At 43.9% G+C, this 70,934-nt stretch overlaps 1 protein-coding gene across 1 annotated transcript; it reads left to right on the top strand.

The window, feature by feature from the left end:
- The first annotated feature begins 21,900 nt into the window (after positions 1–21,900).
- Positions 21,901–60,407, top strand: LOC148508055 (uncharacterized). The gene is made up of 11 exons (XM_088445173.1): positions 21,901–21,961; positions 26,092–26,249; positions 30,244–30,435; positions 32,470–32,548; positions 32,663–32,760; positions 33,723–33,816; positions 46,151–46,248; positions 46,415–46,526; positions 55,744–55,841; positions 55,985–56,096; positions 57,369–60,407. Exons 2-11 carry the CDS (start codon positions 26,172–26,174, stop codon positions 59,042–59,044), a joined length of 2,637 nt encoding a protein of 878 aa, XP_088301299.1. The 5' UTR covers positions 21,901–21,961; positions 26,092–26,171; the 3' UTR covers positions 59,045–60,407.
- Positions 60,408–70,934: the final 10,527 nt, after the last annotated feature.

Raw genomic sequence — 70,934 nt, forward strand, 5'->3', positions numbered from 1 at the left:
TTGTGAAAGTAGGGTGAACCAATTTTCCAATAACAGCTCAGGCTAAGAGGTCCAGGTCCAGTTATAAATTTGGGTGGATCCCACACTTTTTTTTTTGTAATTTTAACTCTCTTAACTTTTTAACCTAATGAAGCCTGCACAGATCATTCTTCTACTGTTTGGGCTGCTTTCCCGTTGTTTTGCATTCGGTTATTAATATCAACCATTAGTAAATCTCCAGATCCTATTCTTTGTTCTATAGTGTTCTAATATAGGGTTTTTGGTTGTTTTGGAGTCGATTTTGACTTTAGTATATGTTCGCTTTGCAAAACTAATGGGGAACTCCAAAACCGACCTTTAGCAAATTTATCCCTGTAGGTGTAGGCAGCAGTGGATTATCCCTGGAGCACCTGTTCCCAGATGGGAATGCACAGAGCAAGAGGAGAGTGAAGTCAGCAGGAGACCATCCCTGGAGCACCTGTTCCCGAATGGGAATTGTAACCAGTGAGTTAAATAATTAATTTCTACATAGGCATATAAGTTGTAACACACACAACCTGTGTTAGGCCCCATTGAGGTTTGAAGAAGGACATTGTATTCATACAGTCTATCCATAGACATCAGATTCACCTTTTGGGGTCAAACAAGATATAAATTGTGGGGCCCTAACTTGTACCTGTCACTATCAGAGATGTATAATGAGCCATCCATAGCTTATATGGTGTTATCAGTAGACAGTGGGCCACATTCCAGTGGGATGACCATTGTAAGATGTGTAGAGATGCTAAGCATTATGGGAGATTCCCTACACAAAGGGGCTTTGGAAGAGTTTATCTCCAGACATTAGGACACGTCATTACTGTATTTCTTTGTCTGGTAGTATATGTTAGTGCTTACAGAGCATGTGCAAGAGGTAAGAATGGTCTATACTATGTTGTACCAATCAGTGCTCGGTACACAGTTTGTAACTAATAAGGGCTTAATATCCGGAAAGCCAACACCCCATATTAGGGTATATAAATCAAGACATAGACAAAGGTTCTTTTGCTCATGTATGGACTTGGGACTGCAGTAGGGTGCCTGCAATGTATATTGAACTACCTGGGCGTTATTGAAATGAGGGCTCCCCAGATGAAGATGAAGTACATCTTATGTTGAAGATGATGAACTACTGGTGAATACCTAGACAAAAGTTGAGTATACTGTATACTTTGTATGTTAATTGTTTGTTTGTTATTTGTAAATAAAGTGTGTTCCTTTGTACTCACTCATTTGGTCACGTGTGTAACTATTCATTTCGATCAGAATGAAACCCACCATTATGCAGGAATGCACAGAACAAGAGGAGAGTGAAGTCAGCAGGAGACCACCACAATAGTACCGTACAAACTGGGGGTACTGTGGCATAATGTGCATAATGGGCCTGATTCTAAGATGAACACAGTTGCAGCTGCGACTTTGACTTTTGCCGCAGTCACGACTGCATCTTTATACTAATGACGCTGCCAATTAACTTCCTACTGAGATGCCCACCAGCTGTGGTACTAATCAGTCGCTCTGCATATTAAGACGCACCACCGGTGGCACCATCAAAGATTGCACAAGCCCTATGGAGGCACAGATTCTCCATCTGAACATGGCCCCTGTGTCAGTGCAACTGCATCTTTAGACCCAGTTGTTAACGGCGACACGCTCCACATCTGGCTAGCCATCCGTCTGTTACCACTCAGAACGCCCACTGACATTTCATCTCTCTGCATGCAATTTTGATCTATGGCTTAGCATGGTAGCCATCAGGATGCATGTGCAGTATTTCCAATGTCGGGAATGGCGTGCATATTGGCATTGCATTCAGTTAGCGTTCACCACTGAATCAGGACCACTGACCACGTGCAAGGATGGACTGAGGCTTCCAAACAGTCCTGGCATAAGTTCCTGATAGTGAAAAGGGGGCATGGCCTCACCACACAGGGGTGTGGTTTGGCCGCATGGGGGCGTGGTGTTGCCGCATGCCCCCGTCTCTCAGTGTCCCGGCCGAGCAGTGCGCCAGGAGGCGGAGCTGCTCAGCCAGGGTTTCAATGCAGACCGGCCCATCAGGCCATCGGGCCTTCTGGCATTTGCCAGAAGTGCCAGATGGCCTGTCCTGCCCTGACTGTGTGGCATTATATGCATAATGGGGGCTTTTTGTAACATGGGACCTGATTCAGAACAGGGTGCAGTGCCGATATGAGCACAGTTGACCAATGTTTTTTGTACTGCACATGCGCCCAGTCGTACCGCACATGTGCCCCAATTATCTGCGCACAGAGACACAGCAGAAATCTGGACACAGCTTCAGGGGTTGTTAGGGCCTGTTTCATAGATGGTTGGTAATGCAGCTGTGGTCACAGCTGCGATCTCAATAGTGACTGCGGGAATATGCTCCCTGGTGTGGTGGAGTGGGACATTCGCAACGAAGAGTGTAAACACTCCAACATTGATGCAAGATCGGTCGCACCATCAACATTTGCGGTAGTCCAGGGTCTACTCTAACTACTCTCCACAAGTCCAACTAAACACGGCCTCTGAAGCATTGGATTTGTGAATGGAAACACAGCAGTGCTCCCAGACCCACCTGTGATACTCCCACAACACGTCCATGTGACAGCCCCTTATTGCCATCACTTTAGGTCGCCTCCCGGGTTTCCACCTTGATACACCCAGGGATGGCAAACCCTTTCTCAAGTATTAGCTATAACGTACGCAATTGTGAATGTCATCGCACACTTGGGTTTGAGTGTACACAGTAATGGTTTATGCGAATTTCTGCGCATGCGCAGTAGCAAAACATCGCTCAATTCCATAGACATCGACACAGCTTCCATTTGTGAATCAGGCCCTTAGTTACTGGGAAGTAACAGGGGGTGTTTAAGCAGGTGCGGGCATGATACTGACAGCTGCTGCATCCAAAGATGCTCACACAGGACGCCATGTTCAGCTAGAGAGATTGCACTTACCATAGGGCAGGTGTAAGTTTTGATGGCACATCCAATGATGCATCAGAAGGATGCGCCGAGACGGATTTCCACAGGAGCAAGGCTCTGCATTTGGGCGTCTCAGTTTGGAAGAAACTGGTTGTGGCATTAGAATAAAGATGCAGACATGGTTGTGGCAAATGAGGCAGCTGTACCCACGTTTGCCTGCACCTCTGAGTCAGACCCATAGTGTACATATTAGGGGGCACTGTGTGGTATAAAGTGCATACTGGAGGCATGCATCTCGGTTTTGTACTTACATAGGGCCAGATTTTATGGATGTATGCTAACCCGATGGGTAGCTTACATATTCTATGGTGGGAGGACTGTGCATGCACTGCCCTCAATCTGCGAGCCCATTCGCAGTGCCTCCCAGCCACAGAATGATTGACAGGCTACAGCGCTTGGGGGCGGAGTAAGGGAGTTCCTTGGCAGTGTTCCTGGAAACAGGGGGGTGTTGTCCCCATTTTCCTGGAGGGACGAGGCCAGGGTCTGCATTTTTGGATGTAGATTTACTGGCCTCACAGCTGCCAGGACACGATCAGGCTGGGGTAAGCTTCAGCTACCCCAGCCTGGTCAAGAGGGCAACCATGGCTGCCGAAGGTTGCGATTGTGATCCCTGACTGCAACCTTGGTCGCAGCACTGGGATTGCATATGCAGTAAGATGGTGTCTGTTTCCTACAGACACCTCCTGCTGCATTAGCATTTTATATGGATGGAATTGTACAGCCGCTTGTGTGCTGCTCTGCTATTCCGTCCATCTCTGATTAAAGCCCAGTATATGTACAGTGTCACAGCACAAATTTAAATGCATGGCATCAGAATGTAAGGGGCATGCCTGGACGGTGACTGGGAGGTTACATGGGTGTGGTTAAAAATATGCACAGAGATATTGGTAGGGTGGCAGGCGTGACACTGAAAGCGGTTGCCTAGAAAATCGGTCATCTGCTCACATAGGGGGCCGTACTCGGAGGGGATGTAGTTAAGATGCCGGCGGTTGGGATGCCAATCGGCGAAATCCCAGCACCGGAATCCTGACCCACAACCAGAATACCCGCGACGGAATCCCAACATCACTTGAGATGCTGATGCCGGAATCCCAACAGCCAGAATCCCAACAGTCAGAATCCCAAACGTAAGTATAGCAGGAAGGGTTAGGTTTATGCCGCAAAGGGCGGAGGGTTTGGTTTATGCATCACCCGGGGGTTAAGGTTAGGCTGCGGTGGTGGCAGAGCCAGTGCTAGGGTGTTTGTCGCCCCCCTACAAACTATAAATTTGCGCCCTCCTACAAATGTGACAGACAGTGGATGATGCTGGGGAGAGACAGTGGTTGACAATGGGGTGAGGCAGTGGGTGACACTTTGGAGAGTCAGTGGGTGACAGTCAATAGGTGACAGGCAGTGGGTGACACTGGGAAGAAGCAGTAGGTGACACTGGGGAGGGATTAGAGGATGACAGAGAGGGAAACAGGGAGGGTGATGGGGGGGAGGGCAATGTGAAGAGTCAGTGGGTGATGGGCAGAAAGGCTGGTGCAGACAGAGGATGGACAGAAAGGCTGGTGCAGAGAGGGGATGGACAGAAAGGCTGGTGCAGACAGGGGATGGACAGAAAGGCTGGTGCAGACAGGGGATGGACAGTAGGGCTGGTGCAAACAGAGAATGGACAGAAAGGCTGGTGCAGAGAGGGGATGGACAGAAAGGCTGGTGCAGACAGGGGATGGACAGAAAGGGTAGTGCAAACAGGGGACGGACAGAAAGACTGGTGCAGAGAGGGGATGGACAGAAAGGCTGGTGCAGACAGGGGATGGACAGAAAGGCTGGTGCAGACAGGGGATGGACAGAAAGGCTGGTGCAAACAGGGGATGGACAGAAAGGCTGGTGCAGACAGAGGATGGACAGAAAGGCTGGTGCAGAGAGGGGATGGACAGAAAGGCTGGTGCAGACAGAGGATGGACAGAAAGGCTGGTGCAGACAGAGGATGGACAGAAAGTCTGGTGCAGACAGGGGATGGACAGAAAGGCTGGTGCAGACAGGGGATGGACAGAAAGGCTGGTGCAGAGAGGGGATGGACAGAAAGGCTGGTGCAGACAGGGGATGGACAGAAAGGCTGGTGCAGACAGGGGATGGACAGAAAGGCTGGTGCAGAGAGGGGATGGACAGAAAGGCTGGTGCAGACAGGGGATGGACAGAAAGGCTGGTGCAGACAGGGGATGGACAGAAAGGCTGGTGCGATGGACAGAAAGGCTGGTGCAGACAGGGGATGGACAGAAAGGCTAGTGCAGACAGGGGATGGACAGAAAGGGTAGTGCAGACAGGGGATGGACAGAAAGGCTGGTGCAGACAGGGGATGGACAGAAAGGCTGGTGCAGACAAAGGATGGACAGAAAGGCTGGTGCAGACAGGGGATGGACAGAAAGGCTGGTGCAGACAGGGGATGGACAGAAAGGCTGGTGCAGACAGGGGATGGACAGAAAGGCTGGTGCAGAGAGAGGATGGACAGAAAGGCTGGTGCAGAGAGAGGATGGACAGAAAGGCTGGTGCAGACAGAGGACGGACAGAAAGGTTGGTGCAGAGAGAGGATGAACAGAAAGGCTGGTGCAGACAGGGGATGGACAAAAAGGCTGGTGCAGACAAAGGATGGACAGAAAGGCTGGTGCAGACAGAGGATGGACAGAAGTGAAGTGTAGCGCTGACCGGACGGAGTTCGGTCAGCGCTACACAGCACAAACACACAGCCGCCGGAGCCGGCAGCTGTGTGTTTGCTGTAATCAGCAGCCGCTGAGAGTCTGTCAGACTCTCATCGGCTGCTGCCGCTCCCACTGCGGGAGCCATCTTCCGGTTCCCGCAGTGGGTAATGGTAGAGACGTCATGAGTAATGACGTCTCTCCCCTGCAAAGTGGCCGGAGGAGCTGTTAGCGGCGGGACCAGGAGCGGGAGTTTCAGGTAAGTGATTTTTTTTAATTCTTATTACGTCTCTCTCTACTGGGGGGGGGACTACTGGGGGCACTACCAGGGGGCGATTACTACAGGGGGCACTAAAAGGGGGGATTACCATGGGGGGAACTACCAGGGGGGGATTACTACAGGGGGCACTAAAAGGGGGGATTACCACTGGGGGTCCTACCAGGGGGGATTACTACTGGGGGCACTAAAAGGGGGGGATTACCACTGGGAGCACTACCAGGGGAGGATTACTACTGGGGGCACTACCAGGGGGGATTACTACTGGGGGCACAACCAGGGGGAATTACTACTGGGGGCACTACCAGCTGCTGCATTTCCCACCCTAGGCTTATACTCGAGTCAATAAGTTTTCCCAGTTTTTTGTGGTAAAAGTAGGTACCTCGGCTTATATTCGGGTCGACTTATACTCGAATATATACGGTATATAATATGTATATGTATAATAATATATCACACTAGTATTACACTGTTACTAGGGGTACAGGAGAATATATGGGTGACACAGCTGTGCACCCTGTTATATTACACACTTATATAATATGTCAATGTATAATAATATATCGCACTACCATTACACTGTTACTGGGGTACAGGAGAATATATGGGTGAGACACAGCTATGCACCCTGTTATATTACACACTTATATAATATGCCTATGTATAATAATGTATCACACTACTATTACTCTGTTACTGGGGGTACATGAGAATATATGGGTGAGACACAGCTCTGCACCCTGTTACAGGGGCAGAACTATGGGAGACAATGGAGGCGCCTGCCGCTGTGCGCCAGCTCTATAGGGGCACCTCCTACATTGCCCACAATATATTCACCCCACTTAGGGCTGTAACTATGTACCCGGAGTGTACCGTCACGGCCACCCAATACATGGCACCCTTTCTCGGGACCTGAGAAGCCACCATACACTAGTGGAGAGCTCCATGTCAGACCATCAGCTGCTGCCTTTGTCTATCTATAGCCTGTCTGCATGCGAATTGCTACATTACAGTGTCAGGGGCACCAAATTATAACTCGCCTCCGGGCGTCTGGGATGAACTTACGCCACTGCCCTGTTATCTTACACACATACAGTATATAATATGCCTATGTATAATAATATATCACACTACCATTACACTTACTGGGGGTACAGGAGAATATATGGGTGAGACACACTCTGCACCCTGTTATATTACACACATATATAATATGCCTATGTAGAAATATATCACACTACCATTACACTGTTACTGGGGGTACAGGAGAATATATGGGTGAGACACAGCTATGCACCCTGTTATATAACACACATATATAATATGCCTATGTATAATTATGTATCACACTACCATTACACTGTTACTGGGGGTACAGGAGAATATATGGGAGAGACACAGCTGTGCACCCTGTTATATTACACACATACAGTATATAATATGCCTATGTATAATAATATATCACGCTACCATTACACTGTTACTGGGGGTACAGGAGAATGTATATGTGAAGGCAACGGAGACAGATAATATTTGTAAGTGCTGATAGCACTATTTGAAATTGCCAGGGCAACCTAAAACAATTGTGCTGGGTACACACTAAATGATGTGTACCCAGCGTGATCTCTTGTGCAACGTGGGATGCCGGCATTGGCTAGTGCAGACACCCTTGCCGATGCCGGGAGTGACGGCGTGACATCCATGCAGGTCTGACAATGATGTTGCTGATGATGCGTGGGAGCGCGCATCGTCAGCGACATAGAGGCTACACACTGCCTGATCATCTAGTGTGTACCTGGCTCTAGTGTCGAAGCCGGATGATTGGCTAAGACAGAATCTGTTTAAAATCAAGAGCTGCAAGACGCCATTTTGTGACTGGTCGCAAAACGCCATTTTTACAACTAAAATAATCCTTACATTAAATATTCAGTGATGACAAGCCAGCTTTTTTTTTTTAGATCTGTCTGTAACAAATAATTAAGAATACACAAAGGTATGGTGATTGTTTGCTCTGCACACAGAACAGTATGCCTATGAAAATTCAGAATACACAAAAACACTAATATACTTAGAAGGAATGGATTGGGAAACAATTGTTAGACATCTAAGCTATCGTTAGCCATTGTATGCCTTGTATCTAATGTGATGTGGTTAAGGAAAAAGGAATTGTATTCTGGGTAAGCCATTGTCTTTAAGTCTGAAGCTGCATACACACACAACGATTTTTTGAACGATTATCATTAAACGATATCGTTTAACGATAATCGTTTGAAAAAATCGTTCACTTTCTGAGTCAAATGATGAACGATTATCATTCATGCGCATTCACGTTTGTAGTTTGTAGTTTGTAGTTCAGTCAGACTTGTCAACTGAACGATTTTCATTAAGGGAATATGCAAAAATCGTTTGTAGTTCATAAAAATCGTTCATTACACTTTAAAATATCTGACAGATAATCTGACAGATAATCTGACAGAAAATCGTTCATAAAAATCGTTCATAAAATCGTTGGTAACAAAATCGTTGTGTGTGTATGCAGCTTTAGGCTTAAACAAATTAACCTTACCTGTGTGATCTCATCAAGCCTCGTTTGATCACATGTGTAAACACATTGCCTGTCATTGTTGTAGCCCAGTAATATCAAAACCAAGTAATGCAGAGGGAGATATATGTATATTGTGATAGGATCACTGGTAAAGTGGTCTGTGGCAGGTACATTTGTCCCAGATTCCTGTCTTTTGTGTGTTAAACCCCCAGGAGAATGTCTGCAGTGTAGCAGGCTTGAGTTTCGGCTTTTTGAAAAGCCGGTTTGGGACCTGGGGGTTGTGGGTGAGAGGAGAGGGAGGGCTCCACCCACGGCCACTCCAAGTTTTGATTCTCTTAGCCTGGTAACAGGCTTGTTAGGGTTTCCACCTAAGAGTGGCCAATATAAGCCTAGTGTGTTTAGGGCTGATTGTCTCACCTGGGAGAGCAGACAGGGAGTTTGCTCAGAGACACTTGGAAAACCTATCTGTGAGTACTGTGCTGTGCTTTGTTGCTGGCGAGGGCATTAGGCCCTGCCAGGTTCTGGTAGTGAGGGAACTACCTGTGAAGTTAGTGCCCTGACAGGGCTAGGATTTATGTTTATGTTTTCTTTATGTTATTTCTGACATTGTACAATAAAGACTGGCGCCGACCAGCTTGTACTCACTTCCAGACTGGTGTGCTGCTTCCCTGCTGCTGTGTGTGTGTGTAAGGAAGGAGTCCCCTACCCAGGAGAGGGACCTCCTAATCTGACTGTGTCACAATATGGTGGAGAATGCGGGCAGCCACACACACTGAAGTTGCAGCTAGAGGAAAATAAACTTTTGGCTAAATGGCAAGGGCCCTTTGAAATCTTAGAAAGAGTGGGGCAGGTCAATTACAAAGTTTACCAGCCGGGGAAAAGAAAGCCGGAACAGATATACCATATAAATCTGTTAAAGCCCTGGAAAGATAGAACGGTACTGTCGGCCGTCCGAGACCCTCCAGTAAGTCCAGGGCCCTTAGTTCCCGAAGTGACAGTGGCAAAAACCCTGTCGGCAATTCAACAACAAGAGGTGAAGGAGTTTCTGATTAGAAATAGGGTGCTATTCTCTGACATACCTGGGAAAACCTCGGTCATTAAACATGACATCATCACTGACCCAGTGGTTAAAGTTAATCTAAAGCCCTATAGGTTACAAGAATCACATAGTGAATGGTCAAGTCCCATGGTGTTGATCCCAAAGCCCGACGGGAGTGTGCGTTTCTGCAATGACTTCCGAAAGTTGAACAGTGTTTCAAAATTCGATGCCTACCCGATGCCAAGAGTGGATGAACTGATTGAGAGACTAGGGATGGCAAGGTATTTAACCACTCTTGACCTAACCAAAGGGTATTGGCAAGTACCGTTAACCGAGAGCGCCAAACAAAAGACAGCTTTTTCAGCGCCAGAGGGCTTGTTTCAGTACAAGATGTTGCCCTTCGGGCTACATGGGGCACCTGCTACCTTCCAAAGAATGATGGACAGGATTCTAAGGCCCCATAGACGGTATGCGGCTGCTTATCTGGATGACGTGGTCGTTCATAGTCCTGATTGGCAGTCTCACTTACCCAGGGTACAAGCAGTGTTGGACTCCATCTATAAGGCAGGTTTGACAGCCAACCCAAAAAAGTGTTGTCTAGGCATGGAGGAAGTAAAATATCTGGGATACACCATTGGCAGAGGCCTGATAAAGCCTCAGCTCAATAAAGTTGATGCCATACAAAACTGGCCACGGCCTCTGAATAAGAAGCAGGTGAGAGCCTTCTTGGGAATTACGGGGTACTACAGGAGGTTTATACCCAACTTTGCCACCATGGCAGTCCCACTGACTGACCTGACCAAAGGCAAACAAAAAGTCATGGTAGAATGGAGTCCTGAGGCAGAGAAAGCTTTTCAGGAGTTGAAAGTAGTGTTGTGTTCCCACCCAGTCCTGATGACTCCTAATTTTGAAAGGGAATTCATAGTACAAACCGATGCATCAGAAGTAGGTATAGGAGCGGTCCTGTCCCAGAACAAGGAGGGTGAGGAACACCCTATTTTCTATCTTAGCAGAAAGTTGAATGTACATGAGAGAAACTATGCCACAGTGGAGAAGGAGGCGTTGGCCATAAAGTGGGCGTTAGAGGCTCTCAGGTACTACTTGGTCTGCAGAAAGTTCAAATTGATCACTGACCATGCCCCTCTGAAGTGGATGTCTGAAAATAAGGACAGTAATGCGAGAATTACAAGATGGTTCTTGGCGTTACAAACTTTAACATTTTCAGTGGAACACAGGCCAGGAAGCCAGCTGGCCAATGCTGACGCGTTGTCACGCGTTCATTGTTTGGGGGCTTCAGTTGTTCCGCCCCACAGGTCGAAACAAAGGGGGGGATATGTGATAGGATCACTGGTAAAGTGGTCTGTGGAAGGTACATTTGTCCCAGATTCCTGTCTTTTGTGTTTTAAACCCCCAGGAGAAAGTCTGCAGTGTAGCAGGCTTGAGTTTCGGCTTTTTGAAAAGCCGGTTTGGGACCTGGGGGTTGTGGGTGAGAGGAGAGGGAGGGCTCCACCCACGGCCACTCCAGGTTTTGGTTCTCTTAGCCTGGTAACAGGCTTGTTAGGGTTTCCACCTAAGAGTGGCCAATATAAGCCTAGTGTGTTTAGGGCTGATTGTCTCACCTGGGAGAGCAGACAGGGAGTTTGCTCAGAGACACTTGGAAAACCTATCTGTGAGTACTGTGCTGTGCTTTGTTGCTGGCGAGGGCATTAGGCCCTGCCAGGTTCTGGTAGTGAGGGAACTACCTGTGAAGTTAGTGCCCCGTCAGGGCTAGGATTTATGTTTATGTTTTCTTTATGTTATTTCTGACATTGTACAATAAAGACTGGCGCCGACCAGCTTGTACTCGCTTCCAGACTGGTGTGCTGCTTCCCTGCTGCTGTGTGTGTAAGGAAGGAGTCCCCTACCCAGGAGAGGGACCTCCTAATCTGACTGTGTCACAATATATATATATATATATATATATATATATATATATAGAAATCTCTGTCTCTCTCTCTCTCTATATATATTAAATTCATGATAAATACATGCATGCACATAGACAATCGCATGTGTACCCACAATGCGTGCATATATTTATACAGTTACTATTTCAGGTATAAAAGGTTCCATAGCATTAAAATGTAATATCCAAGGTTTATGCAGTAATTTTTAATATTGTGTAATAAAGGTTATTTGATATCTAAGGTTTAGTACATGGTAAGCAGACCGTGTTTGGTGTTGTACTGATCCACTGTGTCTCCACAGATTTCCGGTATCATCGGTGAGAAGATCGCAACATGTGTCTGCAAACTATGGACTATAGAGAGTTAAAACATTAAAATGTACTCTGTAATGTTAGCATCTTAGATTAGCATGCAGCGGGAAAAAGGACACAAAGGGTTGTTAGAGGTTGTTTGTGTCCATTCGAATTGACCTATGAACTATCCTGTAACAGAAGCACCTTTAAGAAGAACCAATGGAATCATGTCAAACTTGTCTATTGTATTGCCTATCCCTGTAAGAGTATATATGTGCGCTCTCTGACCCCAGTCTTGAGTCTTCTTGCTGTGCTGTTGATGGAGGTTTCTAATACTGAGGCCCAGAGCCCTTGCGTATATAACAACTGTACCTTGGGTCTGTATGATTTATTTGTGCTAATTGTCTTTAGATCACAGCGTGTAACCATCTGTTTTTATATTGAATAATAATTTTTGTGCTTTGGAACCACACTCAAAGTCTGAAAGTATTTATTTACTGTCCGACTCATTACGCTAAATAGCGACAATTTTAGAAGGTATAGGCAGGATTTTAGAAGGTATAGACAGAATTGCATAGAGGTTTTATTTAGGTATCCATAGTTGGGGGCTCGCAGTGTTAATCACGCTACCGGTCACTTGGTAACACTTGGTAGCGATCTCTCAGCAAAAGGGTGGAGGCGCCATAGCAGGAGAACGCATTGTGCCTTCGAAATATGCTACCACTTTGTTGCTGAGAGTCCGCTACCTGTAATTGTGGCTTTAGGAGCGCTGATTGAGAATCCAGGGACGAGGGAGGAAAAAGTTTGTTTTCCTTCATCGATAGTTGTTTTTTTTATGTTGAAAAGGGGACGTTGCATTATTGTGTATGCGACCAGTCGCAATATAGAATAAAAGTCATAATACGTGTTGTGTAGTAGTCGCATTATTGTGTATGTGACTAGTCGCACAATAGCGTATACGTACTTCCGGTATTGCTGCCACGTGTTTTGAACAAAGCCATTGAGAGTCCATTGATAGACAGCATTGTTGTAAGCATCTTGATCAGTGTTGCCATAGTCTGGGAAAAAGTGTATTTTTCTGCGCAGGAAAAGGGTGTGTAACAGTGAGTATTTGTTGGTAGGGACAAGAGTTCCCTAGTTAAGGGTATCGTAGGACCCTTAAGGACTAGGCGCAAGGGTCAACCTAGTAGCTTGGTAGTAGATACCGTTCTAACACATAAGCAGGTGTAGTTCTCTTTGTTGTAGGATCGGCTCCCAGTGTGATCACAGTATTCAGTGATCAGTTAGTGTTATTTGAGCATTGTAATTGAACCGCACAGTTTTGGCTAAATTGTGATTGTGAACTGAGTAGAGGGTGGATGAAATCACTGAAAAGGGTAGGTGTTATTGGAATGCCTACATGCTAGCAATTGAAAGGTAGTCAAAAAGGGATTAGGTGCGTGGAAGCAACCTGGTTATTCTTCCATAGGTTTGTGGGCGCGTCCTGTTAAGACGTCCACAGGTAAGTGAAAGTATCTTGATTGTCTTTTACCAGTTTAAATCTCCATTAAAAAGCTTAGGGTTCTCCAAGAATGGGGGCCAAGCAAACGGTAGAGATGTTAGATGATGTGCTGCTGTTGGAAGCGCCGCTTGGATTGGCATGCCATATTATGCATACTAAGGCCCTCAATCAGACCCACTCGCGAGCGGCTGTCAGCTCGCAAGTGGGTCGATGGTCTGCACTGCGCATGCGCACGACGGAGGGAGCTCCGTCGTGCGCATGCACGAGACGCGATGAGCGAAGGACTTTCCTTCGCTCGGGGTGTCTCATCAAAGGGGCCGTGCTGTCGATGTTGACTGACAGCACGCCCCCTTTGGTGGGCGTGCCGGGGGCGTGCCTGCCAGACAGTGATGTCAGTGGGAGTGATTTTGGCTCTGATAGAGCCAAAATCACTCCTGGCCTTGCGGTTGAAAAACTCAACCGCAGGCTTTTGCTCGCAGTTTCGATGGCCGCGATGGTCAAGACCATCGCGACCATCATCCTGCACGCTCGTATATGCTGTGGGTGGTGACCCACAGCTATACGAGCGTCCAGGAGGACGCTCCATATTAATGGAGGTGGGCCCTGATTCAGAGCGAGCGCTCTGGTCAGAGCGTCCGACTCTGAATCAGGGCCTAAGTACAGTGCTTATGCAATTAGGTACTGTGATGTATGGTTTAAAATGATGATAAAGAGTGTTAGACTGTTTCCAAGAATTGGCAGCTTTGATAAGGAGGTATTGAACAATGTCCAAGATAGCATCTGTATGGTGCGCTCTCGAATGAAAAAGATAAAGTATAACGATTGTTTAAAGTTGTGGCAGCACGAGGGGGATACGTGGCTTAAGGGTGTGCACGCAACGCAAACCAGCGTCGCATGCACGATGAAGGGGAGTGCGCACGTAGCGCTAAACAGTGTTGCGTATGCGCCGCAAATTAGCGCGCATGCACAGCAAGGTAGCATTGCGGATGGTAATTTCAGTGGTTCACGCGCACCACCACCGCCCTATGCGGATGGGGGTGGAGGTACAGTCGATGTAAAAACTCATAAAAATTTAACATGTAACCTATACCCTCTCTTGAGTAATTACAAGGAAAATGTTTATGATGCGGATGATGAGCCTATTGTTATGTCTGCCATTTCACATGCTGTACACATGTTAGGTGCTCCACCACAACAAGCACAAGTGGTACCGCCATCTTCATCAGTGATAGTACAGGAAGTGTTAACATTCACTGCACCCGTAGAGGAAGTTGTTAACACTATATGTAGCAGTAATAGACTAAATCCCCAGCCAGGTAACAAGGTCAAAAGTAGCAGTGCGGCCGGTCTGCATCCCATCCGGACAATAACGGTTCCGAATGGGAATGCGGATGCGAACGGTGTAGTGCCCACAAGGGAGGTAGCAATGCATTGTCCTTGGACAAGAGCGGAGCTAAATTCCATAATGAATGATTTCCCCCGATCCTAAAAAGGAATTAGCCAAATGCCAAAGATTTTTGAAAAATTTGGGTAGTGCTCATGAGCCAGCCAACAAAGATTGGCAAGTGGTGTTAAGGGCTTGTCTTCCACGCAATACCACAGCAAGGTAACATTTCCCGCATTATAACTCAATTGGGTGTATATTTTCCAGTAGTAGTTAACTGGAGCTAAATTTTCACCATAAAACAAAAAGAGAGTGAATCTGCAGAGGATTATTGTAACCAAGCTCTGCAGGCTATCACCCAGTATACTGGGTTAGAGGATATTAAAGATAGCACTCATCACAGGGGAATGATCGTCACTGTACTTATGGATGGTCTAAAAGAGAACCTAAAGACCCGAGTTCAGACCTCACAACCTGGCTGGGAGCCACTGTAGACACCCTCATAGAATCCACTATTGAACACGATAAGAACATCCTTAAAAAGAGAGAGACCCAGAGCGAGAAGCTAATGGCTGTTAGTATTCAAGATCTAGAAGGAATGACTATAACATCACAGCCAACAGACACACATGCACCTGCACAGCTACACGTCCTCACCAATCCTGCACCACCTCAAACACAACGCTACCCCACTTATCACACACAGCCACAAAACCCATACTATCCACAACCACCATATTTCCCTCAATATCCTTACCCATACCCACCATATTTCCCTTCCGCTCAACCCACACAGCAATCCTTTCACCCACCCGTCACGAAGGTGCTTTAACTGCAACCAAGTGGTACATGTAAGTAGGAACTGTAGGGTGAAGAAGGTAGGACCCCCTAAGCAGGGAGTACCTGGATATCCCCATAAGGGATATACACAGAGTACAGGAAACCTACAACAGTCACCAGCTCCAATTGTGGCCGTAAATGCTGTATTGGAGAGTGAGAGCCAATGCTAGGGGTCAGGTCATACCTGTAGTCTACAGATAGTCAGGTTAACGGGAAGTACTAGGGAAGAACCGGTGATGATGGTTGATGTAGCTGGTACTAAATATCCTTTTCTTGTAGACACAGGGGCGACCAGGTCAGTGATAAAATCTCCCGCTAACTTACAGGTAACCAGCGAGACGGTATCAGCAATGGGTGTAACGGATAAAGTGCAACATTATCCTTTAACAAAATCCACAGAGGTCACTATCGAGCCATTGCATACCAGGCATTCTTTCCTCCTGGCAGCAGCGGCTCCTACTAACCTACTGGGAAGGGATTTGTTATGTAAGATGGGATGTGTCATATATTGTACCCCTGTATATGGTGTATTTCTAGATATCCCAGAGAGAGTTTCGCATGAGGTGAGGGATATGTTGAACACTCCCCAAAGGATAATGTATCACTCTACTGGTTTAAGCGAAAATCCATCTCAGGTAGATCAAATGTTATCCCAAATTCCAGATTCACTTTGGACCAAGGATGGACAGGACACTGGATTAATGGCAAATGTAAGTTCCGTAATGGTAAATCTAAAAAGTGGTAGGCAAGCTCCTAAAATTCCCCAGTGCCCATTAAAACAGGAGGTAGAATTAGGGGTTTATCCCATAATTGAGCGATTGTTACAGCAGGGAATTTTAGTTCGTACAGCAAGTGTAGCCAACAGTCCCATCTTTCCTGTAAAGAAGAGTGGTGGGAGGGGTTATAGGCTGGTACAAGACCTTACAGGGGTTAATAAGGTGGTAGAGAGCCAATTTCCCGTAGTGCCAAATCCAGCTGTCATTCTTATGCAGATCCCACCCAATGCAACCCATTTCACTGTCATTGACCTCTGTTCAGCTTTCTTCTCTGTACCTCGTCATCCTGACTGTCAGTACCTATTCGGCTTTACATACAGGGGTGTACAATACACATGGACACGATTGCCCCAGGGTTTCATAGACAGCCCCAGTAGCTTCTCCCAGGCCTTACACGACTGTTTACAATCTTTTCAACCTGCCAATGGATCTGTTCTAATACAATATGTGGATGATTTATTGTTGTGTTCTGATTCATTTATGTCATGTTTAAATGATACTAAACTTTTGTTGCTTCATCTCTCGCAAACAGGACACAAGGTTGCTAAGGACAAATTACAGCCATGCCAGGCTAAGGTTAAATACTTAGGACACTACCTAACCCAGGGCCTACGACACCTGACAAATGATAGAATCCAAGCCATACAGACCATGACCCTGCCGCAGAGCCAAAAGCAAATTCGTACATTCTTGGGAATGTGTGGTTATTGCAGAATGTGGATCCCAGGTTTTCTATTTTGGCATTGCCATTGCAGGAATTGGTGTCATCCTCAAAACCTGATTGTGTCATACACACGGAGGAAACAGAGCAGGCTTTCCTTAGTCCTAAGGATAGTCTGACGAGAGCACCTGCATTGGGAATACCTGACTATGAAAAACCCTTTGAATTGTATTGTACAGAAGCCGATGGCTGTGCAGCAGGTGTCCTCACTCAGAAACATGGTGATACTAACAGACCTGTAGCATACTAGAGTGCACAATTGGACACTGTGGCAAGATCACTCCCAATGTGTTTAAGAAGTGTTGCTGCTACCGCTCTTTTGGTCAACAAGAGTGAGGACGTAGTGTTAGGGCATGATACAATTGTCTATACACCCCATGCAGTATCTGCCTTGTTGAATTCAGCCCAAACCAGACATGTCTCCTCAGCTAGGTTCACTAAATGGGAGCTAGCTCTGATAGCACCTGCAAACATCACCATAAAACAGTGCAATATGTTAAATCCAGCTACGTACTTACCGTATGTGCATGGGAATGCACAAAGGGAGGAGGGTGAGTCTCTGGCAGAAGGTGAGTTTTGCAGGGGTACTGATGAACATGATTGTATGGATTACCTGAATCAAACTTTTACAGCTAGGCCTGACATTCGTGATACACCTTTAGAAAATGCAGATTTTACGTTTTACACGGATGGGAGTTGTCATAGACAAACAGACACAGGTGAATTATGTACAGGTTATGCTGTTGTAAATGACGAGGATGTCATAGAAGCGGAACCTCTTGGTCCTCCTCACTCAGCCCAGGTGGCAGAGTTAGTAGCACTAAGGAGAGCGTGTGAATTGGCGGCAGGAAAATCTGCTAACATTTACACTGACTCAAGGTATGTGTTCAGGGTGGTACACGATTTCGGAGCTCTATGGCGTCTGAGAAATTTTAGAACAGCAGCAGGCACACCAGTAGACCAATCAAAACACATAAAAGGACTTTTGACAGCGATTCAAATGCCAAAGGCAGTGGCCGTCATTAAATGTAAAGCTCATACATGTGAGGACAACCCAGTGTCTTTGGGTAATAACAGGGCAGACGAAGCTGCCAAGTTGGCAGCAGGGTTGCAAATAAATGTACCTAATGAACAAATGATGGTTTTTCAAATGATTGATATGCAGAAATTAATTGAGATGCTAAATTTGTGTTCCATTCAGTAAAAAGCAGTCTGGAGATCGAAGGGATATGGGCAGGAGTCCTCCGGACTTTGGAGAGATGGACAAGGTAAGCCGGTGGCACCCAAGGCATACTACCCAAGCTTTGCTGAGGCAGCACACGGTCTGACTCACTTGGGAAAGCAAGGTATGTGTAAGTTGGTCAGGGCGTATTGGTGGGCACCGTGCTTCTCTTCTCAAGCTGAGAAGAGAGCAATGTCCTGTTTGACATGCTTAAGGAAGAATGTTGGAAAAACAATACCAACTGAACCATCCCACATCCCTCCGACAGACGGACCTTTCCAGGTAATACAAATTGATTTCATCCAATTACCACCCTGCAGGAATCTCAAGTATGTATTAGTTTGTACAGATGTATTCTCTAATTGGGTAGAGGCCTATCCAGCTGCCACTAATACTGCTGTGTTCACTGCTAAAAAGATTGTACAGGACTTTGTATGCAGATACAGTATCCCTAGAGTTATTGAAAGTGATAAGGGTACTCATTTCACCAGTGATGTCTTCCAGAGTATGTGTAAGTTGATGGGTATTGATAGTAAACTTCACACCCCATATCGACCCCAGGACAGTGCCAAGGTGGAGAGAGTGAACGGCACTATTAAAAATAAATTAAGTAAGATCATGGCAGAAACTGGACTGGGATGGCCAGAAGCACTACCGTTGGCCCTACATAGCATAAGGACCACTCCTAGGCCTCCTCTTAATCTGTCCCACTTTGAAATACTGTTTGGTAGACAACCTCATGACAACCTCATTTGATTGTAAGTCCACAGGAAGATCTGAAAAGTAACAACGAGGTCACTGTAAAGTATCTTATAACAATGAGTAAACAGTTGAAACAGCAGCAGGAGAAACTGAAATTGTTGTCACCCGATATGCCAGAGACAAACTGTCATGATGTCAAACCTGGAGAATTTGTTATGATCCGAAATTTTTTACGCTCAGGTTGTCTGATAGATCGGTGGGAAGGTCCGTATCAGGTGTTGTTGATGAGTACCACATCCTTGAAGGTGGCCAATAGAGATAGCTGGGTCCATTCCACTCACTGCAGGAAGGTTAATCAACTGGTGGAGATACAGGGCGGAACCGAGGCAGATAACGAGGACCTGTCAATTGCGAACCTGTTCCGGGAGGATTAAAAGGTGGCAGTGAGATATTTCAGCTGAGAAAAATTGTAGATCAGTGTTGCAGCAGTGGATTGTTCTGCTGTGTTCATTTTTGTATTTTCTTGCAGAGTCTACATCATCTTGATTTGTCTCGAGATTTACGGTTTCTGTGACAGAGGACAGATAAAGGAGATGGGAGCTGATGTTGATGTTAATGGAGTGGAGTCGAGAGGAGGAGTGCTACGCCAATCGGGAGTGTCTGACCAATCTTAGTACCATAATTGTTATGTTATTTGGGGAGTATACGTCCAGAAATTATGACCCTTACACATGGTGAAATGCTTAGTATCCAATAAAAACACCCCATCTCCACATCTTCATACACATGTTGAAGTGCAGGAAAAGTATTAGGGCGAATCGAGAAATCGAGATTGTGGTGGTAAGCGATGGAGATATGAATACCAGGGTTAAAGAAGAGTTGTATTACAACCCTGAATTAGAATGTACCCTATGATAATGTGATCCAGATTTTGTATGGTTGTGCTTGAATATATATCGATAATGTTATTTTAAAACACCCTAGGTAATACTGTCCCAATTCCCCCTCAAAACTTCCTTTATAGGCTAGATGAATTCCCACATCCTGCCAATGGTCCCTTAAGGATCCGCAGATGGTGTATAAGGGTTGTTTCACCCTCCTCGAGACACATTATCTAATGGTTCAAATGACCAAACTGTGTCATACCATAATAACATTAAAAGGTATATTCTCATGCATAGCCAAACAGATTCAAAATAGGTTGTGATAGAGTTTGATTGGCTATCAAAGGGTGGACTATCGAAGCCGGATGATTGGCTAAGACAGAATCTGTTTAAAATCAAGATCTGCAAGACGCCATTTTGCGACTGGTCGCAAAACACCATTTTTACAACTAAAATAATCCTTACATTAAATATTCAGTGATGACAAGACAGGTTTTTTTTAGATCTTTCTGTAACAAATAATTAAGAATACACAAGGGTATGGTGATCGTTTGCTCTGCACACAGAACAGTATGCCTATGAAAATTGAGAATACACAAAAACACTAATATCCTCAGAAGGAATGGATTGGGAAACAATTGTTAGACATCTAAGCTATCGTTAGCTATTGTATGCCTTGTATCTAATGTGATGTGGTTAAGGAGAAAGGAATTGTATTCTGGGTATGCCATCGTCTTTAAGTCTGAGGCTTAAACAAATTAGCCTTACCTGTGTGATCTCATCAAGCCTCGTTTGATCACATGTGTAAACATATTGCCTGTCATTGTTGTAGCCCAGTAATATCAAAACCAAGTAATGCAGAGATATATATATATATATATATATATATATATATATATATATGAATATGAAAATACAAAAGGTGAGAACGAGCGCCTTATAGTATAGTAAGTTGTGTAATCAGATGCACACTCATATTAAATTACAAAGCGTACCGTGTGTGCCTAATAAATAGGCATGTAATGATATGTCCTTGGTCAGCAACCCTGCGTTCCTTTATAGTGTAGGACTTCACTTCAGGTAGGATGATAAATGCTGCCACACTATTTATGAAAGTACAAAAGGTGAGATCGAGCGCCTTATAGTGTAGTAAATTGTATAATTAGGTGCACACTTATAATTTACAAAGCGTACCGTATGTGCCTAATAAATAGGCATAAAATGATATGTCCTTGGTCAGCACCCCTGCGTCCCTTTATAGTGTGGCACAGTCACTTCACTCCAGGTAGAATGATAAATAGGGAGGAAAAGAGTGCTTGCATAGTGTAGTATATTTAAAAAAAAAATTTTACAAACACATTCCCGATGGTCAGATAACGATATCTGACATCTCATGTGTTTGCAGTCAGTTTTGGACGATTTCAGTCATTTTAATGCAGTCAAAAATCGTTCGTAGTTCAAATCGTTCATTCGTTCATCTGACACAAGTGACCGTGTGTATGCTCCATAACACATTGTGCTATCTTTGAGTCTCATCACACCCCAGATTTAAGGGATTATGCTGCCTCTTCATCTGTCTAACGAGTCCCTGTCACAGATCACATGAATATATAGGTGAGACGCAGCAGACATTACATATAACAGTGGGTTTAATAAGTACTGGGGATAGTGACAGTTATAGGTCTACTCAGTGTCTCTGGCTGTCTCTCTCTGTAGCTATGGTTACTGCATCTCCTGTACCTCATACTACAGTGGACACGCCCAACCCGCTGCTGTCTCCGCCCACACATGCCACATCAGCCAATCGTATGTCCAGGCTGAACAGGCGGCTCCTCCCACCTCACTGTCACTAGTACTTCTGCGGTCGCTTCATCCCCCTTCAATGTAATTATTGACGCCACGAGTAGCCAATGAGGAGGCATGCAATACGAAGCACGTCTTGTAAATAGTAGACGCTGCATCTGACTGGTCACAGCCTCATCGCTAGAGGAAATGCTGAACCTTATTTTAGTGTCCTCAAAGTCAACGGCGGCCATGTTTTTATTTCTCATTAGCCATAAGTAACATCGTTTCCTCTGCTTTTAACAAGTGACGCTGCGGAGGGGGCGGGCTAAAAGATCAGCCGCCATTTGAGAGACACGTCTTGGAATACAGGTAACGTGTTCAATAATGTACTATTTATTATCCTATACATACAGAGGGGAGGGCACTGTACAGTGATATAACATGAGAGATACCACAGCTCCCAGCACACACTGTTATGTGGTATTATTATTATATGAGGGGAGGAGACTACAGTGATATACGATGAGGGATATAACACAGCCCCAGCACACACTGATATGTGGTATTATTATATAGGGGAGAGGGGACTGTACAGTGATATATGAGGGGGAATAACACCGCTCCCAGCACACACTGATATGTGTTATTATTATATAGGGGAGAGGGGACTGTATAGTGATATATGAGGGGGAATAACACAGCTCCCAGCACACACTGATATGTGGTGTTATTATTATATAGGGGAGAGGGGACTGTATAGTGATATATGAGGGGGAATAACACAGCTTCCAGCACACACTGATATGTGGTATTATTATTATATAGGGGAGAGGGGACTGTTCAGTGATATATGATGAGGGGATAACACAGCTCACAACTCACACTGATATGTGGTATTATTATTATATAGAGGTGAGGGGGCTGTACAGTGATATATGAGGGGGAATAACACAGCTCCCAGCACACACTGATATGTGATATTATTATTATATAGGGGAAGAGGGGACTGTACGGTGATATATGAGGGAAAACACAGCTCCCAGTACACACTGATAGGTTGTATTATTATATAGAGGAGAGTGGTGTGTTCAGTGATAAGGGATAATAGCTCCTGGCACACACTGATATGTGGGATTATTATCAATATATAGACATGCAGGGTCTGTACACTCACATATAATGAAAGACAAGGACACATGCTACCGATAGCGTACATTGGATGGTGCCTTCAGTCTACACTATTGATGGTAGGACTGTAAATGGACAACCATATAACAGTGTGTAGAACATAGAGAGTGACTAAATTGTGGGAGAAGACTGGTATAATTACAGGAGCCCCTAGAGACACTGACAGACTGGAGCGTGCACAGATCTGTATTAACTGTTACCTGGGCACTTCATGTATTTATAGCAGACCCAGCTGATAATTCAGCCTTAGACAAAAGCCTGATGATAAATAGGCCAGAGGAGACAGGATGGTGCTAGCTGTCAGCAGAGGGGAGAGAGCAGATATCAATCAGAGATATGAAAGTGTATATGACTGAGTAATAGGGTGTTGAGGTTAAAAAAAAAAAAATACCAGGTGAGAGCAGCAGTGACAGTAGGATTGGTAAGGGGAGGGGGATATTGCGGAGTGTAATGAGGTAACCATGACGTGCAGCAATGCTGAGGGAAAGGAAATAGGACCAGCCCCAAGACCTCGGCAGGTGACTGTGAGGGAGGGAGAACATCTTACACTGCCAGAGTAAGCAAGTTTTGGCAATTGGGAGAATGTGTACAGCCATGGCCAATAGTTTTGAGAATGACACAAGTATTGGTTTTCACAAAGTTTGCTGCTTCAGTGTTTTTAGACCTTTTTGTCAGTTGTTACTATGGTATACTGAAGTAAAATTACAAGCATTTCATAAGTGTCAAAGGCTTTTATTATTGACAATTACATTAAGTTTATGCAAAGAGTCATTATTTGCAGTGTTGACCCTTTTTCATAACCACTGCAATTCGCTCTGGCATGCTGTCAATCAAATTCTGGGCCACTAAAAGCCCAATACTTGTCATTCTCAAAACTTTTGGCCATGGCTGTAGGTTTCAGTGGGAGGGGAAGGACTTGTGGTAACTGGCGGAGGTTCAGTATTGTCTGAATTCATGGCACATGTGTGTGGGTGTGCTATTTGTTGTCAAACAGATGTGTCCTTATCCATCTTTGCTGCAGTCCCATAAAAAAGCCCCTATAGCGCGCCAGGTACTGTGAGACTCTGCTAGCGCAGGGCGTCTTTTCTGTCTTTTTTTTTTTTTTATGTCTTTTTTTTGTGGAAAAAATGTGCCTAAGTGTGCAAGTGTCACATATCAAATTAATCAGCACAGTTTGCTGGTGCGTCCTAGTCGCATCACATTGTAATTTAGATGCATTTTTGGCAAAAAAAGACACCCAACGATAGCAGAGTTGCACTGGGGCTCCCTCACGCCAGGAAAGCCGCACTGTGTGGCCTATTGAGGATAGGTCTGTGAGGACACATCTGTAGGTGTACATGCACTTGTGTATAGACTGGCTGTCTTATGTGTATTAGGAGGTGCATATCCATAATCTTCTGTGTTTGTTATAATTTGCCTTTTGAACTAATTTTGTAATGCAAACTTTACTTGTAGGGACTTGGGGTCTGATTCAGAGCCGGACGCTCTGACAAGAGCGCTCGCTCTGAATCAGGGCGTTTGGGGTTTTTTTGCGACGCGGCCTCTTGGACGCTCGCATAGCTGTGGGTTACCACCCACAGCTATAGCGAGCGTCCATGATGATGGTCGCGATGGTCAAGACCATCGCGACCATCGGGCTTGCGACGAGACCCTTGCGGTAGGGTCTCGTTGACCGCAAGCCCTGGAGTGATTTTGGCTCTATCAGAGCCAAAATCACTCCCACTGACATCACTAGTGATGTCAGTGGGGCCGGACCCAGACGGTAGCCGTTCCCATGGGAAGCACGCCCCCTTTGGTGCGAGACCCATAACGACAGCTTCCCCGTCGTTATTCGGGTCTCGCGCATGCGCACGACGGAGGCGCCTCCGTCATGCGCATTTGGGCAACATCGACCCGCTTACGAGCGCTCGCGAGCGGGTCTGAATCAGGCCCACGGTGTAAGCTTGGGCTGATGTAGTTTGGGGTAGCAGTGTGCAAGTGTCTATATGGATAGTGATCTGACAGTGTGACGGGCTCCACCTCTCCCTCAGTGTCACATTGTCGGCTCCAGCAAAATGATTGGTTGCTGGCTTCAGGGAACCGTACTGTGACACTCCCCCTGGGAGGTCCCTCCAATTATGTCCACTCAAATTCTATTACCCTGGAACTAGTGGTTTATCTTCTGAATGTATTTATCTTCTTTATATTGCATCAGTGACAGGTGTATAGTACAATATTTAGTTTTGATATAGAATATAGTGAGCGACGTCCCTGTTTTATTTCACCAGTATTTGAGCACTAGTAAAACTAATATCAGAGCATTTATTCATTACAGCATCCATAGTCCCACTTACTGTATGTTATCCATCATTACAGAGCTTATTTCCTGGTACATGCCTAAATTTTTCTTTGTTGTATGTGTGGTATATTAATATTTACTACCACATATTTGTTTATGTATTTTTTACTTTGTTAGGTGAAACAATAGAAATATCTCTCTGTCACTTGCGTTTTTTAATTCTTTTTCTGCATTTGTTCACAACACCTGCTGGGAGATTATTCCATGGATCTATTATTATATAATATTAGATGTATATTTATATGTGCATAGATTCCAAATGTATGCACCTATGCAAACTATATTTTTAGTGTTTCCACTAGGCCGTTTTAGTGGGGTGCCTCATCCTGCCCGATTTTAAAAAGGGCAAAATGCACCCTGCCCTTTTGGTGGTGCACCACTAAAACAGCCTGCCCTGAGAATTCTCCACCCGCAGACCGCAGCATCCTGTGGGTGTGAAAAGTTGTAGTGACCGATCACCGCTGGGTGAATTGATGGTGTGTGCGCACGGCATCTATTCACGGTAAGGGGAGAGCTTGGTGGAATCCCAGTACCACCATAAGTGCTGGACACGCCCCAGTGTGACAAATTGGAGGCATGTCACAAGGACACGCCCCTCCCTGGGTTGCCTACGCCCCCTTTGCTGGGTCCCTCAATGCCCTGCCCTGCTCTGCTTGCATTCTAGCTGGAACACTATATTTTTGCAATATTTTTCTTACCTGATCAGTGTGTATCAGGTGTGTGATATCAATGTGACCGGTGTATAGTGGTCAGTGTATCAGGTGTGTGATTAAAGTTAACCAATACAACATTGTTTGAAGGTCTCAGAGTTGTCTCTTGAAGCTGGATCAGAGGAACTTCTGAGAAACACTGACCAGGGCTCTATAGCGCAAGGAAAGAGGAGACTTACTGGCCACTCAGTATTTCGTATTTGAATGATGTGTGTGTGTGTGTGTGTGTACTCTGTGATATTTATTATTTTGTTTATCCCTAGACAATTGAGCTGCAAGAAATCAGAGTCTTTACTAGAAGTGAGAATGAGATGCATCCTGTATAAATCACTGATCACTAAGGATGGACAAGGACAGGAGTCACATAAATAAGAGGATATTAAAGCTCACCCTTGAGATCATCTACCTGCTGACTGGGGAGGTGAGGGAGTCTGGGAGTGTCACAGTGACATCACTATTATCTCTATTACTAACACAGGGACATGACTGGGGAGGTGAGGGAGTCTGAGAGTGTCACAGTGACATCACTATTATCTCTATTACTAACACAGGGACCTGACTGGAGAGGTGAGGGAGTCTGGGAGTGTCACAGTGACATCACTATTATCTCTATTACTAACACAGGGACCTGACTGGGGAGATGAGGGAGTCTGGGAGTGTCACAGTGACATCACTATTATATCTATTACTAACACAGGGATTCTGGGAGTGTCACAGTGACATCACTATTATCTCTATTACTAACACAGGGACCTGACTGGGGAGATGAGGGAGTCTGGGAGTGTCACAGTGACATCACTATTATATCTATTACTAACACAGGGACCTGACTGGGGAGATGAGGGAGTCTGGGAGTGTCACAGTGACATCACTATTATATCTATTACTAACACAGGGATTCTGGGAGTGTCACAGTGACATCACTATTATCTCTATTACTAACACAGGGACCTGACTGGGGAGGTGAGGGAGTCTGGTAGTGTCACAGTGACATCATGATTATCTCTATTACTTCTTCACCACAGCTAGGTGTAAAAGGAGCTAGGGTTGGATTCCCGGTCAAGTGACCCGGCAATCCAACCCGGGTAATTTGCAGGGTTTAATGCGGGAACGACCCGTGTAACCTGCAGTGTAAACGGGTTACCCAGGTTGTCCGATCCGGGTCCCGTTTACAGCAGGGCTTGACAAATCTAAAATCTAGGAGCCAGGATGAAATTGTAGGAGCCAGACCACCGCCCCCCAAAAAAATATTACAGGAGTGAGTGAGCACAGCTCTGTGTGTTATGTAACTGTTATACACACTATACTAGTCCACAAAATGGTCACAGTTGAATGTATACAGTAAAGTGGAGGCTCCCTCACTGCTCTGCACAGCTCCCCTGCTCCACCCTCCAGTAATAACGGACCACATTTCACATAAACCAATGGTGCCAGAAAGTACAGCAAAACCCCCCTCTCCCACGTGTTCACAACACTATCCCTCTGAAGCTGCTCCGCAATCCCTGGCCACGCATAGACTCTACTACCGCAGAGCTCTATGCAGCCGGAGATAGGAGACAGCCATGATGTACAGGAGGATCAGCGTAGACTGGGACAGACAGCAGGGATCAGAGCAGGCCAGGATGGAGAGGAGTCGTCAGCCCAGGCCGGGACGGACACAGGCACAGCAGTCACAGCAGGCGACACTCAGCACATGCACTCCTGTGCATGATATGAACACCGCAATACTATAGGCATGAATCTCCGCCGGAGCTGATGAGGATCTGCTTCCTCCCTCACTGCAAAATCTAGTAGCCAGGCAGCAAAATCTGGTAGCCAATGCTACCTGGCCCCTGGGATTTGTCGAGCCCTGGTCTACAGTCTGGTTATTTCCGGATTTTCCGGTGCTTGGAGATTGTCATCTTCAAGCACCAGCAGACCAGTTCCACTCCATCCGTGTGCAGTTTGAACAGCTCCGACACGGGAATAACCTAGGTCGGCGCCACAGTCTAAATGGGAGCTGTCCCGGGTCTGACCCAGTTTGGAACAGTTGGGCCTGATTCAGGATGGTTCGCAAGGCTTCGTTCGCACGCACCCCGCTCGCTGCCAAAATATGCTAATGAATGCAATCGCACGCCAACCGCAGCACTATACCAAGACGCCCACCACTGTATAAAGCCGCCCACTTCCATGACATGCATCCGCAAGTCAGTGAAAACATCGGTACCATTGAGTAACATCGAACCCATACGCACATTTGTGGTTGACCTGACCCTACTGCAGAAACTGCTAAACTCCCTGTCGCCATCTAGACTACTGCCAGTGTATGCTATCACAGGGGCTTAATTAACGCCCCTGTAACAGCGTTTAAACGCCCAGGCACACCTGCATTTCTCTGACCAGCCCCCGTTACCACCCTCAAGCGGTCATTTCCTGACAATCACTGTGTGAAGACTCTGCGTGCTCACTGCGATTGCTTCCTGATCGCAGTGGCCGGTTCGCGCACACTCACTGCGTCTTATACTCATGCGCAGATTGCAAACATCGGCTGGCTGCGTGCGAACGCAACCTTGCGAACCAACCTGAATCAGGCCCAGTGTTCCAAATACCGGGTCAGACCCAGGACTTGGGTGTAAAAGTGGTATAACACAGGGACCTGACTGGGGAGGTGAGGGAGTGTTACAATGACATCACTATTATATCTCTTAATATCACAGGGACTTACCTGTCATTGTGTTTGGTACAGCTCACAGTTTTAGTTTTGGTTGTAGTGTTTTGCTCTGTGCATGGAGCAGGTCCCAGTGTTGTAACATGGACAGCCAGACTAATTGATCACGCATTGTGCGTGACATAAGAGGGAAGTAGTTTCATCTCATTACCCACTTGGGTGAGCTGACTTCACTAAACCAGAACACATTGGTAGTGGTGGAAATACAGTTAAACCATGCATGACGCCCTTAGGCCAAAAGTTTCTTAATTTTTAATAAACGATTAAATTAAGCAAATTGTGCTTACATGTCCTCCGTAGGGCCAGTTAGGAGGTGAACAGGGTCGGGAAAATGACAGGCTCTAGCTATAGACACCGGTCATTTTATCCCACGCTGGGATAAAGCAGTCAGGAAGCCGGCTGTCGGGATTCCGTTTGTGTGCTAGAAGCATCAGAGCAGAGAGTGACACCCCAGGCAGGAAATGGGCATTACAAGGGTTGTAACAGGTGCAGGGTGCTAGAATGAACACTATAATACTTACATACAAATACCTAGAACAGTATTCTATGCAGGGCTAAATGATACTCTGATATTACACCTATCACTGTCTGCAAAAAAAAAAAAAAAAAAGCCTACTGACATTCAACTGATGCTTATACCTCCATCAACAGTATACCTCTATGCACATCAAAGGATGAAAGGGAAATCGAAAAAGAATTCACAAATATGGTTTAAATACAGGATTGTAATGCACTTAATCTATAGCTGTCATCAGTATAGCTGATTTGTAGTTCCCATCACTTTTAATCACTGTTTTCCCTATGTGTAATATGTTCATTCTCTCCCCCTTTTGATATTTTGCCTGTTTGTTAATTTTCATACATATCAATAAAGATTTTTTTTTTTCTACATTCTCTTTAAGGGCTCCCTGACAAACTTCCCATGTTTCACTTTCTTTCGAATTCTTTTTTATTTTTATCGATTCTTAGCCACTTGCCTGGCATGGTCGCATCGTTTGCAACCACGCAAGGCTGTGCGTTAACTGACATAGTCACAAACAATGCGACCAGTTAGAGACGCACAGTGGGCGGCTGCCGGGAAGATAATGTTCCAGAAGCCGCCAATAGCAGAGGGACCTCCCGGCCCCTCTGCATCCCTGCTCCCCCCCTCCAGTGTCTGCCGTGCTGTCGATTACTGCTGATCGGGCAGGACCACCAGACCATGCTGCTGGGGAAATGTAAATGAGCCACCCTTCAACCCCCCCAGTGTATACCTGGTGGCTGCTCAGAGGAAATCTCGATATATATATCAGACTATCGATGATCGGAACATAGCGACCATTGTGATGTTTCAATCATCGATAGTCTTATTATATCGGTCATCGATATATATCAATCGATGTTAATGTACTATGTTTAAAAAAATAATAATATAGTGTTGGATACGTTTTAAATAGATGTTCTTCACCTAATTCAATCATAAAAAACACAATTTCTGGGTGGTTTTTTGAAAAAAAAATAAAAATTATCCCTTTAAGTGGGTAATATGAAAGGAGCTGTGGGAGAGGTGCCACAAACTTTCCTCTCTATATCAAGTAGTTACAGATAGAATATGGACTGCATTTGTAAAACCGACATTTGTATATTATGCATATAAAACTCCTAAAAAAAAAAAAAAAAAAACAATGCCATAAAATAGCCTTTTCTTGATGTCTCCCTCATTACACAGGATTACGCGGCAGTGAAGAAGACATTCGGTGAGCGAGTGACACAAAGCAGCCGTACCTGTGTATCAGGAGGACTGAGGAGGACCCAGAGCCCCATCACGGTGCCTCCACCTCACTCACTGATACAGGAGAGAGACAATGACCAGAAGATCCTGGAACTCACCAACAAGATCATTCAGCTGCTGACTGGAGAGGTGACTGCTGGGAATGGGACATTATACAGTAACACCAGGGAATGTGTCTGGGTGATGACTGGAGAGGTGACTGCTGGGAATGGAACATTATACAGTAACACCAGGGGCTGTGTCTGGGTGATGACTGGAGAGGTGACTGCTGGGAATGGGACATTATACAGTAACACCAGGGGATGTGTCTGGGTGGTGACTGCTGGGAATGGGAAATTATACAGTAACACCAGGGGATGTGTCTGGGTGATGACTGGAGAGGTGACTGCTGGGAATGGGACATTATACAGTAACACCAGGGGATGTGTCTGGGTGATGACTGGAGAGGTGACTGCTGGGAATAGGACATTATACAGTAACACCAGGGGGTGATGACTGGAGATGTGACTGCTGGGAATGGGACATTATACAGTAACACCAGGGGATGAGTCTGGGTGATGACTGGAGGGGTGACTGCTGGGAATGGGGCATTATACAGTAACACCAGGGGATGTGTCTGGGTGATGACTGGAGAGGTGACTGCTGGGAATGGGACATTATACAGTAACACCAGGGGATGTGTCTTGGTGATGACTGGAGAGGTGACTGCTGGGAATGGGGCATTATACAGTAACACCAGGGGATGTGTCTGGGTGATGACTGGAGAGGTGACTGCTGGGAATAGGACATTATACAGTAACACCAGGGGATGTGTCTGGGTGATGACTGGAGAGGTGACTGCTGGGAATGGGACATTATACAGTAACACCAGGGGGTGATGACTGGAGATGTGACTGCTGGGAATGGGACATTATACAGTAACACCAGGGGATGAGTCTGGGTGATGACTGGAGGGGTGACTGCTGGGAATGGGGCATTATACAGTAACACCAGGGGATGTGTCTGGGTGATGACTGGAGAGGTGACTGCTGGGAATGGGGCATTATACAGTAACACCAGGGGATGTGTCTGGGTGATGACTGGAGAGGTGACTGCTGGGAATGGGACATTATACAGTAACACCAGGGGGTGATGACTGGAGATGTGACTGCTGGGAATGGGACATTATACAGTAACACCAGGGGATGAGTCTGGGTGATGACTGGAGGGGTGACTGCTGGGAATAGGACATTATACAGTAACACCAGGGGATGTGTCTGGGTGATGACTGGAGAGGTGACTGCTGGGAATGGGGCATTATACAGTAACACCAGGGGATGTGTCTGGGTGATGACTGGAGAGGTGACTGCTGGGAATGGGACATTATATAGTAACACCAGGGGATGTGTCTTGGTGATGACTGGAGAGGTGACTGCTGGGAATGGGACATTATACAGTAACACCAGGGGATGTGTCTGGGTGATGACTGGAGAGGTGACTGCTGGGAATAGGACATTATACAGTAACACCAGGGGATGTGTCTGGGTGATGACTGGAGAGGTGACTGCTGGGAATGGGACATTATACAGTAACACCAGGGGGTGATGACTGGAGATGTGACTGCTGGGAATGGGACATTATACAGTAACACCAGGGGATGAGTCTGGGTGATGACTGGAGGGGTGACTGCTGGGAATGGGGCATTATACAGTAACACCAGGGGATGTGTCTGAGTGATGACTGGAGAGGTGACTGCTGGGAATGGGGCATTATACAGTAACACCAGGGGATGTGTCTGGGTGATGACTGGAGAGGTGACTGCTGGGAATGGGACATTATACAGTAACACCAGGGGATGTGTCTTGGTGATGACTGGAGAGGTGACTGCTGGGAATGGGACATTATACAGTAACACCAGGGGATGTGTCTGGGTGATGACTGGAGAGGTGACTGCTGGGAATGGGGCATTATACAGTAACACCAGGGGATGTGTCTGGGTGATGATTGGAGAGGTGACTGCTGGGAATGGGGCACTATACAGTAACACCAGGGGATGTGTCTGGGTGATGATTGGAGAGGTGACTGCTGGGAATGGGGCATTATACAGTAACACCAGGGGATGTGTCTGGGTGATGACTGTATCATTGTTTGTGTCAGGATTTCACTGTTTATTTCTCAATGCAGGAGGGAGAATATTTAAAAGAACACAAAGGTCTGTACACAGACATTATGATGGAGAATCACCGGCCCCTCACATCACTGGGTAAGAGGAGACTTTAATTTATTATGGAGGTCAATTTTGAGGGCCCCCTTGCTACAGACATCACCTGATAATCACATATATACAATGTATTCAGCCACTGTGTGTCTCCTACAGATGGATCCAGTAACAGAGATACCCCAGAGAGATGTCCCCGTTCTCTTTATACACAGGATTGTACAGAGAAGAATCACAGGACCCCACAGGAGAATCGGGTAGATGGGGTTTACAGTTTCCAATTATCGCCATTTCATTGTTTTTGTGTCAAATCACATTTTATGGTTTTGCCCCATAAAATTTCCTTCACAAATCTCTACAGGTCAACAAATCTACCAACATGCCATCAGGTCTCCCCATGAGCCCCTTAAATGTCCTTCAGACCTTCCCGCATGTTCCTTAAATACCTTTCAGATTCCCCCACATGCACACAGGTCACTCCATATCCTTTATACGCCCATTAAATCTGCCATATGTCCTCACACCTCCCCAAGAGCCATTATAATAACCATCAAAACCCGCACATGCTTATGGCATCAAACCTCTGCCCACAAGCACTTAGTTACTGCAGCTCTTTCACAGATTTGTATTTTTTTTTTATTATTATTCCACCTTTTAATTTCCAACTTTAACACATCCTAAGAAATAACAGGCTTGTATCTGCCTACCACTATACAGTCCTTCTGCCTGTTCTCAGTTTAGCAGTGCAGACAAGCAGCCATTACCTAATACCCTGTAGATGGAGCACGTGTTGCACTCCACAGCGTTATAATTCTTTAACACACACGTCCTGATACCTGACTAGTTTTTCTCTGCCTGCTGATCAGCTATACTACTGCAGGAGTCCACACTGGATCCTGTTTGCAGAAGTGAGGGCTGGAGAGCAACACTCCAAAGTCTCCTCTCCTCTGCTGATTTGATGGCAGAACAGCTAGCCCATGTTAGAAGCATCAGATTGGCAGAGGGTGTCCTATGGGTCCTGTCCTCTTGATTGGGTAAAAGACGCGCTATACATCCTAAGAGCAAACACTGGTCTCATGCAAATACTTAAACACCAAGTTGTTTTTCACTAAGTAATCTGTAGAGCAACTGTGTGCAATATATACACTGGCATGCTACAATTTCATCTCCATTCGTGATATACTTATAGGGTTATTTTATTGCTGTCTTGGTTAATTAGGCTGAAGATATGACTGATGTTAAGGTAGAAGAGACGTATGTGAGGGGTTACCATCAGTGTAAGGAGGAGGAAATACCTAAAGATATCGGCACAGGTGAGTAGTAAACACTTATTACAGAACACACACGTGACTCAGATGGAAATACAAACCCAGATGACTATATTGGTAAATGGCAAAATAGTGTCAAAAATTTAAAATGCTCCCGTGCATAGTCAATTAAAATATGTCCAGAATGATGGGAGTCTGGTCTATGAACGATGAGCAGATGTCAGAAATGCTCCTTATCGCTGTAATGTTCTTCCCCAGACGTCAGAGAAGCTGTAGGTGCCTCACTATGCTCAAGGATTATGATGTGCCAGAGGGGCATGGAAAAATATATTATGGTGTGTTATCTTCGTACATGGAAATCTTCACGTAAGAGGAAAGGAGTGCATGATGCGTATACAGCATATATGTATTCTTAGTGGGGGAAAGTGCTCCACAGAAGGAGAGCTTACTTGTAGAATAGGCTCATCAGTGGTGTAGGCGACATCCCCATTCTCCAGACTTCCTCTCCCAGTACTGTCACCCTCATACAATGGCTGGCATATAAATGACCAGAATATCACACTAGTGCAGGCCTGGCCAACCTGTTGCTCTCTACCGATTAGTTACTTAAGCATGCTGGGACTTGTAGTGTCAAATCAGCTGGAAAGACACTCGTTGGCCAGGCCTGCTCTAATGAACTTACAAGAACTAAGAGAAATGGTGAAAATTCAAACTGATATAAAACCATCCCCAACTGGGGCAAAGTGAGATTCCACTAACAAGTGAAAGATGTCGTCATCTTGTAGACCAAGGTCTTGGAATCCTGGCAATACCATAATTAACCAGTTTCCAGTTCACACTTACCAATGGCCTATATATTGATTTCCCATAGGACACAGAGTAGGATATCTTTATTCGCATCCTACCAAGAAAAACATTTTGGGCGTTATTCTGCGGCCACTCTTCCCTACGGCCACCGCATTGTACTTTCTTTCATATGCCAATACCACCAATGGCCAAACTGAGTCGCCCACTGTTCTAGTGTCATCATTAGTATTGGCACTTGCACAAACCCTATCGTGTGTGCACGAGATCCAACAGATACAGGCGCCCCAACTGCGTCCACACACGTAACTTTTCACGTGGAAGTCGTCGTACACGCCCATGGCACTGTCAGCAGGTCTAAATACTTGCCGCCAATGAGCATCTATTTCATTTTAGTCTACGTTTGCTCAAGATGCAACACGGACGCAGCTATTTCGGCCGCAGAGTGCACACCACGTTCTGTGTATCGGACGCATGCGCAATCGATTCGAAATTGGGAGATGCGTCCATTTTCAAGAATGCATCCGTCTCAGTATCACCCCCTTAATGAAGGTGTGCCACTGCTCACAGAGTAGAAATTTGTAGACTTTGAAGAGATCACCATGAGCTTAAGGGAACACTTGGGACCTTTCCAGGTGATGTCTCCTTTACTCAGAAGGGGTATAAGTAATTCATACCCACACTACTCGCCTACAGATGGGAAACTTGGAAACTGGCGCCTATAGAACAGTTGGGGAAATGTATCAAATCTTGTAAAGAGTACGGTAGCCCATAGCAACCAATCAGTTACTAGCTAGCATTTATCAAGTACATTCTTTAAAATGATAAAAGCTAATTGGTTGCTATGGGTAACCTCAGCTTGTCCACTTCTCCATTAGAAGATTTGATACATCTTCCCCTATGTTAGTAAAGGCTTCTTTAATTAATGGAACTAATACAAGCGTAAATACTAATACTGCCATTCAATTACATGGTGTAATCTAATTTCTAACACTTGTGTTTGGTTATCTTTTCTTATACTACTCATTAGATACCGGGGGTTTTAGACAGATTTACCCTCCTTACACGTTGACCGAGGTTAATACCGTATGCCAAGTCTTCTCATGAGATTCTAGCAGCCATAAACGCATGGACATCAATTTATTTACGGAGACTTTAGATTGGATAAACCTATTACCAGTAGAAGGGGTTAAAAATAGGTTCGTTTGGAAGAGGACCAGGCGACTTTAAGTAGTTATTACAGAGAAGAAAAAAGGGTTAAGGGGTTATTTTACCCAGTGCACTACCCCTTATACAGTCTTATAGATCAGTGTGAATATCTCTAATTGATTTAAAACTTAACTTTTATTAAATTACCTTTAATATATAAGTGTTGGCAGCAAAGTATAAAATAATGTAGTGATAATAGATAAGGATATGTGAAATAAATAAGAATTAAAACCTAAGGTGTCTACTCACTTTCTAGTCCTTTAGTGTATCCAACAGATGACATTTCTGTCTCAATCTGTGATGTGGTTCTTCACTTTAGACTGTTGCAAATGTTATCCCTTTACTTATTACAGTGTCCGGGTGTTCTATTGCTAGTTGCAACATATGTATTTAATGTAGGTAACTAGATCCCATCGTCTGTGGTATGAATAATCATTGAATAATGAATAGACCGGTGGGTCATATTTTAAAATGTCGGCAGATTCACAGCTGTCTTCCAGCGCACTGTGTTAAGTCACTCTGACCATTCGGTGTCAATCAGAATAAGTCCATTGGACTATATACATACAGTATCTTATTGGGACAGCCGTCCCTCAACAAGCTGCGTATTCACTCCATATATTCTCATTTGTCATGTATATTGGTTTCGAATTTGTTGTGAATACACTTTAAGCCGTCACCTGGCATGGTCGCATGGGACACGACCGTGGTCAGCTGGACTTTCGCTGACACTGTTGCATCCCCCAGTGATTTCAGAGGAGATCCATTCTGCTCCCTGCCGAGTAGTTATAGTGCTGCCGAAATTATGCTGCCAAAAAAAGTTACCCTGTGGGTAAGGCAGGCTTACAGGTATACAGTGACACTTGGTGGGGGACTATGCAGAGCTATGGACGCTTGTGTTTGGGCCATCTGTTGATGCTGCAGAATTTTTTGACACTTTGGGGCAGAAGGTAATTTTACAATGGAGGACTTTTGTGGGGAGCCGGATGTGAGACATACCCTAGGGGGCTGTGTGTGTGTTTTTTCAGTAAAATATTTATTTAATTGTTCAAAAATAGGCTACAAACTTATTAACATATTTTTGAAAACAAAAACAATTTCTCGGCTGTATTTGAAATAAGAAAAACACACACTTTTTTTTTTTTTTTTAGCCAGTTTAGAGGGGTATTCAATATGGGAGCGAAAACATAGTTTTTGCGTTAATATCGCACCTATGACGTCATTATCGCAGGTTTTAGTTTTACACCGTATTCAATTTCAAAGACGTTTTGTAAAGTCTGCGATAAAAAACGGGGATAACTTTTCACCATTGAATAGGTGTCGAAAAAAAAGTGCAGAATTGGGGTTTAGGGGTGCAGGCTTTAAAAAAATAGCCTGCACCACTGGGAATGACATTTAAAAAAGAACTGTGTCAAAAAAAATGTAAAAAAAAAAATAGGGACACCCCAAAAAAATAATAAAAAAATTGGGGTGAAAAAATTGATTAACAATAGGGAAATAGGTTCAGGGCTATTCTGCATGTATGCGGCAGGTGTATTCTAGAATAGATTTATAGCGGCAGGTGCACAATTGCAGAATTTTTAAAAACTTACTTTAGGGACTTAAAAATATGCTAGTACCCATTTTCATGTACCCCAAATTTGATGGGACCACTAAAAAAAACGAAAAAAATAACCTAAGTGCTCTTCTGCAACACTTCTTCAATGTCGGGAAAAAACACCTGCTGCGGCTATTTAAATCCCCGACTTTCATTTAAAGGCTAAAACGGGGGTACCCATAGTGATCCCCCATGTTTTTACAACTTTTTAGGGGGGTCCTACAATTTTTTTAAGGAAAAATTCGTAACTTTACGCAAATCCAACTTCGGAGGCTCCCGTTTTCGTTCATTTCATATTGAATAGGGGGATAAGCGGGCGCGCGCCCGATACTTTAACGCAGGTAAAAACTCCGATATGAAACGTAAACTTCGACAGCGAAGTTTACGTTTCATATTGAATACCCCTCTTAGTGGTTTGTGATACTTCCCTGAGAATCTCAAATTGCATCACAAATAAAAAAACAATTACAAAGTGCACAGTAGCATCCAATTTTTATATTGAGATTACATATATTATTTGGATACTTCTTTGTTTTATTTTGCTGGCTTTTAATAAGCATTTAAAAAAAAAATTCCATTAATCCATGGACCTGGAAGACTTGTACTCTTCCAATTGATAATCTATAATCTGCAAAACCAGGTGGCTGCTGCTACTACGAAAGATGAGCTTCAAATCTGGTGTCCGCTATTCTGAAGTCACCACACATTATCCCCCTTGGATCGCTTGTGAGCAGTGGCGGTTCCTACCCTCTTAGATGAGGGGGGCTGCCGCTGAAAACGAGAAGGAGGGTTCAATCACTCACCCGCTGCTGCTCCAACCTGGCCGGGATCTGGCACCTGCGCAATCAATCTGTCATGCTCCGGGATCCAAAGGGCTGCATTGTCTGCAGCCCCTAGGAGCCGGTTAGGGCTGGAGAAAAGGCAGAGTAGCAGCTTCCTCTTGGAAGAGGCTCTCTGCTAATAGCAGCCAGACTGTCAGTCCCATGGGGAGGAGACCCCCCCTCCCGCCCCTTGGGCTGCCTGTGGTGTAGTGACTGGCAGGTAGCGCTTCCAATAGGAAGCCACTGCCAGTCACAGAGTGTAGCCAGTGCAGTCATGGACTACTGACTACACAGAGGTGGTGGATTTTACAGGGGTGGGGGCAAAAACATAGGTTTTATCATCTCTAAAGCGTTTACTCTAATCTACCTTGGTTTTTGGAGGGGCCTTTCTGCAATATTGCTTGTTCTGGGGGAAAGTCCTTTGGTCATAGACTGGGATTTCTTGGAGCCATGAAGAAAAGTGAGAAAGATCACAACCCTATCAAAAAGATCTCTGACCTCTGCTCACACCCTCGCAATGTGAGTATGATTAAATGGCAGCCATTCTTACAAAACATCCATCCACAAACCACTCTCAGATAGTTATCCATGGGTTATACCTAGTGTCAGACAGACTCCACAAGATATTTCTGGCTGTTCTTGGCTTTGTTTGGGAAGCTGGTTTTCCAATACCTACATATCCTGAGGCTGCTCTGGGATACAGCAATTATGGGGCTGGAGGTTTTCGATCTCATTGATCAAGTTGTTGGTATTAAGAAACCCACCTCTCCCCCTTTCCTCTCTTATTCCATATGGTGCTTCTGCCTTCTGCATCACTACATCATCTTGCCACTAGAGAGTCTCTGGCCCAATAATGGAAATGCCCTAGTCCTCCTTCCCTTGCTAACATTGGCCCTCATTCAGAGCCGTACGCTCTGAGCAGAGCGCACGCTCTGAATGAGGGCCGCCCTCCATAATTATGGAGCGTCCTCCTGGACGCTCGTATAGCTGTGGGTCACCACCCACAGCCTATACGAGCGTGCAGTTTGATGGCCGTGATGGTCTTGACCATCGCGACCATCGCCACTGCGAGCCGGAGCCTGCGGTTGAGTTTTTCAACCGCAAGGCCCGGAGTGATTTTGGCTCTATCAGAGCCAAAATCACTCCCACTGACATCACTAGTGATGTCAGTGGGCCGGCTTCTGACTGTAGGCGTTCCCTTGGGAACGCCCCCGTCTGGGAGGCACGCCCCCCCCCTTTCTTCTTCAGGATCCATAGGGGTCCACAGAGATCACCATGGGGTATGTGGTTGGAGTGATCCAGGCACCAGTTAAGCTTTTAGCTCCCAGGATGCCTCGATCCCCCTCCATATATACTCTGAACCCAGCCACATGCATTCAGTTTTTCGTTTGGTGCGGCATGTTGCACTTTTTAACAGGGACTGCTTAGCAGTCCCAAGCTTTTAATTTTATGATTTATTTTATTTATTTTTACTTTAAAGCAAACGGCACTGAGCTTCCTAATGGATGCCGGTGCTGCTGCTCCATCTACCTCCGCCGGCGCCGCAACACCAGTAACTGGACTGGTGATTTCGGTGGTCACCAGCAGAGCTCAACTAGTGGCGATCCTGGGACCCAGGACTGCGGCTGGGACATGGAGATGCAGGTAAGAACTCGTGGGTAGCCACATGTGGCAGTCCATGTTTCTGGCGATGTTGACTCACCCGGAGGTCGCTGTAGTGGGTGACCGGTGCGTCCTCTTCCCCACTAGACCATCGGGGCATATCTGTCTGGCGTCGGGGAAGTGTAGTAGCTACTGGTAACCAGTACATGCGGGGGTTAATGCAGCATAGGGAAGGTAGGCTTTCCCTGGCAGCCCCTCCCCCAGGCCAATCGGGGTTCCATCCAAGGGTTTCCCGCGTCTGGGTTGCTCCTTCTATCCTCCTCAGTATTTGAGATGACCACTATTCAGTGCTCTGCTGAAGCTGCTGGTCTTTGGAGGTCTTGGGTTTAGTCTCCCTGTCTCATGTAAAAGCAATTTGGTGGGCTTGTCCCCTCAGGATTTTATACAGGATGGTTTGTGTGCTATTTGTTATAAAGAACCACCTAATCAGTCTAGTCTACCAGCCCCTGTACAGGAGCCATCTTTGGGTGTCCTCCTTGTCTCAGGTTTTGACGCAGCTAGTGGACCGTTTAGCTGCTCCCACATTGTTTCCCATAATGGGATACCCACAGCATTTCCAGCCTGCTATGTTTGCCCCCCCCCCCCCCCCTTTACATCCTTCCTAGATGGCTGTTTATGTCCATTAAAGTCAGAGTGCAGCTCAGTCATCTGTTGCGTTTCAGCAAATGCTGCAGGCAAACAGACCGGTATCCACTAAGGCACCTAGGCGGATGATCTCCTCTTATCAGTCTGCCCAGTTTGTAAATTCTGGCTCATCATCAGAGAAGGTAGAAGATGCACTTGGCTCCTGATAATCCGTTCCATGTTACAAAAAGATTAGCATCTTTGTACCCTCTCCCTCCTGGCGAATGTATTGTGGGAAGTCCCTCCTACGGTGGATGCTCATGTGGCAAGTTTAGTCAGGAGCTCTACGTTGCCTATACCGTCCGCATCCTCCCATAGGGATCCCTGTCTTAAATCAGTGTTTTAATTGTCTGGAGCTGTTACTTGGACGGCTATGGCCGTGGCCTGGGTATCCAAGGCCATTGATGAATGGTTGGGGGCACTGGAAGACACTCTACCAGATGCTACCAGACAACAGCTGACATATATCTCCCATATACGGGAAGCAGCCTCTTATTTGAGAGAAGCTGCATTAGACGCTGGACTCCTGGCTTCTAAGGCTTCGGCAACTTTGGTTGTTGCTTGTAGAGCCCTTTGGTTAAGGTCCTGGAAAGCAGATGCGGGCTACAAGAAGGCTCTGGAATCCGTGCCTTTCTTGAAACAAACTACTTGGAGCAGAATTGGATAAGATAGTGGCTACTTTGGCAGCCTCAAAATCTGCTGGTCTGCTATCAACAGCTACCTCTAATCCTAGGCAGTCGGCCCTTAGGGAAGAGCAAAAGGACCACCTTTCTCCAGACAGTTTAGTTCTCGTAGGACCACCAAGCCGCAAACTAAGAGGTCTTGGGCGGTCAGGCGACTAACCCTCCGCCTGATGGGGCGGGCCTCCTCATGGGGATCTCAGAGTGAGAGGCCGACTTCTTCTTCAATTTGCGGATTCCTGGCATCAAACAGATGCCTGGGTCCAAGAAGTGGTCTCTCAGGGGTACGCCCTTACCTTCCTGAGCGTCCTCCCCAGAAGTTTTGTATAACTCCCCCATCAGACTCTATCAAGGCCTTAACCCTCCAGGAAGCCATTCATTCCATGCTGCGTTAAGGGGTGATAATCCCGGTTCCTTTAACTCATCAAGGAACAGGTTTTTATTCTAATCTATTTTTGATTCAGAAGCCCAACGGGTTTCATCGGCCTATTCTAAGTCTGAAATCCCTCAACAGATTTATCTGAGTGCCCAGGTTCCGTATGGAGACTAAGGTCACTTGTTTTGGCATTGGAGCCTGGGGATTTTATGGCTTCTCTAGACATTCAGGATACATACCTGCATGTGCCTATTACTCTAGCCCACCTACGGTTTGCTGTCCTGCAGCAACATTACCAGTTTTGGGCGCTGCTTTTTGGTCTGTCAACGGCTCCTTGAGTCTTTACAAAAATAATGGCGGTCATGACAGCCCACCTCAGGCATCAAGGAGTCGGGACCCTGCCATACCTAGACAACCTATTTGCACAGTTTCCAGCTGTTTTACAAAGCCATCTCCAACTGACCATTGACTGTCTACTGACACACGGCTGGCTCATCAATTGGAAAGAGTCCTGCCTTTCTCCTACACAGCGAATGGTACATCTTGGTGCACTCCTGGATTCTCAGGCACAAAAGCTATTTCTGCCAAGGGACAAGATCTCGGCTCTACAATTGTGTGTACAAATTGCTCCGCAATGGAAGGGTATCTATTCACTCAGCGATGCAGGTCCCGGGGTCTCTGTATCCACCTTCGATAGGGTGGAATACGCCCATTTCCACACCTGGCCTCTCCAACAACTGATTCTATCATGGTGGAACGGCCAGTATCATCTGATCCAGTCCCAGACGATCCTTCTCCCTCTGGAGGTCCAGCTTTCCCTCTCATGGTAGCTGCAGACGCCTCATCTGGACCAGGGTCGCCCCTTCTGGATCCCACATTGGGTGCTCCTCACCACCAACGCCAGCCTTCGCGGATGAGGCGCGGTGACAGGTCATCATACCTTTTCAGGGAAGATGGACAACCCAGGAAAGTCACCTGTCCACAAACATCCTGGAGCTTCGTGCAGTATACAAAGCACTCACTCTGGCACAGGACCTCCTCCAAGGCAGACCGTTCCAAATCCAGTCCAACAGCCTGACCACAGTAGCCTACTTCAATCATCAGGGAGGCACTTTCTGGTCTGGGCAGAACGTCATCTTCTGGCAATATTCATTCCTGGTGTCCTCAACTGGGAAGCGGACTTCCTAAGTCGTCAGGACATACACGCCGGAGAATAGGCACTCCACTCGGATGTCTTTCAACTCCTGATGGAACAAATAGAGACCCCTCAGCCACCTTTGTGGATGCTCCGGCAGTGAGGTGGGACTTCAAGCTGGCATACCTCTTTCCTCCATTCTCCCTCCTCCCAAGGTTCCACAGGAAAATCAAGCAAGAAGGCGACACATTAATACTGATAGCTCCTGCTTGGCCCAGACGCCATTGGTTCACGACCTACGGAGTCTCTTCATTGACACTCTGTTTCCTCTTCCTCTATGGCCAGATCTGTTAGCACAGAGTCCCTGCCTGCATCCAGATTTACCTAGTCCTGTCTTTTGACGGCGTGGCTCTTGAGTCTTCCATCTTTAGAGTCAAAGGTTTCACCAGCTCTGTAGTTCAGATGATGCTCAGGGCACGAAAGCCTTCCTATTACAGAGTTTGGCAATCCTTCTATTTTTCAGTGGTGTTCCCACAGAGAGTATGACCCGAAGGTCTTTAGGGTTTCCCGGGTATTTGCTTTTCTCCAGGCTGGGTTAGACCTCTGTCTCCGCCTGGCCACCCTGAGAGTTCAAGTTTCTGTGCTGTCAGTTTGGTTTCAGCAAAGGATCGCTTCCCTGCCTGATGTTAGAACATTTTTTCAGAGTGTTTTATGCTTTCCGCCTCCCTTTTTGTTCCTCCGGTGGCCCCATGGGATTTGTCTTTTGGTTCCCAGGGATCTGCAGGCTCCCCCGTTTTGTATCCCTGGACTCAGTAGACCCCAAGTGATGGAGAGTGAAGACAGGTTTTTCTCCTCGCTATCTCCTCTGCCCGCAGGGTCTCTGATTTGGCAGCTCTCTCTTGTTGCTCCCCCTTTTTGATTTTTCACCAGTATAGAGCTGTCTTCCGTACCCGGGCGGGTTACCTTCCTAAGTTAGTATCCCGTTTTCATGTAAATGAAGAGATTGTGGTTCCAGTCTTCAGACCTTTCAGCAGATGAAGTCTCCCTGGATGTGGTTTCCGCTCTCCGTATCTACGTGGATAGTACCAACTCCATTAGGAAATCAGACGCTGTTTTTGTGTTGCATGGCTTTCACAAGCGAGGCTGGCCAGCTAACAGACAGTCTATGGGTCGATGGCTGCGCATGACTATCTTACATGCAGGCTGATATCCTTGTTTCAAACACGGGGACAGCACATTCTACTCGGTCTGTGGGACCATCGTGGGTGTTTCGATTTGGTGCCACTGCTGAGCAATTGTGCAAGGTGGCCACGTGGTCTTCTGTCCACACCTTTCTCAGGTTCTACGCCTTTGACACCTTTGCCTCTCAGGTTGCTTCCTTTGGGTGGCGGATTCTCCTTTCTGCTCAGGTGCGTTCTCACCCTTAAGGGAACTGCTTTAGGACATCCCTATGGTGATCCCTGTGGACCCTGAAGAAAAAAATTAGTTATGGTAGACTTGCCTTTGTTAACTCTTTCTTCGAGGACCATAGGGTCCACAGGACACCCACCCTGACCCACCTGGCTTCATTTGGTATTTTTTCTCTCTGTCACGGATTCTCATCTTCTGTGAGAGTGTTTCTGGTGTACATCATCCTTCCTTCTCCTCTTTCTTTCTCCTGCCTTGGGCTTGTTTTACAAAACTGAATGCCGGGGGCAGGGTATATGTGGAGGAGGACCGAGGCATCCTGGGAGCTAAAAGCTTAACGGTTTGGTGCCTGGATCATTCCAACCACATGATGATCCCTGTGGACCCTATGGACCTCTAAGAAAGAGTTAACAAAGGTAAGTCTACCATAACTCTCATTTTTATCTTTCCTGGTTCTATGTTCCCTTTGCCTCCCCCTTTTTTTTTTTTCTTTCATTGTTCTGTGGCTAAAGCTAAGTACACACTAGTTGATGTATAAACGACGTGATGGTCGTCCCGATTTCCTTTGAACCCCAGAACAAACTATATAGTGCGTACACACTGTGCAATCCTTTAAACGACCAAACAATATATCTTGCCTCGTTTGGTCATTAGATTGTTAACTATATAACATTAATATATTGCCTGGCCGTCCGGTAGGACGTACACACTAAACAATTTGAACAAAATCGTTAACGATCTCTTCAGATCTGCCCACACTGCAAGCAGATTTGAAAATGCAATGAACGATTCACGGCAGCGCGCCATAGTGCATACACACTGGACGATGTAGACGATTTGCTGTTCCGATTCAGCTCAAAACGACAAAACCAATATATCGTCTAGTATGTACCCAGCTTAATGTAGTCCTGTTTCATATAATCTGTATTGATAAATTCTTTGATAAAAATGCTCATCCTCACCAGACAGTGCTGGCCTCAGTCTTCATCTTGAGCTTCATTGTGTCTCAGTAGCAATTCGCATGATGACCAGAATATTGTATACTGCACGGAGGGCTCCAAAATTCAGTTCGTACAAGTCTGTGCGATGATCTAAGTAACAAATGGGAAAAGTATTGATGTAAAAGGCTGCTATGTGCTACGTCAATAGAATTACCCAGAAGTCTATGCTCCTAATGGAATGGCTCATTTCAGAAGTATAGAGGGCACACAATCCTATGAACTCCTTTTCTCTAATACAGTATATGCAAATGCTCCAACAAACTCCTCCCCTTGTGTACATCTGTGCGGCCGAATGTGACAGGACACATGCCCACATTTAGAGGCCGTGCACGCTGTAATACAGATTGGTGCGTCCTTATACTCCACCATCGAAACTTACGCCAGCCCTATGGCAGGGGCAGGTTATCCATCTGACCAAGACCTCCTAGGCTTGTGGAAGACCTTTCCTTAATACGCCCACCGGACGGCCCATTTTTTGCGTGCAGTACTAGCCACTTCCCAATTACCGCCCAGGAGCTCCCATCAATTTTCTGCCACATTTCTGATATCGTCGCAACAGCGCCTTTTTGTGTGTACATGCATCGTAGGGGCTCTCGGATATTTTTGCGCATGCTTACATGAGCATTGCGTACAGATCGCGTGCAACTCCAGAATCGGACCCAATACCTCCATCAGTAGTAATGTGGGAGAGCCTGTTCACATACTTCTATCCAGACGGTTCTGCTTTTACTATTGTACTACACAAAATGTTCCCCTCGCCGTGTCACACGACTGGATATGTAGCGATCCTTGCAATATTTTATAACAAGTCTTTTAGGAGTGTCCTAAAATCAAACCCTTTCGGTGGACAGTAATGCCCTTTATATAATGAGATTACTAGTGTTGACATTTCCCTTGATGCATGCTGTTTATTTATGTATTCCATTTAACTTTAAGGCTGGAACATAAGAGAAGCCTTCTTATATTCTATGCAGCAAAGGGACTCTTTCCTGCTTTACCTATAAAACTATGGGTTGCTCACATCATATACACAATGTACTCAGTCACTGTGTGTCTCCTACAGATGGACCCAGTAACAGAGATACCCCAGAGAGATGTCCTCGTCCTCTGTATTCCCAGCATTGTACAGAGGAGAATCACAGGACCCCACAGGAGCATCAGGTAGGAGGGATTTACGAAATAATAAAATCCCGATTTTTTTTTTTTTTTTTTTTAAATATATGATCTGTAGAGAGGTTGTGTACACTGATTGCCTACTGTTTTTTAATCTCAAATAATTAAATCAGTCATTGCTAAAGTTTTATTTTATTGTTTGGTGGTTATTTAGGGTGAACATCTGCCTAATGTTAAGGTAGAATATATGGAAGTAGAAGAAGAGACGTATGTGAGAGGTTATCAGCAGTGTAAGGAGGAGGAAATCCCTACAGATATCAGCACAGGTGAGTAATAATCACTTATTACAGAACAGAGTCACTTATTCTCCTTGTTCTGTCACTACAGCAGCCTCTTATACTACACTCTCCTCTCTCAGTACAGACTAATGAGGGCAATGTATCTGCCCCAAGTGGAGGAAGTCAGAAGCCATCAGCCCCTATGATACTCCTGCTCTCCCCCTCACATCATGTCACTGTGTGTTACCAGCCCAGAGATCTGACCAGTCTCCTCCCCACACTCTCTGGTGTATCTCATACATCAGGAGCCATCAGCCTCTATTATACTCCTGCTCTCCTCCTCACATCATGTCACTGTGTGTTACCAGCCCAGAGATCTGACCAGTCTCCTCCCCACACTCTCTGGTGTATCTCATACATCAGGAGCCATCAGCCTCTATTATACTCCTGCTCTCCTCCTCACATCATGTCACTGTGTGTTACCAGCCCAGAGATCTGACCAGTCTCCTCCCCACACTCTCTGGTGTATCTCACACATCAGGAGCCATCAACCCCTATTACTCCTGCTCTCCTCCTCACATCATGTCACTGTGTTACCAGCCCAGAGATCTGACCAGTCTCCTCCCCACACTCTCTGGTGTATCTCATACATCAGGAGCCATCAGCCCCTATTCTACTCCTGCTCTCCTCCTCACATCATGTCACTGTGTTACCAGCCCAGAGATCTGACCAGTCTCCTCCCCACACTCTCTGGTGTATCTCACACATCAGGAGCCATCAACCCCTATTACTCCTGCTCTCCTCCTCACATCATGTCACTGTGTGTTACCAGCCCAGAGACCTGACCAGTCTCCTCCCCACACTCTGTTGATTCGCATACATTAGTTTCAGATTCCATCACTGGTGAATGGGATAAGAACTCATGTAACATTTTATCATGATCTTCTCTGTGCATTACCACATGTGAAATGACAAGTTACCTTCCGTGTGCAATATTACATGAAGGATTGTTTCTATCTACAGTATGTGTATAGTACACTGAGATAATAAAGCAAAATAGATTGTGATCTCCCTCATCCTGAAATCGCATACACCCCAGCAAAACACAGTTCACACACATAACTATAACCGCACATTGTCTCTGCACAGTAGCTTCCCTCCAATCTCTGTACCTGAATGCTCCTGTTCTGTTATTCATCTTCTGTTTGGTCTCTGTCCAGCTCTGTCCTAATACTTTCTGCTGCCCCCCTCTGTGCCCTGCTCCGTCCGCCCCAGGTGATGCCATTATTCTGTGTTGCTATTTCCTACTTTGCTCTGCAGTCCTGTTCTGCTGCTCTCTGTGCTTGTCTACATCATATCTTCAACTGAAATAAGCAACTTGGCTGGGGCTCCTGGGGTGGCCTGACCAGAGTGACACATAGAGGCTGCTTTACTGTTTTCTTTTTCAATCTATAGAATAAGAGGAGAATAGATACATGGATATGAATTGTCCAAAGTGATTGCGGTATAGACATGTGACTGTTATGCATTGTACTTGGTAATGTGATTATTATGTTTGCTAACAACTAGTTGGGTGTTGCTGGATAATGTAATGGTTAGTGTGTGTTGACTGGAGCTAAAGCTCCACCCCATCTATTTCCCTACTGGCTGCCATCGTCCCAGTTTTCTGCAGTGTCCACCAGAACTGGGCACTTCCTTTTAGGGCTACTGGTAGAAGCCATTGTTTTAATTTTATTATGGGCTTTATTATTTTATTCATACTTTGGCTTCTTTTCATAAACATCTATTGGACGCAACTGGGGATGACTGGAACAGGCTGTGGAGGTGCCGCATATGGCACATCCATTCCTGCCTGGGGTTGCCTCTGCTGGAGACTGGTCTCTGCTTCCAGCTGGGACCGACGTTGAACCATTAGCTAAATGGCTCCACACAATCCTTCTGGGAAATAGCTACTGTTCAGGCCCTGGCACTGGGTCCTACAATGTGGATATAAAATGAAGGTTGAGGGGGCAGGTGAAGCTGCCTGTGATGCCACCCTTATCGTAGGCATTGCACGCAAGTGCCCGAAAAAAGGGGATGAAGATGAAGTACCACCCAATTGGATTCTGTCATTTTTCAAACGCAGCCTATGACGCGGCAGTCGGCAGGAACTCTGTCCATTCACTTTATCTCCATCCAATGTTTAGGAAATAGCCCCCTATGTGAGGTAATGAGGGGATTACAAAACCCAAAACAACTGAAGGGACTATGCATAACACTGCTCTATGGGATCAGCCTGTGGTAGTCATCAAGGCAGTAAAAAAAGAAAAGAAAAATAATCTTGTCCCCATGGGTCCAGATGACCGATGGGGATTCCCTGCAGCCACCACTGCTGGATCCTGAGGTGCCTCTGGCACGTGTATTTTGTTGTTGTACTCTGCCCTTGAACTAATCCCGATTGCTAATAAGGTAAGTATTTCCTAACCCTCCTGGAGGGGGTGCCTAACCCTAAGTCCCCCCGGGAGCCCTAAAACCTACCCCAAACCCCAACCCCCACGGCTGTCTGCGCTCGGCTTACCTTCGTTCGGTATGCCGGGCGTCGGTCTCCCGGCGTAGGTCTAATGACAGGCGTCAGGTTTTCGATGCCTGTCATTAGTACTTTTCCGGGAGTAGACAGTCGGGAAGCCGGCGGTCTGTATTTAGACCGTCAGCTTCCTGACTTCCTCCCCTTTGGCTCAGATTCCTGCTTTGGTTTTTCACTGCAAACTCAGGGCCTGATACAGAGATGGATGCTATTGCGATCACAACTGCGATTTCATACGCAATGCAGCTGCGAAAATATGCTAATGTCTGCAAAGATCACCCAAGCATAGAAGATGCCCACAACTGCCTTCTTACTGAGTACGATGTCGCTTACCTGCATAACTATCTGTAACAACGAGCGGCCGTCGTGCCCTTGCGGAAGGTCTGACCAGCCGCAGACTCTGCAGCTCTCCTGACGCGCAAAGAGCTCTCGTGCTGCGTAAGCAGTCGCTGTGGCTAATTTGTGCATGCCCATTGAACGGCGTTCAAACAGTGAGACGCCAGCATTTTGCTGACTTCCTGCCACTCACTATGCCAATGGATACTCTGTGCATCCATAATCACAATGCAGTGGCTGCGCACGCACAGTGCGGCTTATTTGCATGTGCAATGGCAAAATAATTGCTAGATCTTGGTAAATTTTGGCATTGCGTAAATCTCTGAATCAGTCTCAATGGAAGTGCTTTTTAGTTTACAGATGTGCCCAGCTAGTTTTGTTGCTCCACACAGCCATGTAGCACGCCATGCATCTCGCACCATGCAGAAGCCTTGAGTCGCGCCACACAGAATGTTTCGTAATAGAACGTAGCATAGCACTGGCAAAAAGTCATATCGTGTAATACAACTTTTTGTCCACCAGGTGTCACTTTTCCTAAACTACACAGCGCATGCGTCAGATTTCCAATGTATTTTCTGTATCACCGTCCGATGATTGGCTGACAGAAGCTGTGATTCGGTGCACTATAGTACAGCATTTTGGACATGGAATCAGGGCTGTAGAAGAATGTGTAACAAAGTATTAAATAATAACAGTACGGTGTGTGAGTACTGTACTTTTAATAAAAAATATATATACATTTTTGTCTCATGGGCTCAGACAGGGGTCACAGGCACGCACAGCTTTCACTGCGACGCGATGAATGCGTTTACATGTACTGTACTAATATGGCATGCCTCGGTATCGCAAGCCTCTTTTTATGCGACTTTGTACCTTCAAATGCATCTGAATCACACAGCGAACAATGCGATTTGATAGCACAAGCAGCTTCTGCTGATTAAAATGATATGCAGCATGCATATGTTCTGTGAGCCAGTGCGGTTGTATCTGCACGCGAAACGCTACGTTACAGCATCAGCGACTGTAACACTGCACGCTATTGACATTGTACACATTGCCTGCTTTAATTCGCACACTTCACAACACATACACGACAGGTGCAGCTCTCAACATGACTAGTGTATGTGGGCTAGTGGTTAAGGTGTGCACCTTGTACCTTGAGTGTCCCGAGTTCGAATCATGGAAGGGGAGGTTTTTAAATCTTCACTACTGGATTCAAAATAAATCACTTGGTGTGTGAATTCTGTTATTTATACAAATACATATACAGATGGGTCCTCATACATCCAGTCTCCTTGCACGTTAAACAGGCCTTCTAGGGGGGGCGTGGCCTGGGGGGGCTGGATGCAGGAGGTTATCGCCATAGCTCCTGGACCTCAATAACCTTTGCACCTATCCTTACTACCCTGCCTGGTTCCTGGCACTAGCTACCTGCTGTATGCTTACCTTTGCAGGCTCTGGAAGTCCTGCGGCTTGGCTGTGCTCCCAGTCTCTTGAGCTGTTATCGCTGAAGAATTTCTCTCTGCAGTATCTCCTGGTTGCGGGCGCCATTTTGGATTCTGCACCAGAGTCTCCTGTGGCTCCTGTCCCCGGCGTTTGCTTCGCCTAGTTCCTGACTGATCCTCTGGGGAGGTGGAGGACACTGCCCATGACATGTTGTTGTTTTTTTGGAGACCTCTGCAGCCGCCATCTTGGATTTCAGTCAGTCTGCTTGCTGCGACCCCTGGTTCCAGAGCTGTGGATGTTTGCCTGCAGGTCAGTCTCCTTGATAGTTTGGGGGTGATTTACCCTTTTTCACTAAACGAACTGGGGATCATTGGGGCTCCTGTGTGAATTTCTGTGGTCACCATGGAGAGGCTTCTCCAGACTATCCTTGACTCAGAACGGAGGATTACATTTAAAGTGACCGAGCTACATTCTGAATTGCTCTCTGTTTGTCAAGATATATGCCGTGCTCCTGTCAATACAGCTGCTTTACCTGAAGTAGCACAGAGGACTCCGTCTGCGCAGATCCTGCAAATCCTGGAATCCAGGCTGATGCCTGCCTTTGCAAATGGTTCCTTTCCTATTCAGTCTGGTATTGCCTGGGCCTGCTGTACACCTATGCAACCCCTTCATCCGGGACTTTTCCTGAAACCTGATAGCGTAAAAATTCCTAGATTACAAGAATCCTGATGCTGTTTTATATCTTGCCTCAAGTGGTCCAGTTGGTATTTCGTTAGATAATAGCCTCTCCGGTGTGTTTATCTGCTGTTCCAAAAATCCTCTTTCCAATTATTTCAAGTACAAAGTCAGTTTTGTGACCCCCAGCTCTTCGTTTTGATTTCACCTATTTGCTCCTGGATGATCTTGGTGGTTCGTTTTTATTTTGTTGATTTTTTTTCCGGGATGTCCTGGCGTGGCTTTATTTGCGGCTCTTGAAGAGGGATGATCCGCCTTGACTGATTAAACTATAATTGGGTTATTTTTTCTATAGCTCCTTATTTCATTTTAATGTCGATTTATTATGTATACATGTTTTGTGACTTTATTGCTATATCCTGTACATGCGATTCTTTATTATTATTAAGTTACAACCAGGGTATGATATGATACGTAGCTGACTCTCTGGCTGTTTTTTACACTTCTATGTTTAATTTGGGGGTCTATTGTGCTGGTTTATTGTTTTGGGATGGATATTTTCTGTTTTTTAGCTTTGAGTATAGATGCCCCTTATTTTCCTATTAAGTTTCATCTGCCCAAGACTATTATGTCTGTTTTCAGCCCATTATATAAGACTACTAGTGTGCAACTTACTATTTCATGGGAGGGGCCTGCTGTGTCCAGTTCATGGCCATTTTTTTTTTTTGCCCCAGTCATATATCCGAAAAGTATTCTTTATTTTGGGGGGGGGGGGGGGAGATTTAGTGGTAGGCAACGTAGTTGGGGGGGACGGTACTATGGCATCCAGGTATACCTGAGTTGGGGTTAGGTTATACAGGGTGGCGGGTTATGAGGGAGGTTTTGCTTTGGGTGTAATTGTTTAGCTAAGTTTTAGGGACAACTATTTAGACAGATGTGTATACTTTACTATAATGATCTCTTTGCTACTCTGGTATGTGATTTTTATACCTGAGCTGTCTATGGTGAGATATATGTATCATTTAAGGGTGTGTATTGTATTTCTTCTATCTCCGTATTCATGTGCACGAATGGCGCCTTTGAGTTCTTTCTGCTATAACTACTTGCATCAGGAAGTGTGTGTGTGTGTATATGTGTATATATATATCCATTGAAAAGTTTGGGGTCACCCAGACAATTTCTGTTTTTACATGAAAACTGACTTTTATTTATCAAATGAGTTGCAAAATGGGTAGAGCATATAGTCAAGACATTGGCAAGGTTAGAAATAATGATTTTTATTTGAAATAATAATTCGTCCTTTAAACTTTGCTTTTGTCAAAGAATGCTCCTTTTGCAGCAATTACAGCATTGCAAACCTTTTGCATTCTAGCTGTTCATTTGTTGAGGTAATCTGAAGAAATTTCACCCCACGCTTCCTGAAGCACCTCCCACAAGTTGGATTGGCTTGATGGGCACTTCTTGTGTACCGTACGGTCAAGCTGCTCCCACAACAGCTCAATGGGGTTGAGATCTGGTGATTGCGCTGGCCACTCCATTACAGACAGAATACCAGCTGCCTGCTTCTTCCCTAAATAGTTATTGCATAATTTGGAGCGCTATCCAGAGGGTATGGCATGGCATTGCAAAATGGAGTGATAGCCTTCCGTATTCAAAATCCCTTTTACCTTGTACAAATCTCCCACTTTACCAGCACCAAAGCAGCCCCAGACCATCACATTACCACCACCATGCTTGACAGATGGCGTCAGGCACTCTTTCAGCATCTTTTCACTTGTTCTGCATCTCACAAATGTTCTTCTGTGTGATCCAAACACCTCAAACTTTGATTCGTCTGTCCATAACACTTTTTTCCAATCTTCCTCTGTCCAATGTCTGTGTTCGTTTGCCCATATTTTCCTTTTATTGGCCAGTCTGACATATGGCTTTTTTTCTTTGCCACTCTGCCTAGAAGGCCAGCATCCCGAAGTCACCTCTTCACTGTAGATGTTGACACTGGCGTTTTGCGGGTACCATTTAATGAAGCTGCCAGTTGAGGACTTGTGAGACGTCTCTACTCAAACTAGAGACTCTAATGTTCTTGTCTTCTTGCACAGTTGTGCACTGGGGCCTCCCACTTCTCTTTCTACTCTGGTTAGAGGCTGTTTGTACTGTTCTCTGAAGGGAGTAATACACACTGTTGTAGGAAATGTTCAGTTTCTTGGCAATTTTTCGCATGGAATAGCCTTCATTTTCACATGAAAGTTCTCTTTTTCTGGCCATTTGGAGAGTATAATCGAACCCCCAAATGTGATGCTCCAGATCCACAGCTAGCTTAAAGGAAGGCCAGTTTTATAGCTTCTCTAACGAGCAAACCCGTTTTCAGCTGTGCTAACATAATTGCACAAGGGTTTTCTAATCATCCATTAGTCTTCTAACGCGCTTAGCAAACACAATGTACCAATAGAACACTGGAGTGATGGTTGCTGGAAATGGGCCTCTATACACCTATGTAGATATTCCTTTAAAAAACAGACATTTGCAGCTAGTATAGTCATTTACCACATTAACAATGTATAGAGTGTATTTCTGATTAATGTTAGCTTCATTGAAAAAAACGGTGCTTTTCTTTCAAAAATAAGGACATTTCTAAGTGACCCCAAACTTTTGAACGGTTGTGTGTGTGTGTGTGTGTGTGTGTGTGTGTGTGTGTGTGTGTATATAATATTAATATATATATATATATATATATATATATATTATACCATATTGTAATCTCCTGTATTATACTATGTTTATGCCCAACATCTGATATGTTTGGTTTTCATATCTGTCTTATATCCGTTGTTTATATTCTTGTATCTATCTGTCTGTCTGTCTGTCTTTCTAAAAATATCAATAAAAACTATTGAATAAAAAAAAAAACAGGCCTTCTAGTCGCAATAATGCCATGGCGTGACCTGATTGTTCGAGGGTCGTTTATGCATCTTTTTACCTCCAAATGCGTCTGAATCGTACAGCGAATCGAAATAGCACAAGCAGCTTCTGCTGATTAAAATGATATGCAACATGCCTATGTTCTGTGAGCCAGTTCGGGTGTATCTGCACGCGAAATGTTACATTACACCAATAGCGACTGTAACGTAGTGATTTGCTTGCAGATACACCCGTACTGGCTCACAGAACATAGGCATGCTGCACTTCATTTTAATCAGCAGAAGCTGCTTCTGCCAATAAGACGCATTTTAAAGTAAAAGACGCACAAAAAGACGCTCTGCGTTACCGAGTCACACAGGACTCCTGCGCTATGTGTGGAGCAACTTGTAGCGCACAGAGAATAGATGTATGATGACTCCATCTCTATTACTGTGCTGCAATGTCCCTGTCCCTAAAAGTGACCCTAGATGCCTATTACTTTACAGTCCCAATAAAGCGGCTGTACAGTAGCTTAAATTGACCAGAAGACGCACACTAAGCATAACATAATGACAGAGAAACTGAAGTTCAGTTATTTTAAGGAACTCTACTGAACTCAAAGCATTTATCACAACATCCCACCGCAGTACAAATTTTATCAGTGGAGCACTCGCCACCCAGAGGTTAGGCAGTGTATTACATGCCATGGCTTATCTTTTGTTGTAGAATACCACAGTACGTCACAGTACAGCCATCACGTAACATTCCATGGCGTGACACAGGAGACCTGAATGGCGCGCTATGAGCAACAAACTAGCTGGGCCCATCTGTACATAAAGAATTCACATTCCTTGTGCTGACACCTGAGTTGCTCCACTGCATTGTTACCATAAGCTACTCTGCCACTCGAATCCTTCCCCAGAACACTAACGGGTAACTCTATAAATGAAACACACTGCCCCCATAACTGGCTAGGTACCAGAGGCCAAGTACATGGTTCTACCTAGATGGTCCCGCATTCCTATGGTGCTGCTCAATGTGTTACACTGTTGGAGATGTGGAGACACTAGACCTACTTTATTCCGTATATTTTGGGAATTTCCTAAAATGATTATAGGTAGACCTATGCTGTTACTCAGTTATATTACTGGTCTTGACATTCCCATTGACACTGCCTGCTTATTGCTGTATTACCAGAAACTTAACATTTGAACATACGACAGTTGCTTCCTTATATACATATAAATGCAGCATACTTGTCTGAAAATATGGGTTGCTTAGGGTAATTAGCACACAATATATGATAATTGCATAAAGACAATGTAATTAGTCACACTGTCTCTGCTACAGATGGAGTCAGTAACAGAGATACCCCAGAGAGATGTCCCCGTCCTCTTTATACACAGGACTGTACAGAGGAGAATCGCAGGACCCCACGGGAGGATCAGGTAGGGAGGGATTTGGGATCTCAACAAATATTGAAATACCAAAGTGACTTCTGGTGTGTTCTGTCTTCTAGTGATATTCTACTGTTAAATCTTAATTCATTAAACCAAACATTAATGTGTTTATTTTATTATGGGTTGTATAGGGTGATTACCTGACTGATATTAAGATAGAATATATAAAGGGAGAAGAGGAGACAGATGTGAGGGGGTATCGGCAGTGTAAGGAGGAGGAAATCCCTACAGATATCAGCACAGGTGAGGAGTAATCACTAATTACAGAAAAGTCGCATATTCTTCTTGCTCACTTATTACAACGATGAACTCTTAGGGGTCAAACCAACTTTCTGCGAAGTGTACGAGTTGCCGTTGCTACGGCATTGGCACTCGCGGCCCGCTCTGAGCTGAAATTCGCACAATTTTGCTTGGTGTCTATGATCATCGCTGCTAATTGAATTGAGCCAAGCAATAGGTGGCCCTCCAGCTACTGTTGAACTACACTTCCCAGCATGCCCTGCAACAGTCCTAGCGTGTCCAAATATCGAAACTGTATTCAGGGTATGCTGGGATGTGTAGTTCTACAGCAGCTGGAGGGTCACTTCTGACCCACTCTTGGTCTACACCCTTCTCTGTCAGTACAAGCTAATTAGGAAAAAGGTATTCACCCAGTATGGGGAGTTGTGAGAAGACTCTGCGATGGCTCCTATCATTTCATTATTTACCAAGAGATCTGACCAGACTCCTCCCCTCTCCCTACAATTACTCACTGCATGTCATAACACACAAACTCCACCTTCTTACACACACCAGTTTACCCATAGCCTCGTCATTGCACATTAGCTCCCCGTTTTATGCCATATTCCATTCTCCTGATGCTGTACTCCACTCTCTGCACTCCTCATTCAGTATATTTAATGCTTTGTGCTCTATTGCTCTGTCCTGCTTATGTCAGTCCCCCTCAGTGGCTTTCCGCAAAGATCTTTTACCCTAATTTAGTAGTTTGGTTCTACCCTATTGACTGTACCACATGACGTTAACTAGTGTTCATTCTAGCACCCTGCACCTGTCACAACCCGTGCAGTTCCTCTTTCCTGTCTGGGGTGTCGCTCTACGCTCTGGTGCTTCTAGCTCACTCAGCTGATGCAACAAACTGCTGAGATACAGACCAGAGTGTGCTAGAAGCAGCAGATCAGAGAGCAACACCCCAGGCAGGAAAGAGGAGCTGCACGGGTTGTGAAAGGTGCAGGGTGCTAGAATGAACACTAGTTAACCAGAGTGGTGGAGCTGTCCAGCGTGCTGTGCGATCTGCAAGTCCTTGTCCATGCAGTGTGCTTGGTAATGTGGTTGTTATGTTTTAAGCCAATGTTATATCTGCGTCAAGAATCCTATTTGCTATATGTACATTTATAATTGTAATGAAGTGTTTGTAGTTCACAAATTGAACTAAAACACCTGAACAGCGTGAACTCACTAATAGTATGAAAATGTGCTCCTTAATGTAGATTATTTTCATACATTTATTCCCAATAGATGGGCGCACAAGCAGGAATATCTGCGATGGACTTCTCATTGTATCTCCAGATGTTAAAATAGAAGACAGAAACAACACACGAGATTCTCCAGGAGACAATCAAATTATCCTAAATATAAATCCAGTACTGCAAAGTGCAGATATGTCATCTGTTCCCTCTATTCATGAGAAATGTTCTCCCGGTAACGCCGATATTGCTACACTTAGTACAGCTCATATGGGTGATAAATTATTTTCCTGTTCTGCATGTAGCAAGAGTTTCATACATAAGTCAGCCTTTGTTAGACATCAGAAAACTCACACAGGTGGGAAACCATTTCCATGTGCTCAGTGTGGGAAATGTTTTACAAAAAGATATATTCTTGTTAGACATGAGAGACTTCACACAGGCGAGAAGCTATTTTCATGCTCTCAGTGTGGCAAATGTTTTACAAGTAAATCCATTCTTATCACACATCAGAAATTTCACACAGGCGAGAAGCCATTTCCATGCTCTGAGTGTGGGAAATGTTTTGCACGGAAATCAAATCTTGTTGAACATCAGACACTTCACACTGGTGTAACACCTTTTCCATGCTCCGAGTGTGGTAAATATTTTACACGGAAATCAAATCTTGTCGAACATCAAAGACTTCACACAGGTGAAAAACCATTTCCATGCTCTGAGTGTGGGAAATGCTTTACATACAAATCAAGTCTTGTGGAACATCAGAGGACACACACGGGTGAGAAACCGTTTCCATGTTCCGAGTGTGGGAAATGTTTTACATATAGATCAGCTCTTGCTATACATCAGAGATGCCACGCAGTTGAGAATCAGTTTCCGTGTTCGGAGTGCGGGAAAGGTTTCACACAGAATTCAGATCTTGTTACACATCAGCGACTCCACACAGGTGAGAAACCGTTTGCATGCTCTGAGTGTGGGAAATGCTTTACATATGAATCACGTCTTATTCTACATCAGAGCAGTCACGTAGCTGAGAAACGATTTCCATGCTCTGAGTGTGGGAAAAGTTTTACTCAGAAATCAGATCTTGTTGATCACCAGAGAGTTCACACAGGTGAAAAGCCTTTTCTGTGCTCTGAGTGTGGTAGATGCTTTACATATAAATCAAGTCTTATAGAACATCATAGAACTCACACAGGTGAGAAACCATTTACATGTTCTGAGTGTGGGAAATGTTTTACATGGAAATCAAATCTTGTTGAACATCAGAGACTTCACACAGGAGAAAAGCCATTTCCATGTACTGAGTGTGGAAAATGTTTTGCACATAAGTTAGCTCTAGTTGTACATCGGAGACGTCACACAGGTGAGAAGCCATTTTCATGTCCTGTGTGTGGCAGATGTTTTGCACATAAATCCCATCTTACAGAACATCGGATTACTCACACAGGTGAGAAACCGTTTCCTTGTTCTGAGTGTGTGAAATGTTTTACCCGTAAATCATCTCTTGTTAAGCATCTAAGACTTCACACAGGTGAGAAACCATTTCCATGCTCGGAGTGTGGGAAATGCTTTACATATAAAGCAAGTCTCATGGAACATCAGAGAACTCACACAGGTGAGAAACCGTTCTCATGTTCTGAGTGTGGAACCTCTTTTACATATAGATCAGCTCTTGTTATACATCAGAGAACTTGCACAGTCGAGAAACAATTTCCATGTAATTGAAATGAGGAGGTCTGATGGGCAAGTGGGAGATTTCCAATTGGCATGTGGTGAGGTCTGAATGGCACGTGGGGGAGTTTTTGCTGTACATGTGAATAGATGCATTTTATGGCAAGTGGGGGTCTAAGGGCATGTGGGGCTACTTTGGAGCAAATGAGGGGCATTTTGGATTGATGTATGTGGAGGTCTTTTTCATGCGGTGGTTTCATTTTGTTAAAATCAAGGTTAATTTGTGACCCTTTTAAGGTTTAAGGGCCACACATGCAGTTCTTGAAGTATATCAGATTGCCTATCAATGTCATGCTGAAGAAAGTTAATGATAAAAATTTATAAATTAATGGTAAAGTATAAAGAAATTTAAATACATTAGACTTATTGTGAAGTAAATGTTTAAAATTAAACCATAAAACATCGCAAATAACGAAAGTAGAGTGAAATTATCCTTTTAGAAAAGTTCTATGTGAATTATGTCCAATACATTGTAAGGTGAAGAAGGGGAACAATAGATTAGTGTTTGAGTCACTAAGTATAATGAGAGGATAAAAATACTGTTGTGTGAAGGAACAAGGTGAGGATAGGGCAAACTAGATGCAGTGACACGCGTAGTAATATGCTGTACACATTTGATATATAGTTTATATACACAGTATGGATCTCAATATGGTAAGTCTGCAAAGGATACTAATAAAGATCAATGAGTTACTTGGAAGGGAAAATCAGTCTGCATTTGACAGGAATAAAAAAAAATAGGTAAAAGAGAAATGTATTTGTTACTCAGCACTGTGACTTTTCTGGCTGTACATTGCTTCATTTTTCTAGCTATGTAATTAATTGAATATGTTGATTGGATTCTTTGCCCTGCTATATAGTAGGTTTAGAACAGGGCTATTTATCTTTCTGAGGAACATGCAAATCTATACTGAAACGCGTCAAGGTCCCTTGTTCACATTGTTGCAGCAATCATTTAATTCAGGACACAGTTCTTTCTTCCTCTGACATCAGGAATTGCCACCACCCTTCTTCAGATTTACTGATTTCATCTGTTACAGAGTAAAAACCTGGATTCTACCTAATACAATCATTACTGCACTGGGATGTATAAAACGGAGCACAGCTTTGTGGTGAACCTCTTCCTGGACATTAGATGAACATTGACTTGTTCACTGGTGTTGACCTGTTTTTCTCCGTATGATCCCTAATGGTAGGGACATTTTTTGTTTCATTGATGCCATGATTTAATTTCTTAAAGGGCCTCACGATATCATGACTCTTTGATTTCCGCTGCTAACAGATCATTCACTGTAAATTTCTTTATTATGTTGAGTTTTCAAAGTTTTTCTTTTAATAAATTGAAAGAAAGCTGTGATTTAAGTGTGTTTAATTGGAGTGGAGCCGTTGATACAAAAATTGTTTTTATATTGTTCTTGGAGACTACAAATCTAGCCTGGTCACTTCCCAATTTTAAAACTTTTAGCGTCATTGGCATCTAGGATTAGGCCCCCATTCATCAACAATCAACTGAGGAATTTGGTGTTTTGTAGAGTATTATGTAACAAAATCTGTAATGTATGGGCTTTCACAGATGGCAGATTCTGACCATTAAATTATTACAAATCATGAAGCGGGTTGTTGGATTTCACAGACCAATTGGGGCTGTAGATTGCTAGTATATAGTAACTATCGGCCGATTTGCAGACCGTTACTAGTAAAATGATGAGCCTTCCAAGATTGGCAGATCTGTCTTTCCTGAAAATGATCTGCAAATCACTGAAAAATATCTTGTATGGGCGCAGATTGGTGGATTGGGGAATCTTTAATAAGGGGCGGGGGGGGGGAATCGCAGAGTCTGTGAATACTTTTTTTTTTTTCTTGTGACTTCTGATGTATGGTCTCCTTTAAGACCTAAATAACTTAAAAGAGGAAATCCATACAAGTTATGAACAGGCTGGTGACACTTTAGCAAGGAAGCCCACACTGTAGGTTCCTCCTGCCATAATGTCAACCGGCTTGTTCAACGCAGAGCCAATTTTCCTAGTGAAATTGGGGCCCACACAAGAAGTGCAGCTCAACAGATGAAAACAGACCCCTACTCAATGTACCAGGGCTCTTCCGACAACCCTGGTGCAGTGGATGTGGGCTAATAAAGAGTTAAATATGAATAAAATTGATGTTTGTAGGTGGTACACTTCTGGTTCCAATCTAACACTAGAAGAAAAGTAGGTTACATCTAGAAGGCGCATTGTACTGAAACTAGATAAATTATATAAAATGTATTGTTATTTATATTAATTAAGAATAATTGGTTTGTCAATATCTTCGTTATTGTCAAACTAAATTTTTAATATCATTAAAGGTCATTAAGCTTTTATATATTTTCTCTACATTTAGTTAGTGCATCTACTAGAGGTGACCAGTGTTGCCAACTCTGAAATTAAAAACAAGCAACCAATAAGTAAAAAACAAGCCCAAACCAATCCTAAAAAGTCCAATAAAAAAAAAACTATTTATGGGGGGGGCCTTGTCCTCACTCCCTCACCCTCTACCTGCATAACTTCCTTTTACTCCCCCCCTGTTTACTAACCTAAATATTTAAGTGTGTGCACAGCCTTATCTGCCTATATTGCTTTTCTCCCTCTACACCAGCCTCCATATTTTTACCTCCTCCCTCTCTTCATATCGCTTTCCCTTGCCAGTCTTCAGCTGGGTACACACTTGCCGATGTGTGTACCCAGCAATGCGACGCCTGACCACGCAATATATATTGGGCAGTTGATACATACTGCACGATATGTCGGACACTGGCTCCATCCACTAAGCCAGCATTGGCATCTGGGTCGTTCTATTGGCCCTACATGCAGACCAACGGAACGACCCCGATGTATGACCCTCTGGAGGGCACATAGTGGGTACACACACTGGCCAATGTGAAAGATATATAGGCCCGATCAGCAGGATTGGGCGACATCATTTAGTGTGTACCCACCTTTCCTTTACCTGACTCTACTCTATTCCTCTCACCCCTCTTCTTTACCACCTTCATTCCTGTCACCTGTCTAATTCCATTATTCTGTCTCTTTAACAGCCTAAGTAATTTTAACTCGCCCCATGTACCTGCCTCATTTCCGTCATCTATTTTACCTCTCCCTCTTGCCTGCCCCCTCTAACATCACCCTGTCCATTGGCTACTGCCCTCTATTCCCCAGACGCAACCTTTCCCCCTCCCTTAGTCACTATCAGTGTAAAAAGAAACTCGCACACATTTACTTATCTCCAGGGGTGCCTCACCGAAGACTATTTTTTGTGGTGGGACAGCTTTTGAATGAAGCCAAGAGGAGACCGATGCCAGGCATGCCCTTTCATGTTGCCTACCAGTGGATTACATGCTGATATTTTTTGCTGGTTTTCCTGATTGTTTATTCTCATCTTTAGATTGTTGGGACTCAACTATATGGGCCAATAGAAAAAAATGTTGATAATCTGAGCGCTTCACGAATTTGAGGAAAATGCTGCAAGGATACAAGGTGTACACCCACAAGAACACCCCCAAATAGACAGAAAAAGAAATAGGTAAACCTTATGCAAAAAACTCAATAGGGAATGAAAGTAAGGGTTCCAACAAACTACTTATCAAATATAAAAAATTGGATACCATCAATAATGTGACAGATATTGGCTATTAGTATACATAGGCCAATCTAGGATTAAAACATGTATTATTATATATTATGTTATCCAATACAGGGTCTGAGACACATGCGTTCCAATGTAATTATGAATGTGGAACGCAAGAGATGTCTGATCATCAGGGGAATTTACTTCCGGTAACAATCACCGGAAGTTTATGGATCCCACGTGACTACCGCAGTGGAGCGCTGTGCTTCTATGCAGACCCCGGCGGATATTAGGACTTCTGGCGGGGAGAACAGGAAGCACATGCGTTCCAGTCAGGGAGCACGGCGGAGTACTGTTCCCCTGATCGGCAGAGTTAAGCAGGCACTTCTGGCAGGGGTGACTACAGAGGTATGCGTTCTACGCAGACAGCGCGGTGGAACGCATTGCCTTTTAATATAGATGACCCTCGACGCACATTCTTGTAGTTAACTTCCGGTGGAAGTAACCGGAAGTTCATGCGTTCCACACACGCATTGCGGTAGAATGCACGCAAAAATAAGAATAAAGATCTGGTATTTGCTTTTTATAATAACGAACAGATGGGGTACACAAAGGTAACTTTTTAAATTTGTTATTTATCAAACTAAATGTATAAGTGTATTTGAATAAGGATTAAGAACTATCCCTATGAACCACACATGGACAGTGTGGACCAATGAAATTACAGGAGGGGGGATATAAACAGGAGCATTTGGTCTAGCCCATTACACCTTGATAAAGGCTTTCTTTAAGCTGAAACGCGTTGGATGTTTGAGGAGGAGCAGATCCAGACTAAAAGCACAGTGGGTTTATTCTTGAACCCAGGAGGTACCCAGTTATTTCTTCAAATGCTTGATGGTGTTTTTATAAACCCAGATGTCTGGTACGCAGCCTCATAATCATTTTTAATTGTCACTGAAAATAAAATTACTTTATCACACTATTGCGATTTTTCCTGTTTCCTTTGTTTTTATGTTTGAGGAACAAGAGGCATCCTAGTGTGTTTGAAGAGGAAAAAGAGTGGCTTTTGTGACTTTGGGCAGACCAGTGTACTCTAGAAAGAAGACGTTTACCTATACCATTTTATTGTGAAGGAACCTTTTTTAACCGGATCAATGGATTATTGATGGTGACATTGGATTTATTATTTATATTATTTATTTGGAAGAAAATAATTCAGGAACTTTGAATTAGGTGGTGATATTTCTTGTCAATTGAACAGACTTTAATTGAGAAGTTTATTCCCTATTGAGTTTTTTGCGGAAGGTTTACCTATTTCTTTTTCTGTCTATTTGGGGGTGTTCTTGTGGGTGTGCACCTTGTATCCTTGCAGCATTTTCCTCAAATTTGTGAAGCGCTCAGATTATCAACATTTTTTTTCTATTTGCACAGTTGTTCACCCTTCTAATCTGAGCTGCATCATGTTGGGATACTGCGATCAACGCAGACTATTATTAAAGTCAGTTTTCCAATCAGGTAATATAAAAAAAATTTGGAAAACTCATTATCAGAAGAGAATTTGGAGTTTAATATGAAAAAATTAGAATCAACTCTATATAAAGAAAGTAGATTATGGTGGGAAACCACAACATTAGAAAAATGTGTCGGAAGGAATGATACCAAAAGGTTTAAAAATTAAAAAAACAACAGCAGGTAATAAGGAAAGTGAGGAATTTTATTTGAAATGGGATAAGATTTTAGAAGAATGCTCTTTTGCACTCATCTCATTATACAGGAAAGAAATAAAAACTTAAGTGATATAGAGGAACAACTAACTAGGTTAACTACATTAATTCAACCTTGCAGAGAACATGAAGAATATTTTAAATTAGAAAAAGAGATGAAAGAGAGGATAGTGAAAAAAGAAAACGAGATTATCTTGAGAAAACAAAAAAGTTTTTAAGAGATAGAAATAATGAAATAAATGGGGAAGATGTCTCAAGAAGTTTTGAATTTAATAAATCAATCGCAGAAAGTATATATACACAAGGAGATACTAGTACCCCTTGTAATTGTATAAGTGAAATAACCCCCCCCCCTCACTCAGAAAAAGCAATAGAACTCCATTTAGGGTGGATTGGAAACAAAGACAAAAGAGGGAATGAAAGATCAATTCCACATAGGGAAACAAGATGGAATGAAATTAGAAGATAGAAGACCTTTTGAAATAAGAAATTATGAGAAACGTCATAGAACACCTCAGGTCAGTGACCGGTATATCATCAAAGATGAATGGTACTCCGACAATTACCGTTCAGATAAAGGGAGCTCCACTAATAGATTTAGGATTTTAAATGATCAGACTTTTTTAGACAGGAGTCGGAAAAGGAACAGAGACTTCTGAAAATAGACACAAAGAAAAATAATCGCAAAAGGGGATCCAGGGGAAAAGGGGCCAAAAATACCAATAAAAACAGCTCAGAAACCATGGAAATTTGTACCTGAAAATAAAGACTTGGTTGAAACTCAAATCTATAATCTGAGTACATACCAACTCTCCCAAGAGGAAAACTCAGCCCTACAGAAGGGATTAAAATTTGCCCCTGCCTCTAAACTAAATAAATTCCAAACCTACGTGGACCATCAAAAATTTGTAAGAAAAATATCCCTAAAAAAGTATTTTCATAACCAGATAGAAATTGAAAACAACAAAATAGAAATATTTAAACCTAAATCCAATTTCAATCCTACATATAATCGTGGGTGTTTTGTTGAAAGCTTCCAAAAAGCTGTCTGTGAAGAGTTAGATGAGATTAAACCTACATGGCAGAAAATTAAGAGTAATATGAACAGAAAAGAAAGGGTAGCAATTAAGAACCTCGAAAGCAATGAAATGATCACAATTAAACCAGCAGACAGAACCACATACAAACCCCTGAAAACTAATCCGAGTGAAAGGATTGAGAGAGATTTGGTTAAACTATTAAATAGGTATAAAGAAGACAATACAATTACGGAAAATGAAACCAAATATATTGTCAAAGATAACCCCTCCTTCCCAGTTTTTTATGTATTACCAAAAATTCACAAAAGTTTAAATGATCCCCCAGGAAGACCCATATTGGCCGGTATGGCGTCAGTGACCTCTAATTTGTCACACTTTACAGACCATCATTTACAACCAGAAGTAATAAAATTAAAATCATATATTAAGGACACCACGGACATCCTTACTAAAATCAAAGATCTAGAATGGCAAGACAACTACATCTTAGTAACAGCAGATGTTAGTAGTCTTTATACTATTATTGAACATACAAAGGGTATAGAAGCCACCAAATTCTTTTTAGATCAAAGTGAGATTAGTAAGCGTAAAATTGATTTTATTCTGGATAGTATTCATTTCATTTTAAACAATAACTTTTTTTGGCATAAAGGCACTTTTTATGAACAAAAAAGAGGGACCGCCATGGGGACCCGTTTTGCCCCCTCACACGCCAATCTATTCATGGGCCTATGGGAAGAAAACCATATATGGACAAATAATGACTATAGAGAGAATATCGCATTGTGGTACAGATTTATAGACGATATTATCTTCATTTGGAAAGGGGGAGAACTAAAAATCTTTTTTGATAAACTTAATCAAAATTATTTTAATATTCAGCTTTTATTTAATCACAGCAAAACAGAAATTGTTTTTTTTAGATCTTATATATATTAAGGAGAATCGTATACATACTAAAAATTACAGTAAACCAACAGATAGCAATGCATACATCAATATGAGGAGTAACCATCACCCAGTTTGGCTAAAAAATATACCAAAATGCCAAATTAGGTGAGTTAGACGAAACTGTACTGAGAGGGAAGTTTCCTCTGAACAAGTAGAGGCCCTACAAAAGAAATTTGTGGCTAAAGGTTCTAGAAAAGAATTGGAAATACCGGTTAAGGAAATGGAAGAAGTCGACAGAGAAATACTACTATTTCCTAAAACTAAGAATATGGATGAAAAGAAATTAAAAGTACTTTTTATTACCACTTTTAACGGACAATATAAATTAGTGGAAAAATTGATAAGGAAGTATTGGTATCTTTTACAAAAAGACCCTATTTTAAAACCACTGATCCCAGAGAAACCCTATTTTATATATAGAAGAGCAGATAACCTAAGAAATAAATTGGTGAAAAGTGCAGTCCCTTTAAAAAGGAATAATAGGATTAAATCAAAAGGTTTTTATCGGTGTGGATTGTGCCAGATGTGCAAAAATCACTTGACACAACCAAACAAATTAGTACAATATAGCTCCAGTCATACTGGAGTTAAATATGAGATTACACAATTTATCACATGTAATAGTACTAATTGTATTTATTTAATTGAATGCAAATGTGGACTTCAGTACATAGGGCGAACAACCCGGTCCTTAAAAGAAAGATGGTCAGAGCACGTAAGGAACATAAAAAAGGGGTTTGAGAAACATTCATTATCCCACCATTTTAAAGAACACCACAATAGCTCTATTAATGGGGTCCATAGAGTGTTGGGTATAAAATTTGGAGAGAGAAAAAATATAGATAATAATCTAGCACAAACAGAAATGAAAACAATCTATGAGATGGGGACCCTTCACCCCAAAGGAATGAATATGGACTTTGAGCCCAAGTGGTTTTTATAAAGGTTTTTTATCAGAATTTTAAAAGTCATTTACAATAGTTTTTTTACTTCATATTTTTTGGGGGGATCGTCAATATGTTTTCTTAGAGGGTTTTTACCAGCTATATTATTCTTAGCTATTTTTACTGTTGTGTATATGATTCTTAAATATGCATTTTATATATATATATATACAGAATATTTTGCAAGTCCTGCACACTCAAACTAATATTTTAAAATGCTGGGTGCTTGGTCATATAATGCATATAGAAAAGAAACCAAAAAATGTTATAACCAGCACACCAATGTTCAATGCAGAAAAATATTTTATAGTTCCATATCAAAAAATCGTCAAAAACAACATCATATCAGTTCACTAAAAGTGCCAAGTAGTGCTAGGTAGTGCATATCCAAAAGGGTACTTATCAGTGACCATACAGCATGAACCGATATAGCAGCATCGTGAGAGGAAGCCCGACAGCTGTTTCGGCGCCCACCGGCACCTTCCTCCTGGGGCATAACTGACACAACGCTTGTCTGTCCCATATATACCATCACAAATGAATCACACCTGTTGGTCAATCAAATGCACCTGTTTAACACACCTTAATCATGTTTCCATATCCATGGCCATGCTGTCCGCCGCGTCCAACGGGGACCCGGAAGTGACGCGTGCGTGCCAATGGAGTTTGCGTGTCAAAGACCGGAAATGACATTCCGGTCACATAAACACTGCAATAAAACTAATGCTTTGAACTAGCTTGCTCGGTGCAAAAAGTAATGACCTCAGTAGTGCTTACACTATGTGACAGAATACAGGACAAACAAACAATTAAACACTTATATATAAGAAAAAGAGAAAAAAAAGAAAAAAGTATATTGCTGTACTAACGAAACTTAATCACAAAAAGCAATTAAAATTCAGTTCTTCGTTTAAACCTGAAGGAGATAGTGTTTGTAGATTATATATCCAACGACTTTCACTCTGAAGCAGACGTTTATTACGATCTCCGCCTCTTGGAAATGGAGGTATGTGGTCAATAGGCATAACTTTAAAATCCAGAGGATTATGTTTATTCTCAACGAAATGTCTGGCAACAGGAGGAGTATTACCATCAATAGTCTGGAAGGCTTTGCGTATAGAAGATCTATGTAACGCAATACGTTCTTTCAGCATTCTAACTGTTTTGCCAATATAAAGATGGTTGCATGGGCATTTAATGATATATACCACAAATTTGCTTTCGCAGTTAAGACGATAATTGATGTGATATAATCTCTTAGTCTTGGGGTCTTCAAATTGGTCACCAGTAAGTAAAAACCTACAATTAATGCACCCTGAGCAACGGAATACTCCTTTCTTCAAAGACAGCCAAGTTCTAGGGCTCTTGATGCTGATATCAGATTTAGTAATGAGGTCTTTCAAATTATTACTTCTTCTATAACTGAAGAGTGGTGGATTTTTACAGCATTCTGCAAGAAGAGGATCCGTTTGCACTATGTGCCAATGACGTAGCACTGCACTTTTTATAATTGGTGAACTGATAGAAAAAATAGTGTTGAAAACCAATCTTTCTGATTTTTTATCGGTAGTTTTGCTGCTATTCAAAAGCGTGGTTCTATCAAGTTGTATACATTTCTGTACAGCTTCATGAATTTCATTAGGATCATAGCCACGAGCTATGAATTTTTTGCCCATTTCGTTTAAAGCACTGATTAAATCATTATTACTGGAAGTTATGCGTACCACACGGAGAAGTTGTGAGTATGGTAAACCCTTTTTAAGAGGTAAAGGGTGAAAACTCTGCGGCTAAAAGAGTATTTTTATCTGTTAATTTCGAATAAACAGAAGTCTCTATTATACCAGTAGAAACATCTACAAACACATCAAGATAGCTAATTCTCTGTGTACTGAAACTGATGGTAAATTTAATTGTACTTGTACCAGTATTCAAATCATCCACAAGTTTAAGGAGATTCTGTTCGCCACCAGTCCACACCATGAAGATATCGTCTATATACCGTACGTAAAAACTTATATATTTAGCCAAATGATGAGACATATGTTTTTTCTCATACACGTACATATACAAATATACATACACACAATCCAAGTTACCGGCACTCCTGTGGTATGGGCAAATGATTCCTTGCTGTGGTGCTCACCCTGATGATGGACGTCCCCTGCATATATAGATTTCCAAGAAGGAAGCACTCACAGGCTGAATAGACTTGAAAAAATGCTAATGCTTTATTGCATTAGCGCATCTACGTTTCGGGGTACATTCCCCGTCATCAGGACACAAATAATGAATGAAAAATACAGGTGATTTATACTCACAGTCAAGGTGCAATTTCCTGCCGCATGCTGTCCTGGTCTCCGGTGTCCTACTTCCGGTTTCCATGTCACCATATGACCGGAAGTGATGCTCGCCGGGTCCAAAGACAAGCATTGCAGCTAGGAGTGACAATTGTACATATTAAAATGGTGTCAAATGTCTGCAAAAAGCGGGCTACACAATAAAAATATAAATAAACCAAATTCGCTTTACATCAAATACATTACTATTTGGACATAAATAAACGCCAATAATTTCAAAGACCATGCTAAATATACTGGATTGGCACTCATTATGAACAATGAATGTTATAAACTTTATAATGCAATTGCTCCATCTAGTGGACAAAGTTATTAATGCATACATAGATATAAACTGTCAATATCTACAAATGCAATTGCATTGATATACTGCCACATATTTATCTGAATGATGTTCTAGAAAATTATTACTGTTATCAACTGCCATATAGTGACCATTGATTTAAAAAGTCATTGGTGATTCATATTAACTGTCCCATATGTCATTCCATATATGTAATTTTATAAAAAACAGCTCAAATTTAAAGATTCATTTAAGCCATAAGGGCTAACTGTATTTAAATATCCACTGTCTTTCAATCTGGAGCAGTTTTTTTGCTCTGTCACCTCCTCTAATGTGCCAAGGGACATGGTCAATCATGCGATACCTTAGTGTGGCCATAGGGTGATTGGCTTCTAAAAAATGGTGAGCTACAGCTTGTTCACTGTGACCCTGCGTTATAGCCGCCCTAATGGCTTCTCTGTGTTGGGCCATTCTTTCTTTGAACTGCCTTTCTGTCTTGCCCACGTAGCACAAGCCACATGGGCAAGACAGAAGGTAAACCACGAATTTTGAGGTACAGGTTAGAGAATGCCTGATGAAATAGGATTTACCTGTATACGGGTGATTAAATTTGTCACCAGGAATTAAAAAACTACAGGTTACGCAATCTCTAAGCATTTATGGCAACCTGGTTTCCTCATCAAAAATTTTGTGCTTGGTATACTGCGATCTGTTAGATCAGTTCGCACCAACAAATTTTTTAAATTTGGGTTTCGTGTGAAACTAGGTAGTAAACGACTGTCTTTTAAAGTTTTTAATTGTGGATCAGTCGTAACTAGAGGCCATAATCTTTTCGCCTGTTTATCAATATCTTTACTTTTATCCGTATATCGATTGACCCATGGAATGCTATCCTTTTTAGATTGTTGTTCATTTCTTTCTTGTAATAAGACAGTCCTCTCTATTTGTGTAGCTTTCTTCCTAGCTTCAACTACTGTTTTTT

Source organism: Taudactylus pleione, unplaced genomic scaffold, assembly GCF_031769625.1.
Source record: "Taudactylus pleione unplaced genomic scaffold, aTauple2 ptg000377l, whole genome shotgun sequence".
NCBI lineage: Eukaryota > Metazoa > Chordata > Amphibia > Anura > Myobatrachidae > Taudactylus > Taudactylus pleione.

Bases quoted from the DNA above. Each gene is read 5' to 3' on its own strand.
- LOC148508055 (XM_088445173.1), top strand. From the start codon at position 26,172: ATGGACAAGGACAGGAGTCACATAAATAAGAGGATATTAAAGCTCACC. The intron at 32,761-33,722 runs GTAGATGGGGTT...TTGGTTAATTAG, and splicing joins GGACCCCACAGGAGAATCGG to GCTGAAGATATGACTGATGT. The intron at 56,097-57,368 runs GTGAGGAGTAAT...TATTCCCAATAG, and splicing joins CCCTACAGATATCAGCACAG to ATGGGCGCACAAGCAGGAAT.